The following is a 56,225-nucleotide window of genomic DNA, read 5'->3' as shown; positions in this document are numbered from 1 at the left end:
TTAAAATTATTTATCTATTGAAAGGGAGACCTAAACCAGGGATGGGGAACATGTGGCCCTCAAGATGTAGTTGGACTCTCAACTCCAATCAGCTCCAGCCAGCAAGGTCAATGATCAGGAGTTGTCCCCTCAAATATTATAGGACCAAAGGTTTCCCACTCTGGTCTAAATTGGAGGGCTATTTCAGGCATCTTGCCAGAGGGTTATTTTCTGTCTTTAGTGATGCTTTTCAACCCTGACCCTTTTCAAACATGGTCAGGGCACAGTAGCTGACCAAGTGCTTCATCACAGGCACAAGAGCCTTAAAATGAGTTGGGTGGGTAACATGCTGAATGAGCGCTTGTGTCTACAATGGGCAGATGTCTACTTCCCAATAAGCGCACATGAAACATGCCAGGATCTCCCACTGGCTAGGCCTCCATGCACTGGATTTCATGCACAAGTTATGGCTCTGCATGAGGGTGTAGAGAGAGACTAGGGCCCCCAGTGAGTAGGGATGGAAGGCACAATCTCACTCCTCAGCCAAGTGCAGAAAGGTTGGGGAAAGTATTGCCCAAACTAGGCCATTCTGTTGTCTACTAGAGGTGTTTTCTACTTGCCACAACATGCAGGTGGTCTTTGAAAAACAATGTTTTAGGTTTCAGAAGATTATTGACCCTTTCTGCACGGTGCTATATCCTCCTATAATGAAAGACCCATCAGACTTTGTCTTTCCTATCATAAATCATCATACTTTTATTGGTGAGTCATCTGCTGACTCTTAATAAATACAAGACCGTTTGATTGTATCCTTACTCATCGCCTTCTCAGGATCAAGTGGGCCTCCGGCCTTGGGGGCGATGTCAGCAAGTGCAAACCACACCAGTTTCATTTATGCATGAAAGGAAACTGCAAAGAAGTCCAGGATGACACAGGCAACAGTCTTGATTATGAAATTTCATCGTGGGATTTCAAGTAGAGTGGCTTGGAAAGCTTCCTCAGCTTCTCTTGATGTCGAAATGTACGGCCGTGCTGCTGTGCAAGACCCATGTGAGGCAGATGAGTCTATGCGAACCAAGGAGAAAACAATTTTTTAAAAACCCAAACGTTTGGAAACTGAAAAAAAAAATCAACTGCTCAGAAAACAGACACACATGCAACCAATTCCACCCCCCTGTCATAGCTCAATGAAGGGGGTGTTGCATGTGGGCCTGGAAGAAGTGGAGTCACATCCCAGTTTCTGTTCCCACAAAGGCATGCCATGGTCCATCTTTTCATACCTTATGTTGAACCATAGCTAATGTTTACCAAACAAACCACTCTATCTGCTTCAGATTTAATGTTAAGAGAAGGAACCAACTGACCAAGATTAGTGTTTTCACCATTTACTGTTACACTGAAATAAAACCAGAGGTTCAATTCAGATATTGTGCTAAACCATGGTTTCCACTGACCATCGTTCAAAACCCAAACTGTGAAGTGAGTGAGCTTCCAAAGGTACAGGCAAACCATAATTTAGAGCTGTGGGTCTGCTTTGGTTTTCTGCCCACTCGGTGCTCATGTCTCTGAGCCAATGGCCTCCAGAAGCACAGTAATGGACGTAACCATGGTTTGTCAATTCAAACATTCTGCCAAATGAGGCTTTGCAATCCAATTTCCAGCTATGGTCTCTGACTTCCCAGCTGATCTAAAAAATGTGGTTTAGTAATTCAGCCTAGGTTCTGAGGTCTGGGGAGTAAAATCACAGTAAACACTGTTCGGGCAGGGGAAAACCAAATGGATGATTACTGCCATATTGGACCCCCACTTGCAAAAAGAATTGAATGCTGACAGAAGGAACTGCCTTTTGTGTCTGCGGGCTGATAATGAATACCATTTGAAGACTAAAAATTTGAGAATCGGTGATACGTGGTAATTAAATATCAAGCCAACATCCTGATTCTCCAAGCAACTTGTGTTACTAAAAGACATCATTTTAATGACTCTTGCAGATGTGGGAGACATCTTTGAAGATATACTCCTGATTCAACCTGACTCATGTGCTTAGCAGTAATTGTAGGATTGTTTCTGGAGAAGCAAATGGGATGATTCAATAGCTTCCATCTAGAACATGTGGAATTCTACGGAGTAATAGGGCCAAGTTATTCACATCATGTGGATTTCTACTTACAGGCCTTGGATACGGGATGTGATAGTGAAGTCCCATCTCTATCCTTGCTGTGCATTCGTCTATACATTGTTTAATCAGCTTCGGATCTGTTAACTTCTCAAACAACAATAAGACAAAACAGAAATCAAAATAGAAAGCTGTGAATCCATGTAAAAATTAGCCATCTCAAAAATCACCTTGAAGGCCACCTCCCACTAGCCCAGGTGAGGACATTCTGTTGATTCTATTTATTAAAAAATAGAATCTGAGGCTGAGGCTGAGGTTGGTGGGGCAATGCCCCATTCACCTTAACAGACCAACCACCACTGGGCCAAGTATCAAGGCAGAGGCGGTTTTAGACTAGCACAACTGCTACGGTAGCACTGGGCGGCGGCCTGCAGGGGGTGCCGAAACAATGCTGAAGAACGGATCACGAGAGGTCGGGGTGCCAAATTTTAGCATCATTCAAAGTCCGCTGCTGATCAAGGCGACACAGTACACTCGGAAGGAAATTTGTGTGCCTAAGTGCCATTTTAAATCAATGGGATCAAAGAGCGTTGTTAAATATGAGGTACCCGTATCTCTTCTCTGGACTGGGTTCCGAGCAGCCCTTTGATTGATTCCAAATTTAACTCAGAGCAGCTCTTTGTTTCTCCCACGGAGTGTCTAATTTGAGCTCTTCGCGCCTACCCGTTTGGACTGCGCTGTCTTTTAATTAAATTGTAGGTCTACGTTTGATAAAAAATATATATTGCTCACATTTCAGGAAAGCAAAGCATGGGTTTTTTTGTCTCCCAATTATTCCAAAGGAGGAATTCTTAAAACAGAACTCGCATGTTTTAAGAATCCATCAGGGCAACGCAACCTTACATTTGAGCCTTCGCCTGGCAGTCATAGGCGAACAGGAATTCCATTCAGGTGAGTGAGCAGGCTAGCAAAGGAAGAATGGGTCACTACAGCCCACCTCTTCCCATGCTACGCACAGAGCAGGTATGGGGAAACTTTGGCCTTCCAGACGTTGCTGAACATGGCTGAATCAGCCGTGCTTGCTGGGGCTGGTCAGAGTTGCAGCAGCATCTGGAGAAAAGAAAGTCTTTCCCTCCACAGATGGAAATCCAAGAGGCTGGTTGGCGCAGGGATGGAACCCCCTGGCAGAAGGCTTTTTTTTGTAACTAGTCTGCTAAGAGGCTCCCTGCCTGGACTAGCCTCTCCTACCTCTACAGCCAACATGAAAACAAAGGCTACTCTGAACTCTTAGAGGGCTAAAAACTACAGGCTTTTGTGGGCTTATCTTGGTGCAGCAATAAAACTGCTAGCAGGTTTGCAAAGAAAAGCAGTGTCTGGCCTGGTTTCAAATTTGGGGGACCCTGAAGCTTGAACCTATCATGGGGGCCCCTTCACAACTGACAACAAGGTCTGGGTAACTACTGCTATCTTAACAGATAACAGATCACCACACCTCTACAACATCTGTGCTGCTGACTGTCAAGCTTTGGGATTGTTGAAATATATGCAACCCCCCTCCCCCCAAAAAAACAATTTGAGTTGTGCAACTCAAACTGGGTCTAATAGACCCATTTTTTTTTATACTAAAGTTGCTTCTGGGACCCCTCCAGGATTAGGGGCCCTGAAGCTTAAGCTTCATTAGTTTCATAATACCGTGTTTCTCATATTTTAAGGCATCCCCAAAAAATAAGCCATGACAGGATTTCTAAGGGTTGGTGAAAAATAAGACATACCCCGAAAATAAGCACTATCGCAAAGCCCCGACCGAGCGAGAGGCGAAGGCGCGGGACCCAGCAGGAGCTCCCTGCCTGCTTCCCCGAGCCGTAGCGCATCGGGGGACAGAGCCGAAGATCGGCGGGCGCTCCTTGCTGGGCTTGACAAGCCCGGGAAACAGCGCCCGCCGATCTTCGGACCCGTGCTGTGTGACAGGCAGGGGTGGGGGGAAGCGGAGATCGTTCTCCGCTCTCCCCCCACCCCCGCCTGTCACCAAAGATCGGCGGGCGCTGTTTGCTGGGCTTGACAAGCCCGGCAAACAGCGCCCGCCGATCTTCGGCCCTGTGCTGTGTGACAGGCGGGGGTGGGGGAGAAGCGGAGATCGTTCTCCGCTCTCCCCCCACCCCCGCCTGTCACCGAAGATCGGCGGGCGCTGTTTGCTGGGCTTGACAAGCCCGGCAAACAGCGCCCGCCGATCTTCGGCCCTGTGCTGTGTGACAGGCGGGGGTGGGGGAGAAGCGGAGATCGTGCTCCGCTCTCCCCCCACCCCCGCCTGTCACCGAAGATCGGCGGGCGCTGTTTGCTGGGCTTGACAAGCCCGGCAAACAGCGCCCGCCGATCTTCGGACCTGTCCTGTGTGACAGGCGGGGTGGGGGGGAAGCGGAGATCGTTCTCCGCTCTCCCCCCACCCCCGCCTGTCACCAAAGATCGGCGGGCGCTCCTTGCTGGGCTTGACAAGCCCGGCAAACAGCGCCCGCCGATCTTCGGCCCTGTGCTGTGTGACAGGCGGGGGTGGGGGAGAAGCGGAGATCGTGCTCCGCTCTCCCCCCACCCCCGCCTGTCACCGAAGATCGGCGGGCGCTGTTTGCTGGGCTTGACAAGCCCGGCAAACAGCGCCCGCCGACCTGTCCTGTGTGACAGGCGGGGGTGGGGGGGAAGCGGAGATCGTTCTCCGCTCTCCCCCCACCCCCGCCTGTCACCGAAGATCGGCGGGCGCTGTTTGCTGGGCTGGACAAGCCCGGCAAACAGCGCCCGCCGATCTTCGGACCTGTCCTGTGTGACAGGCGGGGGTGGGGGGGAAGCGGAGATCGTTCTCCGCTCTCCCCCCACCCCCGCCTGTCACCGAAGATCGGCGGGCGCTGTTTGCTGGGCTTGACAAGCCCGGCAAACAGCGCCCGCCGATCTTCGGACCTGTCCTGTGTGACAGGCGGGGGGGGGGAAGCGGAGATCGTTCTCCGCTCTCCCCCCACCCCCGCCTGTCACCAAAGATCGGCGGGCGCTCCTTGCTGGGCTTGACAAGCCCGGCAAACAGCGCCCGCCGACCTGTGCTGTGTGACAGGCGTGGGTGGGGGGAAGCAGAGATCGTTCTCCGCTCTCCACCCACCCCCGCCTGTCACCGAAGATCGGCGGGCGCTGTTTGCTGGGCTTGACAAGCCCGGCAAACAGCGCCCGCCGATCTTCGGACCTGTCCTGTGTGACAGGCGGGGGTGGGGGGGAAGCGGAGATCGTTCTCCGCTCTCCCCCCACCCCCGCCTGTCACCAAAGATCGGCGGGCGCTCCTTGCTGGGCTTGACAAGCCCGGCAAACAGCGCCCGCCGACCTGTGCTGTGTGACAGGCGGGGGTGGGGGGGAAGCGGAGATCGTTCTCCGCTCTCCGCCCACCCCCGCCTGTCACCGAAGATCGGCGGGCGCTGTTTGCTGGGCTTGACAAGCCCGGCAAACAGCGCCCGCGTGCACTTTTTAAAAAATAAGACATCCCTCAAAAATAAGCCATGTCGGGTTTTTTTGAGGAAAAAATTAATATAAGACATGACTTATAATATGAGAAACACGGTAGATCCTGGATTTGTTTCTTCCATGGGGAAACCCGATGATGATCACAATCTGGTCTAAAAAGAAGCAACAGTCTGCATACAAAGAACATTTGCCCTGTCAGCTGGGACAGAGCAGGAGAAGCTAGTCCTCTTGCCATCTTCGATGCCTACTCAAAACCCATAAATATTCAGCAAGACAAACACTCACATTTTTATTCTTTTGGAATAACGTTTTCGCTTCATTTATAATGTACTGTTTTTCTTTGATGGTCTCTTCCATCTGGCCGGATGCCGATTGCCATTTTCTGGCAATGCGAAATATCTTGCGATAAAGGCCAAGAACTTCTTGACGGGCGACGGGCGTCATCTAGAGAAACAGGGAACAGACCCACCAACATTTATGGTTGTGGGGGTGGGAGGAGGCCTCCAAACAGATGGGACATTTTCACATACTCCTTAATTAGTTTTCAAATATTTTAATGGCTCTCTTAGCTGAACACAAAGAGAACCAGAAAAGACAGAAAACTACTATCATCTGCCAATGACAGAGAACATTTACTTTCCATGTACCAACTTGGGGGAAGGGGGTGGGAATCCCAGACCCTCCAAGTGTCCCTATTTTCCAGGGACAGTCCTGGATTTACAGACGCCGTCCCAGTTTCTGATTTGACACCGGAATGTCCTGCTTTTCCTTAGGACGTCCCTATTTTCATCAGAGAAATGTTGGGAGGCTATGGAATTATCAGATCCCCGAGCCACCTGAAGGCAGCCCTGTCTAGGGAAGTTTTGTAATGTTTTATTATGTTTTTATATATGTTGGAAGCTGTCCAAAGTGGCTGGGGCAACCCAGTCAGATGGGCGGGGCATAATAGTAAAATTAGGATGTCCATATTTTTGTTGGAGAAATGTTTGAGGGTATGTCAAAGGGCATGTTGGATCCAAGCCAGTGATCCATTTAAAACACGAACACATTTGACTCAAGAACGATGAATGCAGATCCAACCTACGCCTCGGAACAGAAGCTTGTCTGTTGTCCGGGGTTGCTGGTCTTTTCATGCCGGAGGTTTCTGTGAACTCAAGACTAAGTTTTCGTTGTCTGTGAATCCAGACAGTGATTCTCAACAAGATGGGCACAATACTCCCTTTCTTAACTGTTCTCGGCAAAGGCAACCTATTGCCATTTCTCAAGAAACAGATGGCAAATGTTTAACTAGGCTTTGGGAGGCTGAAGGAAAATGGTGGTCTTTCAGAGCGGTTCAGAAACCGGCCAAGCCAGATTGCCTGTCCAGCAACAGGGGATTAGGGACTGGAATTGGCTGGTGCAGTTATTGGGCAAACCAGACTTAAACCACTCCTCCAATGAAGGGACCACAGCATCAGCATGAATGTAACGTTTTCTGCTTTGGAGCTGGACTGGGCACTTGGCCACTGTTCAGCGCTCTGGAACAAGGATGGGGAACCTTTGACTCTTCGGATATTGCTGAACTGCAACTCCCACCAGCCCCAGTATGGCCAGCGGCCAGGGATGGTGCAAGTTGTAGCAACATCCGGGGAACCTGTGACCCTCCACATGATGTTGAGTTACCACTCCTGTCCTCCCTGTCCATTGGCCAAAATCATTGGGGCTGGTGGCAGTTGGAGTCCAACAACATTTGAATAATCTAAACATAGAATTGTAGAGTTGGAAGAGACCCCAAGGGTCACCTAGTCCAACCCCCTGCGATGCAGGGATCTCAGCTAAAGCATCCATGACATATGGCCAGCCAACCAACAAGGAAGGAGAGTCCACAACCTTCCAAGGAAGACCGTTCCACTGTTGAGCAGCTCTTACTGTCGAAAGTTTTTCCAAATGTTTAGTCAGAATCTCCTTTCTTGTAACTTGAATTCATTGGTTAGAGCCCTTCCCTCCAGAGCAGGAGCTTGCTCCATCATCCATGGGACAGCCCTTGAGATATTTGAAGATGGCTATCAGATCTCCTCTCCGTCTCCTCATTCCAGGCTTAACATAGCCAGCTCCTTCATTTGGAGAGCCACAGGGCCCCCATCCCTGCTGCACAAAAATGTTCAGCAATTAGCTCAGGTGTGCAGACCTTCGGCCCTTCAGATCTTGCTGAACTATAGCTACCATGATCCCTGGCCTTGAGCCATGCATGCTGGCTGATGGGAGTTGGAGTTCAGGAACATCTGGAAGGCTGACAGTTCCCCACAACTGTACACTAAAGGCACAGCAGCTTCCTAATTTGAGCTCAGAACGCTTCAGAAAGGAAACCCATTTCCAAGATCCCTCTGGGGATAGGAGGTGTCCCGCTGTCTGCCTCTCAATACCCCCCATCCATGTGTGCACAGGAACACAGGACGCTGGCTTATACTGAATAAGACCCGTTGGCTCATCTAGGTTAGCACTGTCCTCACCAAGTGCAGGCCAGATCTGGAGAACCTTTGTTTTTTTCGGGCAGCTCCATATGGAGATGTTGGGGATTGAACCTGGGACCTTCTGGATGCAAAGCAACTGTTCTACCTTCCTGCGGAGGAATCACATCAGCAGGGGACGTTCTGGCCTTTGTTCTCGGCGCCTGCTTAACGCCACTCTCGGGCGCCTTTCCAAGAACGGCCAGTGTCGGGAGTCCCCATTTCGCTGTCTTAAGAGCTAAATTATAACACTTAGCTGAAGTGATGGCCCACAATTGCTCTGCAGCTGGGAGCGGTGACAGATCATCATTCACGGCTCCGCACATTTAAGCTGCAGCAACAACGAAAAAGTCAGTGGGTCAAATTCAACCCTGGGGTAAAACACGAGCGAAGAAAGCCTGTCGCTGTGGTGGACATTCAGCAGATTTCCTACGAGGAAGAATGAACAGCTGGCATGCTTCGCCCCCGTGACATTGAAGAGAAGGGGAACGAAGGATTCTTTGCTTGGCTGAGAAGATCACCTTCTTTACAGTGCACAGTTACGCATTAAACTATCAAGTCGTTTGGCATGAACAGGATTCGTTTCCCCCTCTGTGACAACAGCTCATCTGGTTTAACGATGCCAGGAGCAGGTGGGCCTTTCAAATGCCCCCCTCTTTGTGCAGGATACTTGTGCAAGCTTCTGTTTCGACTAGTGCACTGGGATTTGAGCAAAAGGGGAACGGGATTAGGGCTACAGCTGCTGAAGAGGTTGCAAGCCGGTTAGCAATGCACTGCTCTGATCTTTTGTGTGAAATCGGGTATTTTAGGAAGCTGCCTTAAACCGAGCCTTGGTTCCACCTAGCTCAGCATTGTTGGCACAGACTGGAAGCGGCGTTCCAGGGTTCTCTCCCAGCCCTACTGGGTGATGCTGAGAATTGAACCCAGGATCTTCTATATGCAGAGAAGATGCTCTATCACTGGGTTGCAGCCCTTCTTGTCATGTGGGGTTGATGGCTGGAGGGTCGTATTTGCCTCGGGCCTGAGGCTCCCCATCTCTGGTTTATGGCTTACTATTAGATGCAAATGCAGCCAACATCTAAAGGTTCCTGATTCATTCATGTGTGATTGGAAGCTGTGATTCTGAAACCCAACATAGCGATGAATATGGCTGGAGAAACCCAGGTTCAAGTCTTCACTTGGGGAGTCTTTTTTTTTTTTGCTGAGAGTAGAGAGAAGATGGTTTTCAATAAAGAAATAGCCAATTTTTAGAAACAGTCTGGTTGGCCATAGTCAGAAGCTGGATACTGAATTAGACACATCCACCATTAAAAAATAAATATAAAAAGCAACAATTCTTAGCATTGGGCAGTTCAGAGGAGCAAGAGGTGGACCTGCTCAAGAACCGCCAATGATCTTGCAAGGACTTCTACCGGCCCTTCACTGCATTTCCTAGTTGCAGAAGCAAAACACTGACTCAAGCTCTTTTCTTAGAGAAACCCTTTCATTGCTTTGAATACATGCAAGATCTGCTCTGTCAGGGGAAAATGTACACGGAGGACCTGAAACCAAAGGCAATTTGGATACCGTAGTAACGTTACCAATCAATGGGGTGGGTGGGGGGGGGGAAGAGAGAGAGAGAGAAGGATCATAGGCACATTTTCTTGTTTTTTCAAACGTTATTCTCTCTCCTATTTGGTGACACAATTTAAAAAGAAAGTTTGGAAGTCCTCAGCCTCTTATACTTTGCACTTATGGGATCGCCTTACTCGGTATGCCCACTCGGCCGCTTCAATCTGCGGAATTGGCACTGCTAGAGGTGCCACATAATATTTGTTCCGCACTCATAAGAAATGAAACTTTTACTGTGGCAGCTCCTATACTTTGGAACTCCTTGCCCATTGACATCAATGCTGGACTCTTCTCAGTGCCTTCGTAGAACATCTTTGTTTAGGCAAGCTTATCCAGACCTACAGAAATCTTTTTTTTAACTCTCTTTTTAGCTTGCAGCTGCTTTCGAATGTTTTTAATACCCACTTTTGATTGTATTTAATGATAATTTTAGTATTTTTTTCTGCATGTAAACTGCTTTGAGGTTTTACTGCAATCAATTATGTAAATTTTGTTATATAAAATAAAAATAATGTTCTGATGAAGACTAATGGGACAAGATTTGCCTTATTCCATTTTTAAATATGCAATCAGGCAACAGTTTCCCACCCACTAGGAAATTCTCCCACAACATCAATACATGGAGAATTCAGTCAACACTGTAGCCCAGCAATTTAATTTCACCTTATATGTCTCAGCACCATTAATAAAGTCTTTTCCTGGAACTCTTATATTATTTTTCTTTAGCACGACATTCTCAGCTATCTCTGCACTCATTATAAGAATGAGGCACCCCAAAATACACAACCCAAATCCGGAGCAAAATAATAGATTTGCACGTCTTATTCATTTTGGCAAAGGTGACTAAGCACTCACCTTTTGGCAAAGGTGACTAAGCACTCAGAAAATAATAGAAATTATCAAGTACTGGGCCAAGGCCAAAATAAAACAATGGATCTAAATATTAATGAAACTAATTATTCTCCACTAATCACGCTTGCCCATTATATGACCAGTTCCTTCCGACCTCCCATTGCTTTGACTCAGATCAACTGAGCCCATTCGGAAGATGCTCCAGTAATGCTGATGGTTTCTGGGTTGCAGTTGGAAAGCCACATACACACAGCAAGTGCTGCCCTTGCTCCTGTCCTTATTTCAGTTCAGCTTCAGCTTATTGCTTTTAAGGGGAGGCTCACATTTTAAAACAAAGCCTTCCCTTACGTTTGTGGGTTCCTGGGTTTTTTCTGAGGGCTTCAGCTTTGCTCAGTTGTCGCTGATGTTTTAACTGCAGACTTGAATATAATTTAACTTTCCCATCAGCTAACACCATCGGTGGGGTGGCTGTGGCTCTACAAATGTTGGAATCCAACTCAAAAGAGCCCCAGCCAACATGGCCAATGGTTGGGGGTGAAAGCTGTTGGCTCCCAGCAACAGCTGGAGAGCCCAGTTTCCCCATTCGTGGCTAACGCCCTATGTACCAATGACATATGGGTAGTGGTGAAGAAGAAGAGGAAGAGGAGTTTGGATTTGATATCCCGCTTTATCACTACCCGAAGGAGCCTCAAAGCTGCTAACATTCTCCTTTTCCTTCCTCCCCCACAGCAAACACTCTGTGAGGTGAGTAGGGCTGAGAGACTTCAGAGAAGTGTGACTAGCCCAAGGTCACCCAGCAGCTGCATGTGGAGGAGCGGAGACACGAACCCGGTTCCCCAGATTACGAGTCCATCACTCTTAACCACTGCACCACACTTGCTCAAGAACACATGAGATGGTGCCATGGGGCAACAGAAACTATGGTCACCCCTAATCTGGCATCCATTCAAAATGGCTACTCCCAGAGCATTCTGGGAAGTGTAGTTTGTAAAGGGTGCTGACCTCACGAGGTACAATCCCCATCACCTTTAACAAACTACATTTCCCATGACTGTTTGGGGGAAAGCCATGACTGTTATAAGTGGTGTAACTGTGCTTTACATTTATAGTGTAGACTTGATCTGCATGTTACATGGAAAGCCTGAGTTTCAGGGTACAGTGGCGGGGTGGGTGGAGCCCTTACCTTTTCTGACGGGAACTCGAACGGCATATAAATCGTATTAAATAATAAATAAAAATTTGAATACAGAAAAGCAATACAAATCTGCGTCTTTTCGGGAGTAGTGGTGGGCTCATCCTAGGAGACTAGACTCCCAATGTCCCAATGGACTGACACGGTCTCAAGCACGCAGCATCCTATCAACTACCAATCACAACCAAGCTCCATCAGGCTCCGCCCCATGATTTTCAAGGCCCCGCCTTTGAGCTCCTTCAAGCCCCACCCCCTGAAAGTGAGGTTGTCATGGCAGCTTCAGCAGGAGAGCAAGGGTACAGCACTGGGAGGAGATGGCAGGGGGTGTGACTCACTGCCAAGGCGTCAAGGTGTTATAAACGGATGCATTTAGGGGGTCAGGTTCTTCCTCTCTTCGTTGACATTGGCGGCGCCATTTTGTCGCCACGCCAAGGTGCTTTAGCGCCCTCTAGCGGAGAGGGCAGGAACAAGTGCTCTCTAGGGAGCCCGCGGAGCCATCTGGGCCGTACCAATATACGAAAGGGGCGGGGGTGGCGAGTGCGGAAGGCCACACCCACAACCAACACCTGCTCATTTCAAAACACTTCCCTTGGGCTCCGCCGTGACACGCCCGCCCCCCGTGAACACTCCAGCCCAACCTTACCTTACCTGAGGCAGGCACCGTCCTTCCCTTCCTTACCCTCCCGACTAGCATAGTGTCACCCGACGCGGCTTTCTTCCCTACTCACCTCAGAAGCAGGAGGACGACGACGGGGGGGAGGAGGGGCGGGGGAGCTTAGCGCCCCCTCTTGCCCTCACTGCGTGCGGCGTCAGGCACGTCGGCGCGGGCGCCGCCCTGCGTCACCGCGCCGCCAGCTGACTCCCCAAACGGACACCGCCCCCCGGAAGTGATGCAGGGGAGGCTGAGCCCGAGTGGGAGCCCTGGCCGCTGTAAGGAGCTGGTGCGGAGGGGTGAGTGAATTGGGCTGTCTCTCTTCCCGTCCGTTTCGGGATGGGGCTGGGGAGCCTCCCGTTGGTTCCCCCCACACCGACTCCCTTCCCTCACACACGGGCTCCCTGCCTCCCTCCCCCACACCTTGAGCAACTGCCAAGGTCCTCCGCTCTCTCCCCCCCCATCGCCCCCCTCTCTCTGTGGAGTCTCTGCCTCTCTTCACCCTCTGGACTGCCCTGAGTTAGAAGGGGCTTTGGGGTGGGGAGAGAGGAAGGAGGGAGATTTGGAGCCCTGGTTGCGGGGGGGGGGGTTGGGGTGGGTCACGAGGGGGCCCTGAAAGTCCCCATGAGGGAAGCAGGGCTGGGCTGCAGTAGAGGAAGCGGGTGAGAGAGTCTTCCATCACCCCCACCCTCCTTCCAACTTTGGGGCATGTAAATCTTCTCTGACTTCCCACCTCTCCAACACCCCCACCCCAAATAGAAGTGTCGTCCTCCTCCTCCTCCCCTATCTCAGAAGGTGAGCTGGTTCGAGTCTCTAGTCGGATTTTGTGTCTGTGGAAGCTCCGCCTCCTCTTTGCTAGGTGTTAAGGATCCGCTTGATCTGGGTGCATTTTTACTTGGTAAATTCAGAGGCTTGCTTCCCACCCCAGGCTGTGTGGCTAGGAGGTGTCCCAGGGTGAGTTTAGATTGGAGCGGTATTAAACCTGCCCTTACTCACAAAATTGTGTGGGGTTTTTTATTTTCTTTTGGTGGGAACTCCCCCTCCCCCCTTTTAGGCTACAAGGTAAGGATCCCACCCATGGTCCAATCCTGAGCAAGTTTTCTCAGGGCAGGTTGCCCAAATTCAAAGGCTCTTACTCCCAAGTAAGTGTGTGGGACTGCACCTTTTTAATATGTGGCTTGAAGTGGTGGCAGGGTGGAAGCTGCTATTTTAACCATCCTGGTGTGCTCAGAGTGGGATAGTTAAACTGTGGTTAAATGTATGCGCACACCACTTTCTCATAAATGTTTGGAATGTGTGGTCATTGGTTTGGGGTTTTTCTTTTTGAAAGAGGCACTTCCCCCTTTCAGAAATTAAAGATCATTTAATATGCAGAGGCAGTTGACACTGATGTTTTTTCGGTCATTCTTCCGCCTACGCTTAAATCCATCCCAAGCACGCTTTCGTTACCTCCCTGTACTGTGAAATATTGTAATCTGTGTTAGTCGTGAGCATGGAACATGGATGTGGTTTTTCTTGTTCCAAATGAATGTCCCCAAGTGAGAGGGGTAAAATGGGAAAGTGTCAGTCCCTTCCCCTCCACCACCCCAAAGTCTGGCACACTGGCACCTTCCTTACCACCAGTAGTGCAAGATCACCAATCTCCTGTCTCCTCCTTCAGGAAGTCAATTTGTTGGACCGTGGTCATAATACATCATTTTGGAGGTGCTTCCACAATTGAGGGTCAGATAAAAATGACCTCTTGTTGATACCTCAGTGCTGAAGAGGCTATTCCCTTATTTATTTGTTTAGTGTCATCTACATACATGGTGCTTTACAAAACAAAAAAACAGGTATGACAGGTCCCTGCCCTGAGGAGCTTACATCCTGAAATAGACACGAGACAAACAGCAGAGAAAGTGAGGGAAAAATGAGTAGGAGATCCATTGTGTTTAGAAGACTTGCACACATCCTCAGGGATGCCCTGGTTGTGGGCTTCCCAAAAAATTCCAGGTGACCACCGCCAGGAATGAAATGCGGGACTAGGTGGGCCTTTGGTCTGAACTAGCAGGTCTTTTCTTCTGTTCTAAGATGCTGAGGATCACTTAATTTATGAGGTGGAGCAGCTACCACTCAGTGTTCTTCACTTCACTGGTCCTTCGTAGTAGTATAGATTTCTCATTGCCACCTTCATACAGGGTGAGGTTTTGGGGTGACAGCTCTGTCTCTATTGCCTTTTCCCTTTCAACAAGTCTTTTATTAAGTAAGAGATCTTTCCTAGTCTGCATCTGTACAGAATAGGCTTTTAGATAAAAAAAATTCCTTCCAGCAGCACCTTAGAGACCAACTAAGTTTGTCATAGGTATGAGCTTTCATGTGCATGCATACTTCTTCAGATGCACGAAAGCTCATACCTATGACAAACTTAGTTGGTCTCTAAGGTGCTGCTGGAAGGAATTTTTTTATTTTGTTTTTATTTTGTTTCGACTACGTCAGACCAACACGGCTACCTACCTGTAACTAGGCTTTTAGATGTTTTATTGCCTGTGTTTGATGGCTACTAGCCATGATGGCTTTGCTCTGCATCCACGCAGTAATGCTTTTGAAACCACAGGAGGGAGAGTGCTGTTGTGTTTGGGTCCTGCTTGGGGGCTCCCCAATCTTTTTGTGGTACTTACTCTTATTTTGTGGCTCAGGTACAGGATCCATTTCTCGGGGAGGAGCTTGCAGTGGTTGTCAAAATAATAATAATAATAATTTTTTTATTTATACCCCGCCCTCCCCAGTCAAAACCAGGCTCAGGGCGGCTCACACCAATAAAAGAGGTGCTGGTAGTTGGGTGTCTTTTTCTCTGAAGAATTAAGGGATAACAAACGAAAGTGCTTTGTAGTGAAACGAGAAGTGGGATTTCCCTAACTGTAGAAAATGTTCCCTTTTTTTAATTGGCTGTGTAGGAAACGTGCAAACAAAACGCCACATTCCAGTGTGGTTTGATTTTCCAGTCATTATTCATACTCTCTTCCTATCTGAAGGGTGTGGAGGCAGACTTTTTTTTTAAAAGAAAAAAAGCATAACACCCTGCCCCCAAGGGGGTTTAGTGTTTATGCGAGCAATGAGTTCAGAGGTGTGTTTTTAAATAAAGTGACAATATTCATTTTTTTTAAAAAAATTAATACTAATAACCTAAAATACTTAATTTTGCACAATTTGTATTTCTTTGTTTCTGAAATACTGGCCTTTGAGCTAAAAAGTTGTGGCCAAGTAGGTTCATAAAATACATATCTCTCATAATTTAGATTTAAATGCAACCACTAGATTTTTGTGTTTTCTTTCTTTCTTAAAAAGCAAATCCTCTTAAGATGTGCAATTCTGAGGGTGTTTTTTAACTAAAGAGAACTGCCAATATTATGAAGTGCTGCTCTTAAAAATATTTTGGACAATCCATTTAAATCAGGGATGGTTAGTGGATATTTTGAACTATCCATTTAAATCAGAGATGTTACTGATTTAAGTAGTCCCACCCATCAGCTCCTGCCAGCATGACCAACGGTCAAGGATGATGGGAGTTGTAGTCCAACAGCAGCTGGAGGGCCACAGGTTTACCCCTCCACACACACATTTAAAGATGCATGCCAAGGCCATAGTGTTAAGTTAACCAGTTTGTGGCAGTGTAATAGAAACATGTTTGTTAATGACAAATAACTAACAATTGTTGCAAGCAGTGGTTAAGCAAACATTAACTGGACGTTGTTTCCTTTTACTGCTACCATTGAGAAGAATGTTTGCACTCTTCAGGCAATCTGGCTAAAACAATTGATGCTCTGTCTCTTTCAGAATGGCTTTGGACTCCAGTGGGATGCCTATCCCTTAAATTCTTTGAATATACTTTAGAACCACAAATTTCCTCTAAAGCTCCTGGAAGCTATGCTTTTTTCAATTGCCTTGCTATGCTACTCAAAGCAGAGGTGGGGAGACTGTGGCCTTTTTTGTTGTTGTTTAGTCGTGTCCGACTCTTCGTGACCCCATGGACCAGAGCATGCCAGGCACTCCTGTCTTCCACTGCCTCCCGCAGTTTGGTCAAACTCATGTTGGTAGCTTCGAGAACACTGTCCAACCATCTCGTCCTCTGTCGTCCCCTTCTCCTTGTGTCCTCAGTCTTTCCCAACATCGGGGTCTTTTCCAAGGAGTCTTCTCTTCTCATGAGGTGACCTCTTCTCATGAGTATTGGAGCCTCAGCTTCAGGATCTGTCCTTCCAGTGAGCACTCAGGGCTGATTTCCTTCAGAATGGATAGGTTTGATCTTCTTGCAGTCCATGGGACTCTCAAGAGTCTCCTCCAGCACCATAATTCAAAAGCATCAATTCTTCGGCGATCAGCCTTCTTTATGGCCTTACTAAATGTTGTTTTTATTAGTATTATTGTGTTTATATCCCACCTTTCCTCAAACAGCTGAAGGGTGGTGCACATGGTTCTTGCCTCTTCTGTTTTTTCCTCACAGCAATCCTGTTAGGTATTAGATATTTGTTGTCTAGCCAACAGCCAACTAGGCAGCTTCATGGCACTGGGCTCCTAAAGAAGAACTTCATCTTCCTTAAGACTCACAGGTCACTTTTTGCACGGCACAGACTCTCAGTTGGCCTTTCTAATAGAGGTCTGTTTCCTTAATATTGGATTTTGGATTTTTTTAAAAAAAATAATGGGTCAACATGACTACCTTTGCTCTTCCGGTAGGCATCTCATTCCAGTCCTTCTTCCCATCCCCAACTGAGCAACTTCAGTGATGGAGGGCTTAGCAATTTGTTTCAAACATTCAAGAAAGGGTGGTAGCTTTGGAAATGTATCTCGAGCCCAAGGGCTAGAGCAAGTTGCATATATTAGCTGCATGTAATTACCATACTTTGTAGGTCATTTCCACAAATGTGCTGGGTGCCAACTTGCAAGAGACAGATACGTTTCACTCCTGTGATAATTCTGGTTTGGAATGGTTAACATCAAATATGCAAAACCCTAACCCCCCATGCTGCCCGGCCAGTGAATCTGAATAAGCTCTGGAGACCATGAGATTTCCAATGCTCCAAGCTAACGCTTCCCCCTGCCCCACTTCAAGCTTTAGCATGAAGACCAAAGCATGGCCCAACAAACATCACTGTTTAGCACTGTTATGTGTGATGGGGTGGATTTAGATGTTTTCTGTTGCATCAGATCTACAGGCTGCCTTTATTTTATCTTTACAAATGTTGATATTTTGAGTCTTCAATAGTAGTAAGAATTTTGATTGTAATATAGTTGTCACATAGGCAGCATTCAAAAGTTGCCGGCCGCATTTTACACCTGGCTATTGGCCACTTGCGACCAAGTGAAGATGCCCGGGTGCCAGAATGGCGTCTGACATCTCCACCATCTGGAGCTGCGTGCCTGGGGATCCTTGGATCTTGACTCTTTTCACACACCAGCAACACATCTTGTAGAATTGTACCCGATCTATTTTATCTGCACAATCAGAATGAATTTCAGGAGCCAAAGGGTCATATTGGAAAATATGACTTACAAACCACCAGGCCCCAAAATGGCAACTAGACATTCCGTTTTGGATGCTTCACTGCTGATATGCATTAAAAACTGGCAAGAGTTTTTAACAGTTTGGATGGAGGGGTAATAATTAGCAAGGAGTGTGTGTGTGTGTGTGTGTGTGTGCGTACCATCAATGTTGGGTGGATAAGATTAGGATCTTAACCACTGGACAGGACATCTTTCTCAGATTTTTACCTGTAACTGAAAACCTATACTATCTCCCCTTTTTTAAAAATAAAAAATAAAAGTAATTATTTTGAAATCGTAGGTTCTGGACTTCATGAATGCCCAGCCGTGCTTTGAAGACCTGGGACTACTGCTGTTGGGCTCATGGTCTATACACTCACTGTGAGAGGAGAGGCACCCTTGGAATACCCTGCTAGAAGGAACCGGGTATGTATCTGCTTCTGTAAAGATCTGCGCTGCTCAGCCGTAGGAGGTGGAGGGGAAATGCTCCCTTAGCTGTGTTGTGGTTTCGAGTCAGGAAGCTTCGGAGAAGGAATGAAAAGTTGTCCTCCCTATCAAGCAATGTTTATGCTGGATTCTGGTAGATTAACAGCCTGGTTGTGTTAGCTTCATTCCACTGGAAACTCTTAAACCTCTCTGTTATACTATCAGTTGCACTGGATTCCACCCCCCCACCCCCCCAAACACATTTCTTTATTTGTAGAAAAGTTTAAGATTTCCACAGCAGAAGAATTCCCTCTCCCTAATTGCACACTTGGTGATAACAGGACATATAGCAATACGCCTCAATTTCCCACATCTCTCGCCTCCTCATCTCCATCAATCTCTACCTCCAATGTCATGGCAGTTTCCTAAATGTGTACAGCAGCGTTTCTCAACCGCTGTTCCGCGGCACACTAGTGTGCCGCGAGACGCTGGCTGGTGTGCCGCGACGTGCGGCGACGAGAAGGGCGATTTGCATTGTCACGTGCCTGGCGGCCGCCAATTAACAACACTGACCCGCCGGAAAGCAATATTTCTCCTCCTCTTTCCCACAGCTCAGTGCAAACGAGCCTGGCGGCCGCCAATATACACCACTGACCCGCCGGACGGCTTGTGAAGCCTTATTACAGGAGATTGCAACCAACACAGCAATTGGCAAGTGTTTATTACAGTCATAATTATAGCCAATATAGGGCGGCACAGAGTTAAATTTTTTAACTTTTTTAATGGTGGTGTGCCTCGTGATTTTTTTCACGGAACAAGTGTGCCGTGGCCCAAAAAAGGTTGAGAAACACTGGTGTACAGTACTGCGTCTTTAAAGTCACATATTAAGCAGTTTGTGGTTGTAGCAGACACCCATATGGACTTTCCCATTCTGCAAGCATATGCAGGAACTGAAGAAAGGTTCAAAAGAAGTAAAGGCGGGACAGCAGAGAGAAGAATAAAGGAAATGCAATTTGTTGTAGTTGAGAATATCCACATTAAGTACAGTGGTACCTTGGGTTACAGATGCTTCAGGTTACAGACTCCGCTAACCCAGAAATATTACCTCGGGTTAAGAACTTTACCTCAGGATGAGAACAGAAACCGTGTGGCGGCAGCAGGAAGCCCCATTAGCTAAAGTGGTACCTCAGGTTAAGAACAGTTTCTTGTTAAGAACGGACCTCCAGAAGGAATTAAGTTCTTAACCCGAGGTACCACTGTAATGCTGTAAATCACTGGTGTTTGATTTATCCCAGGGGTGATGCAATACCACACAATGGAGACAACTTGCATTTCTTTTATAGCCTTTTTACCCTGCTCTTTAGCCAAGAAGGCTCTTATTACAAGGGACAGTAATAAGACGGTCTCTGCCCTCCAGCTTGTTATCTAAAAGACATGGCACATAAGGAAAAAAGGGGTAGGAAGGGCAGAGGAAAAGAGCAAGCTCAAGCTTCAGCTCTTACCATTACCAGCTGAAATGGAAACAGTTCAGGATTCCTCATGGAATGGCTACTGCTAAGTGACTATCAAGGGGTGGTCAAAGGCGTCTGGGATCTCGGCAGTAGCACGATGGGGGGCTGTTAAAAGCTGTGCAGGACTTGCTTGCTGCTTTTTCTGTGTTGGCTGCTATGAAGTAGCTTTTTAGGCAGAACTAGCTAGAGTTCTGTGAAGTGGGTCTCTCTCGGGGGCTGCAGGACCTGTGGCGGTGGAGTGTGAGGTTTAAAGTGCTGTCGTCTTGAGGGCCTTGAGTTCAAGGCACAAGGTGTTTTGTTTTTCAACAGTGAGCATGTGGGTGGCCAAGAACATTGCTTCGCAGTTGTGCGGCACTTTGTGCGTTCAGAATTATGTGCATTCGAAGCTAAAGCAGGCGTGCAGAGTTAATCCTGATAAAACAAATGGGACTGGGGAGAAGCTGAGGCTTGCTTAAGGCAGCTGAGTGGGGCCCTGCTCAACCGTACGCCTCACCAGGTGGCCTTGGGCCAGTCCCCATCTCTCAGCCTGGCCTATCTCCCAGGGTTTTTGTGAGGATAAAAATATGCATTACCTTGGGCTCTTTGAAGGAAAGGTGAAATAGAAACAATACCGTATTGGTCTGAATATAAACCGCACCTTTAAAATTAAAGGGGGGGGGGGAGACAATACCCGAATATAAGCCACTCCCTTAAAATTCCGCAGGCACTCACACCTGTTCCATTTTACCGTATGTCTGTTTCAGCAGCGATATCGTAAAAGCCAATTTTTGTAATGTCGCAAATTTAAGCCGCACTTTCACTTTTCACGGTCAGAATTTTGGGGAAAAAGTTAGGGTTATATTCAGGCCAACACAGCAGTTTTTAAAGTGGGGGAACCCTCTGTCTCCTATGTGGGCAACTAGATCTCAAAGATTGTATTAAACTATGCTATCGTCAGAGCAAACTCAGTGAAATAAATGGACCTAGGTTGGTATTGCCCATTATTTTCAATGGGTCTACTCTGAGCAAGGCTAGCATTAGATACAGCCCTATGTCTGGACCATTACAAAATACATGTGAGGGCCAAGCTATATGTTTCATTAAGGATGTGTTTACAGTTGCGTCCTTAGAAGCGTGGCAAGTGCTTTCTTAGAATCGTAGAGTTGGAAGGGACCCTGAGGATCATCTAGCTCAACCCCCTGCAATGTGGAAACAGGCAGGCATCCCATACAGGGATCGAACCTGCAACCTTGGCACTATCAGCACCATGCTCTAACCTCAGGAAACAAACAAGTGGTGGTGAAATCCAGATGAGATCTACAAGGTAGGGGATTAGCTCTCGATCACCAGAAAATGTTATCCGTTGAAGCTGCTAGTTGCACACATTGGTGCTATCTGCTGAAACTAGTACTTTGCTGGGGGGGGGATGGGGGAATTACTGTGGGGAATGGGTTAAGCCACTCCCACTTCATTGCACTTCCTAGTTGCTGCTTTAAAAAAAAAAAACGAAAGAAAACACTGGCCATACATCTAAGCATGCAGTTGTAAACTATTACCAGGATGTATTGCTTTGTTCAGAGTTTTAGGGAAATGCAGATTTGCATCTGGGTTGCTGGTTCCCCCTCCCACACACACCCCTTTTCAAGAACACACACATTTCCCAGATAGCGATGTGGGTTTTCTGGAAAACTTTGCCTTGGCAGATTTCCCAGAAAACTCTGGAAAATGTCCCAATGCCCTGTATCTTTAAAAGAAAAAGTTATTCCAATAGTCAAAGAGTTGAAACGAAATATTTGATTGAGGGCAAGGCAGTGGTGGTGCTGGTGGAAATCAACAAAGTGTACACTTTCCGAGCCGTTCATGGTTTTATTGAAAGCATTTCTATTTGAATATCTGCAAATAGTGTAAGACGGGACTCTTCCCCTTAAAAATGTTAAGAGAGAGAGAAAAAAGGAGAGACTGGAAACTTTTCCCTGGCTGCTTTTGGCACCCTCTGAAAGCTGTGTGGGAAGGGCCATAGCTCAGTAACAGAGCATCTGCGTGGCATGTAGAAGGTTCCTCTACATGCATCTCGGCATCTCCGGGTAGGGCGGGTAAAGACTTGTATGAAACCCTGGAGAGCCGCTATCAGGAAGCGTAGACAATACTGAGCGAGATGGATCACTTTTTCTGACTCAGAACAACACAGCTGAATCATTTTGGGGGACAACCATAGCTCAGCAGGCAGAGCAGCTGCTTTGAAGGTTCAGTCCCTGCCTGGCATCTCCAGGTGGAGCCTAACATTCTGGAGAACTGCTGCCAGTCAGTGTAGGAGGCAGTGCTGAGCTAACAAATGGTCTGGCTCAGGAGAAAGAAACTTCCTGTGTTTCTGTTGCTTGCCATGCCATTTACACCTGTTGAAATTCCCTAGCCCGCACCCTTAGAATCACAGAACAGTAGAGTTGGAAGGGACCATGAGGGTCATCTAGTCCAACCCGCTGCAGTGTAGGAATCTGTTGCCCGGTGTGGGGATCAAACCTTGATAATAAGAGTCTCATGCGCTGTTGACTGAGCTATATCCAGTCAATGGTTAAAGGTGCTGTGGCCCTGGCCTCATTTTTATCCCCACTGGCCGACCTAGTACTTGGTCCTGTTCCAAAAGCCTCTGGCAAGAGAGATTTGTCCTTTTGCAAGCTGCCTCCTGGAGGGTGAGAAGAGGGTATCCAAAAGAGGGAATGAACAAACTTTTGGTACTGGCTCCACCTGGCTCCTGAAGGAATGTGGTCCTTGACAGAAGAAAGGTTGTCCACTCCAACACTTTTAATAATTCACGTTATTTCCCCCCCCCCCCCAAAGATGGACAGTATCAGCCTCAATTGTTAAAGCAAAAGTACATGAGTTGGAGCCAGATATGATAAAACTTTTCCAGAGTGGTCAGATTTCAGTATCTAATATAATCGGCAGCTGGTTCCTCAGAAGTGCCAAGCGCAGGCAATCTTAGTCAGATTCTTCTATATCCTCAGAGTCATAAAGGGACCTCACAGGTCACCTTGCCCACCCCCTGCTGCTCAAGAAATCTGCTGATGCCGTGTCCCTCTGATAGTCAGCCAGCCAGCATCTGCTTGGAAACCTCTTGGTGAAGGAGAGTCCACGGTCTTCCAAGACGGTCTGTTCCTGTGTTGAACAGCTTGTACTTTCACTATGTCCTTCCTTACGTTGGGTGCATAGGTATTGGTACAGTCTCTCTTGAGGAGGGCCTCTGAGCTGCTTACATCAAGCCTGGGAGTTTCCTTACTTAAAACACCCAGGAGGGAAGCCTTGGAGACAACCAGGTCTCACATCTGCACCTCCAGTTATCCAGATGAGGAACTTGAAGAAGCCGCCTTATACGGAATCAGATATGTATGGCAAATGCAGCCACCCTGACATTTAAAGCACACCGAACACACATTTAAAACACATGACTTCCCCCAAAGAATCCTGGGAAGTGTTGTTTCCAGTTCGCAGGGCTACAATTCACAGCACCCTTAACAAAGCATAGTTCCCAGGATCCTTTGGGGGAAATCACATGCTTTAAATGTGCCTTGGGTGTCCTATAGGTGTATGGTATTGGATCTGCCCTTAGTCCATCTAGCTCAGCAGTGTCTGCTACTAAACCATCTGGCAGCAGCTCTCAAGGATTTCAGGCAGCAATCTCTTCCTGGAGACAAAAGGGACGAACCTGGGACTTTCTGAATGTAAAGCACATGCTGTAAACACTGAGCTAGGCTCCTTCCTTTGCTCCCCACCCCCCCAAAAACCCCATACCCCTCCCCTAACAACTAGGAGAGCTGCTGGTATATTATCATTCCCCCCCTCCCTTTGGATTGTTTGTTTTAATTTTAATTTTATTCCGTTTATATCTCGCTTTTCCTCCAAGGAGCTCAAGGTGGCATTCATGGTTCTCCCCCTCCCCATTTTATCCTCACAACAACCCTGTGAAGTGGTTTGGGCTGAGAGACGGTGATTAGTCTCCATGATCGCCCAGTGAGCTTCCTTGCGGAGTGGGGATTTGAACCCCGGTCTCCCAGGTCCTCTTTAACCTCTGTGCCACGCTGAAAACAGCACAGCTTTGCTCTTGAATCTCTCCCCTGCTACTTATGAGTGTTCCTGCTGCAATGCAGCACTGTTGTGCCCATTCATTATGTTATTAATTAATTTTATGAAACAGTTCATTTTTAGAAATGGTGTAACTGTCCGTAGAAAATTGTTTTGAAAGCTTTTTATATATTTTTTTTTCCATTGCAATAAACTTTACGCAGAAAACTTTCCATTCTGCACTGGTGTTGATAGTAAACGGTGGCCAAGAGCAGGAATTGCTCATCCTTGATATAGCAGACCTTTCCAAGTCAGTAAACAAAAGTGTTTTGAACCTTTTCCCTGCTGTAACCAAGGGCAAGTGTCTCTGTGGATTTGGTGTGTTGAGTGCGCCTGTGAAGACTTCCCTTCAGATGTGCTGATCTAATGCATCCAATCCCAACAATGCTCGGTGAATTCTTGGTAGCACAAGTCATGGGGTGCTCAGGGGTGAACGTTGTGGGGCTGTTGATTTTCTTGTACTTCCTTGCTGCTTCAGGGAGCTGCAACCCTCCCTGAACTCAAAGCCTTCTGGAGCCTGCTCTGCTAAGAGGCTGCTTTGGATATCAAGATGGAGATTTGGCATCCCAGTGTATTCAGCTGTTGATGTTTTGCAATATTTATTAAAGGTGGTTCTGAAGAAATAAGAAATAACACTTGTCAACACGCACATTTCCTTGGGAGCACTACAGCTTTTTGCCAAAAGTGGCTTTTCTCTCCATTTAAACTTCTGCTTTATTGTATAGTTAATCAATATTTTGATTATACAGCAGCAGGGCCCAATGGCAATCAATATGCCGATCATTTGTTAAAAGTCAGCATCTGGTAGCAATCTCCCTGCGAGCATGTGTTTTTAATAAGTAGAAGAAGAGCTTTTAAATGTCTCTTTCATTTTGCAAACTGCTGCCCTTTCTCAGCTGCAAACAGCAACATCAAATCAATCTACCATGTTTCTTACAGTTTTGCTCAGCAAAGCTGCTGAGGTTGAATGTATTAGATCTGAAGGATGCATTAAATCAGCACATCTTGAAGGGAAGTGGCACTCAGCTGTCGGTCCCTTCTCCCTGTGTGCCGTCCCAAGCGCTACCGCTATTCTGTGCTATCCACCGGTTGAAAGCCTGCTTAAGCAATCAAAGCAAACTTAATCCCGGATACATCAAGTCTTGTTGGACTGCACTTCCCATCAGCCCCAGTTAGCATGACTAGGGATGATGGGAACTGGAGTCCAACAACATCCAGAGGGCACCACGTGGACTACCACTGCACTTGGGGCAATGTAAGGAAGATGTGAGAAGCAGAATCTCAACCTCACGTTACTTGTTGTTTCCTATTGATAACAGTCCCTCAGGACCCTCTCCCCTGTGAGGACCCCCCCTATAGCAGCAGTAGCCTAAGATTAAAGCATTCACATTCAGAAAGGCTGTCCTTGATCTGTTGATTTGGGGGAGAAAGCAGGTCTGGGATATAGATTTGCAGTTGCACATACAAGGTCTGGCAGTCTGTGACTTGTGGGATGCAGGAAGAAATAGGCTCTACTCCAAGCTCCACCCTACATCTGGCTCCACCCCCATAGCCACTATTTTGCCCTTGTCTCTGATTGGTGGGTGTTGGTGTTCTAGTAAAAAACAAGCAAACAAACACCGCAAACCCAGATCCTACAAGCCTGGAGTCTGCCTACCTTGCCTTATGGCTCTGATAGTCGATGCACTATCCACTATGGGTAGTGGATGCAGGAGTGCAGACCCCTGGTGTTTTGTCCCAGGGCACTTTAAGGGCTTTGGTTAAGAAAGCTGGGTTTAGATCTAAGAAAACGATGGCAATGTTGGCCTCCAAAGCATAACACCTTGGTCTGGAGCAGGTGTGGGGTACCTTTTGGCCCTCCAGGTGTTGCTGAACCACAGCTGCCATCATCCCTGGCCCCTTGGCCATGCTTGCTAGGACAAATGGGAGTTGTAGATCAGCTTCATCTGGATGTCCGAGAGTGTGCCACACCTGCTCTAGAGATACTATCTTCATCTTTCTATGGAGGCTAATGTTGGTGTGCAGTGGTGACAAAGAATATCAATTGCAACTACAGCTGCCTCCCTTGCTAGTTGTGGAATCTCTTTTAAAGAGCTATTTCTGGCTTGCACGAAGCATTTAAGAGTGCAACATGGTCCTTACTGGGACTTTGAGGCCCAACTGAACACTTGGAACAGCTGCTCATGCAGGTTTGTCAAATGGTTTAGACTGGTTGATGGCTACTACCGGGGCCCAGTTCCTTCCACCTGAGTTGTTCTCCCTTTCTTTCCTCTGTACAGAAATTGTCCTCACCTATCCAGTGTCCTCAAAATAAAAGTGAGCTTTAACAGCGATGGCTTCATCAGACTTGCATATTTATATGTAAACAGTGGCATGCAAATTAGCTTTGTTAGCAACCTTTCCTGAACAGGCTGGAATGTGTTGCTGTTCTAAAACTCCAGCCAGGAACTGCTGTTTCCTTTATAGAAGCCGCTTGGCCAGAAGACGAAAAAGAATGTTTGGCTTTGAGAGGCGGCATCTGCGCCCTCCTTGTTGCTGCAAACACAACATGCTTCTCCAGGGACACCATAGCACAGTCACAGCCTATTTAAAATTGTCTCCTTACTACCCTCCCCCCCCAGCTGATTTTGGACCAGGGCTATTGCCAGTAGTGGGTCACTTAACATCCAAGTGTTAAAGGTGCCAGGGGATTGGGGGGGGGGGTTGCTAGTTCTTTGAAGTACATCCACTGCGACTTTTATCACAGTTGTGGAACTGCTGGCAGCTCTTCAGTTTGCAAGCTAGATTTTGCCATTGAGACTGTATATATGTAGTGCAAAGGTACGGTAGGTGTTTTTTTTTGGGGGGGGGGTAAAACCACTGGATAGCATTTGGGTCTTAGATCATTAGATCAGTGTTTCCCAAACTTGGGTCTCCTGCTGTTTTTGGACTGAAATTTCCATCCCTACCTAGGGATGATGGGAGTTGGGGATGGGACACACTATACAATTTCATAGGTGGAGGAATTACAGTCTTAGGGTAAATTCACCCTTCCAAGTTTCTCTGTCTGGCCCTTGGGACTCTCCCCAGCACACCCCTTCTCTGCAAGACATGTCATAGTCACTGGCCCTCCTTGAGTGTTTTTGCCTCGCTGGAAATGTGTCATCGAATATTGATAATGTCTGTTGCTTGCCTAGATGGAGGGCAGATAGGGGTGTGTGAATGTGTGTATAAAGCAGCCCACTGCACAAAGTCAAAATTTACATTGCTTGCTCTGCCCAGCTTTGTCTCTGGCCTTGCCCGGCACTGGCATATGGCCCCCGGAAACAGACTAGAACAAGATTCTCCACCTAGGAGAGCAGCATTGGAAGTCCCACCTCTTCCACGGCCCAGCCAAATTTTGGTCAGAGTTGGTTCTTCACTTGTGAAATAATAAGACACAGGGTGGATGAATGAAGCAGACAGACAGACAGACAACAAAGGGCTCTGCAGATTGCAAGTGGCATGTGGGAATTATTTAGCAGTAACAAAAGTGTTTGGATAATAATAATAATTTATTATTTGTACCCTGCCCATGTGGCTGAGTCTCCCCAGCCACTCTGGGCAGCTCCCAACCAAATATTAAAACAATACAGCATTAAATATTTAAAACTTCCCTAAACAGGGCTGCATTCAGATGTCTTTTAAAAATAGGATAGCTGCTTATTTCCTTGACATCTGTTGGAAGGGCGTTCCGCAGGGCGGGTGCCACTACTGAGAAGGCCCTCTGTCTGGTTCCCTGTAACCTCACTTCTCACAATGCCCTCGGCGCTGGGTCTCTGTGTCCAGGCTGAATGATGGGGGTGGAGACGCTCCTTCAGGTATACAGGACTGAGGCCGTTTAGGGCTTTAAAGGTCAACACCAACACTTTGAATTGTGCTCGGAAACGTACTGGGAGCCAATGCAGATCTCTCAGGACCGGTGTTATGCGGTCCCGGCGACAATGGATTCTCATTGCTTGAAATAAGGTTGAAACTATGTAGAGGCTATCAGTAGGGCTGGGTGTTATCTGGTTTTCAACATTGTGATATATTACCAGCTAAACATTGTGATATGCAGTGGTATCTCGGTTTTTTAATGTAATCCATTCCGGAAGACTGTTCGACTTCCGAAATGTTTGAAAACTAAGGTGCAAAGGGTGGCCTGCAAATTTAATGGATAAAATTGGGGGGGACGGGGACTCAGTGGAAGCTATTCAACTTCTGAGGCATGCTCAAAAACAGAAGCATTTACTTCCAGGTTTTCAGCGTTCAAAAACCAAAATGTTTGACTTCCGAGACATTCGAAAAACGAGGTACCACTTGTACTGATATATCACAGTGTTTGAAATAAGGATGGAGCTATGTAGAGGCATTGGCTGGCTCCACAATTCTTCCCACATTGTGATTTTTGCATAACACACATGCACACATCATGATTCACGATAAATTGCCAGGTCAAAATTTTTGAAGCTGATATCACAATACGGACTTCAAAACCTCTGGGGAAAGATGTAACTCTTAAAAGCATTTAAAACTGGTTTAAGTATATGGTGGATCTGAAATGACATAATTTTTTCTGGAAAGGCTTGTCCGGTGAGGTGAAGGTAATGGCCCTACTAAGAATCTTGTGCATTCTTAATTGTGCAGATTGAGAATATGTCTTACTGAGATCTAGAGATTAGATTGCTCTTCCCCTTGTTTCTTGTGGTGTTTCTATCTCCTGGTCCAGCTGATGTCTCTCCTCCCCTTCCTATGCTGCTTTGCTGAAGTCTTCGGAGAGAACCTGAACGCTAAAATTGGCTCACCGCTCTGTAAATCCACTTAAGCAAAACCTATGGGATGTGCATCATTTATTCTGATCCTGGGATTTAGATTTCCACATCGCAGGTTGTGGGCCAGCCTTGACACAAGGGAAGCCCAGGGGAGACCCAGTACTTCATAGATGGGAGAAATCAGTGCAGACACACTCAATCTGAGAAGGACCTTCATAGTGCTGCACATGAAAGGGAATTATTTAGAGCTTGAAATATTGTGATATAAAGAAAGATATATCCTGTAGCTGGTGCATGAGAGAAGTAGAATAATTACTGTTCCACGCTCCAGATCTACATTTCAAAAGAAATGTTTGAATTGCTGATACAAAAGCATGTGTTTGGGGATGTGTGTGTGTGTCACATAGTTCATCTTCTCCTCTTCACTCCCACGACCAGTCTCAGGTTCTGGACCTTATTTACAAGGCTGGCTTACCTTGTTTTGGTGCTTCGTTTCTGATGCTTGGTGTCCGTAGGACTGACAGATGAACTAGCAGAATATTAGACTAGAGCAGGGTTTCCCAAATTGGGGCCTCCAGCTGTTTTTGGACTACAATTCCCATCATCCCTGACCACTGGTCCTGCTAGCTAGGGATGACATTTGCCTGGAGAGGAACCTGACTTTCAGTTGAGCTGTTGGGTGATCGTCTTTTCATGGCAGTTCGTTAAGATGTTTGATTCCGGCGGAGTCCTTGAAAAGATGTTAGAAGAATGAACTCCCATCAAGATCTTGCAATCATATGAATGATGTTGCAATTTGGGGATGTGCTAGCATGGGACGCACATGACACATTGCTGGCTGATAGCAAAAGCAGAACTGGAGTAGGACAGAATTGGTTTTGTGAGCCTTGCTGCTGCTGCTGCTGCTACTTCGCTTCCCAATAGTGAGTGGCTGCTGTGTTTTGCACATGAAGATTCATCTGCAGAAGGTTTATGAAAGGTTCCTACAGTGGTTGCATCTAAATTTGCAGAGCAGCTCTTAAAATAATAATTTAAAAAACCACTCTTGGTTAGGAACAAAAGGGGAACTGGTGGTTTCCCTCCAAAATCGCAGTTACAATTTGGGTTAAAGTGGGTGAGGCTTTAGTCCAGTTACACTTCCTCATTTTCTAAGGCGGTTGGACGGACCTCTTTTCTCTCTGAAAGGAACTGAGCTTCCTTGTGGAATTTCTCCTCCAGCTCATGGAAGCCTCAAGGCACTGTATTTTGATATGTCGCCTTGGTGCACAGAATCATAGAGTTGAAAGGGACCACAAGGGTTCTCTAGTCCAACCCCTGCAATGCACGAAACTTTTTGCCTTCAGATTGAGAGTCTCATGCCCTGCCAACTGAGCTGGCATAAAGGTGGGGAGCTAATTCAGCCCCTTTCTGGGCAACCTCACAGGAGCTCTGTGGAAGTCGTGGGCAGGGCCTGTGGCCAACACAGAAAGAGCAGTAAATGTGAATATCACCTTTATACAGCAGGCAATGTTTCTTCACACTCACAAGGTCCTTTCTATCCTCCATCCTTACAAGCAAGGAGTTCATCAGAGTTCAGGGACACATTCTAGCCAGGCAAACACACGTGAGGAGCGTGCAAAGCAGGGCTGGTGAGGGATGTGGCTTGGGTGGTTGCAGGCCTGAGGGTCCCAATCCCTGTTTTAGATGGAAGAGGTTCAGCAGAATTGTTCCACTTTCTCCCCTCTATTCCACACAGCCTTCCAATTTATTTATTTATCATTTTTATTTATTTTTAAATTGATTATGATACATAAATTTTATCTATGTACATATATATAAGTAGATAATTATGAACCTAAAATGTTATTCATATAATATGGTGATGTTATCTGGATGAATCTCTCTTTACAAAAGTCAATTCATTAGAAAGTCCACACAATGCTGAAAGGTTCACTATTTGCTTAAGATTTAAACAACTTCTCCCACTACCAACAAGAAAAATAATGTTAGAAAATGGCAACCTTTGGTAGCTGATGGTTTTACAGAATTTATCCAGAGCTGCAGCTGTCAGAAGTGAGTTAGGCTTCCCCAAGGAAGCGTAGACAGCTATCATGGGAAGTTTGGGGACTTTTAACTATGGAAAGGCAGCATAAAAATAAAATTATATAGAAGTTCAAACTTCTCTCTGAGCTCTGTTTTGATTTAGAAGTCTGAATGTGAGTTCTCAGAGGTCATTCAGAGGGAAGTAATAGTACCACTCTATTCTGCCTTAGTCAGACCACACTTGGAATACTGTGTCCAATTCTGGGCAGCACAATCTAAGAAGGATGTTGACAAGCTGGAACGTGTGCAGAGGAGGGCGACCAAGATGATCAAGGGCCTTGAAACTAAGCCTTATGAGGAGCATTTGAAGGAACTGGGTATGTTTAGCCTAGAAAAGAGGAGACTAAGAGGAGATATGATAACCATCTTCAAATACCTTAAGGGCTGTCACATGGAGGAGGGAGCATGCTTGTTTTCTCCTGCTCTGGAGGGTAGGACTCGAACCAATGGCTTCAAGTTGTAAGAAAGGAGATTCTGACTAAACATTTGGAAAAACTTTCTGATAGTAAGAGTTGTTCAGCAGTGGAACAGACTCCCATGAGAGGTGGTGGAGCTCATGGCAGTTGATTCCCTTCTATATTCATTTCTCTTCTGCTGTAGTGTCTGGGCTACATTAGAGAGGAGAAAAGTAAAGTAGAACCCCATGCTAGAAAGTGAAGGATGAAGGGGTAATCATAGAATTGTAGAATTGGAAGAGACCCCAAGGGCCCATCTAGTCCAGGGGTGTCCTGGACCTTGGAGGTTTTTAAGCAGAGGTTGGATGACCATCTGTCATGGATGCTTTAACTGAGATTCCTGCATTGCAGGGGAATGGACTAGAATCAGTGGTGTCCAAACCTTTTTCAAAGAGGGCCAGATTTGATGAAGTGAAGGGCCAGCCAAAGGACTGACCAAAGCTTTTTTTTTAGGATTGAAGTTGTAAAGGTTTTTGTTTAGGATTTTACCCCAGGAAATTAATCTGGCCCCTTTGGCGGCTTACTTCCTGGGGTAAAATCCTAAAAAAAAAAAAAACCTCTACAACTTTAATCCGGGCCAGATTAAGCCCCCAAAACAAACTTTGGACATCCCTGGACTAGATGGGCCCTTGGGGTCCCTTCCAACTCTGGAGGCCACCAAGTTGGACGAAGGCTGCTTTAGAATATAAGACACAATCCCTTCCCCAAGTATTTTACAATCTAAAATATGGCACAGACAGCCAAGGAATGGAGACATAGGATGCTGCCTTATACCAAATCAGACCATTGGTCTGTCCAGCTCAATATTGTCTAAACTGACTGGCCGTGGCTCTCCAAGGTTTCAGGCAGGAACCACTACCTGCAGATGTCGGGGATTGAACCTCGGAGCTTCTATGTGCAAGGCAAATGCTCTCTTATTAAGCTAGAGCTCTTAGAGAAATGGCAACAGATAGGGGAAGAGCATGTAAGGCTTTCATTTATGTATGCTTTCACTTGGCTACTGCAGTATCCAGAGGACTCTGTAGTTGTGCCAAAGGTGTGTCAGGAAATGTGGGCACTGAATAAGGATTTGAAGGAAATGAGAGGTGTGACAAGAGGGAGGCAAGAGGTGGAAAACAGAGTTTGGCAAGAAGGTTGGCTGGTCCTGGTGATACGGAAGCTGTCACAGACAGGCTGCAGCTCAGTGGATATTATGCATGCAAATACCCCTGGTTCAACCCGCAGCATCTTTAAGTAGGCCTGGGAACCCTTTTCTGAAACCCTGGAGAGCTGCCAGTCAATGTAGGCAGGCTCTGAGCTCAGTGAAACAATGGCCTGACTCGGTACCAAACAGCTTCCTGTGTAATGCTGCTCATCGCTGATGTTAGGCTTGTAACTAGCTTGTTCTTGTTGTTTAGTCGTTTAGTCGTGTCCGACTCTTCGTGACCCCATGGACCATAGCACGCCAGGCACTCCTGTCTTCCACTGCCTCCCGCAGTTTGGTCAAACTCATGTTCGTAGCTTCGAGAACACTGTCCAACCATCTCGTCCTCTGTCGTCCCCTTCTCCTAGTGCCCTCCATCTTTCCCAACATCAGGGTCCTTTCCAGGGAGTCTTCTCTTCTCATGAGGTGGTCAAAGTATTGGAGCCTCAGCTTCAGGATCTGTCCTTCCAGTGAGCACTCAGGGCTGATTTCCTTCAGAATGGATAGGTTTGATCTTCTTGCAGTCCATGGGACTCTCAAGAGTCTCCTCCAGCACCATAATTCAAAAGCATCAATTCTTCGGCGATCAGCCTTCTTTATGGTCCAGCTTGTAACTAGCTAGTCACCTATAATAAAGTGTGTGCTGCAGGGTTGTTTTTGTCTTGGTCTGTTTAAAAGTGCGTCTTTATTTTCCTCTAAGCACCCAGCCCAGAAAATGCACCTCTCTCTCCAAAAATACCACCCTCTAAAAATATTTTTGGAAATGTCGACTTCTTTCCCCGCCACCCCTCCAGTCGGCAGCTATTTATGGACAAATGTTGTCAGGGCTACCATGCAACCCAATTACAGAACAATTTGCAACACAACTGAACCCAAAATAGTAAGGGAGAGTTCACTGTTGTCTGTTGCAACAGATGTTCCAATTGCTTGGCACCTGGGTATGATGCAGCGTGTTTGTAGGGCAGCCTAGGTGGGGAAGAGAACATCACTTTGTCCTTCCTTGGCATACAAAAGAGGTCTGCTCAAATCTATGAGGAAACTGGGTTTGTCTGTGGAGCCTTCTGCTTTCCAGAACTGAAACGGCAATGGGCTGCAGTCTCTGGCCAAGCAGACATGGAGGCTTTCATGCATAACTTGACGGGAGTGAAAAGTGAGCTGCCAAATGTTTTTTGCCATGTTGGCCTTGTAAAGCAGAGCTCTCTCTCGCCATGTTGGGCCGTCAGTACTGTAAGGAAGAGCTCGCTCGCTGATGAAAAGCAGACGTTCACCATGCAAGTGTGATTGGTGGATTGCCAAATGGAGGTGACTTGAATGCACTAAAAAAGTACTGTATTATAAAAAAGATAAAGGTAAAGGACCCCTGACAGTTAAGTCCAGTCGCAGACGGCTCTGGGGTTGTGGCGCTCATCTCGCTTTACAGGCCAAGGGAGTCAGCATTTGTCCGCAGACAGTTTTTCCAGGTCATGTGGCCAGCATGACTGAGTCGCTTCTGGCAAAACCAGAGCAGCGCACGGAAACACTGTTTACCTTCCTGCAGCAGTGGTACCTACTTATCTACTTGCACTTTGACGTGATTTCGAACTGCTAGGTTGGCAGGAGCTGGGACCGAGCAACAGGAGCTCACCCTGTCGTGGGGATTCAAACCACCGACCTTCTGATTGGCAAGCCCAAGAGGCTCAGTGGTTTAGACCACAGCACCACCCGTGTACCCACCTCCCCCAAGTATTATAGCCAGTGCTATTTTTTGAGAAAAAGAGGTGCTGGAGCTCACCATGAATGCCTCCCTTGTTCTCCTATAATGGCAATGGCACACACAGGTGCCAGAACTGAATTCCGGCTGGGGGAAAACCCTGAATATAGGAACTGCATCTTATATATTGATATACCATTCTTCCATCACGAGATTCTGTGGCAATTAACAATATAAGGAAACAACATAATAGATGCCCTTAAATCCAGGTTTCCTAAACAGTGCTCCACGATGTGTCTGTGAGGAACACACATACTAGTGCCCCAAACTCTGGGAACTTTTAGGGAAAGTTGCATTTCTAAGGCTTGATGGCTCATAATGTCAGCTTTTTTTAGAAGGATACCATGGCTTAAAAGAAAACTGGAGAGTGAATGCCACAGATTGGGTGCCTCATTGAAAAGAGGCTCCCTTCTCTTACTGTAACTTACCCCACCTCTGGTGTTGGGGCACCCAGAGGAAAGTATTGGCTAAGGTACCCCGCAGCCAACCTAAAAACCCTTTAGAGATTCCTAGGCATACAACTGAGACCTTCTCCTGCCTCTGGGAACTTGAAATGTTCACAGGTAGAAGTGAAAGTGTCCGTATCAATAACAGGCTTCTCAGGACCCTCTCCAATCTCTTAAACAAGACATAAAACTGATTAAATACATTGCAGTGTACTTCTGCCCTGAGTCAACTTGCATTCTCGTTCATGGATTTGAGATTGTTGGAGACACATCTTCTGAATGCACCCGGGTCCCATCTCTGCACGGGGACTAGTTCACCATTGCTTATGTAAAATCCTTGTTTATATACTCTGAATCAGGGGAGGGAAACCGCAGCTCTACAGATATTGCTGGACTGCAGCTCCCATCCGTCCCAGCCAGCGGTCAACAATGATGACAGTGGCAGTCCAGAAACACCTGCAGAGCTACAGATGTCCTCCCCCCTTCCCTAAATGCATCAAATGTTAATTGGTATTCTACCAACAATTGCTAATGGCATCTTCGCCAAAATGCTTTATGCAACTTGGTGGCTGAGTACTTGGAAGCAGCTAACCTTCATATATGCCCTGGTATGAATTAACCCATCGGCAATGAGCAATGACCACATAAATGAAGCTGCCACCTTTGAATTTTGCTTTGTGGTGGTGACTTGAGCCTCGTATGTGCTGCAGCCATTGAAATTTCCTTCTTTCAAGATTTCTAAACCATGTCCCTGTTTTTCACAGTGTTCCATGGAGAGATCCTGATGCGAGGGTGGAGAGTCGGATTCCTTGCTGCAATGCCGTCCTGCTCCTCTGAGGATAGCATGTAAGTCCTCTGTTATGGTTGCTCTCTCGTAGAACGGACAAGTGTGCTTCTCAGACAGTCTGGACCACTCGACCATTAGCAAAAGACAGCCCCTCTTTTGGCCAGCCAATATTATAGCTGATGTCTTTGGGGGGCTGTTTGTGTCCGGAGGGTGGTGTGAGCCGGCAGTGAGGTGCAGGGTCCTTTAAACCTCTCCATTGAGGGGCGCACAGCCACACACACCCTCAATGAACAGGTGGTGTTCACTGCCGGCTAGCGGGAGCTGATGGCAAGATGCTTATTTACTCGAGTCTAATGTGCCATCTAGGGACGCGGGTGGCGCTGTGGGTTAAACCACAGAGCCTAGGGCTTGCTGATCAGAAGGTCGGCGGTTCGAATCCCCGCAATGGGGTGAGCTCCCGTTGCTCGGTCCCAGCTCCTGCCAACCTAGCAGTTCGAAAGCACGCCAAAGTGCCCCTACAGCGGGAAGGTAAACGGCGTTTCCGTGTGCTGCTCTGGTTTGCCAGAAGCGGCTCAGTCATGCTGGCCACATGACCTGGAAGCTGTACGCCGGCTCCCTCGGCCAATAACGCAAGATGAGTGCCGCAACCCCAGAGTCGGTCACGACTGGACCTAATGGTCAGGGGCCCCTTTACCTTTTTAATGTACCATCTAATGCGCACCCAACTTTTTGCAGCATAATTTGGCAAAAAAAGAGATGCTCATTAGACTCGAGTGAATATGGTATATTGGAAACTGCCTTTCAACTTTCCGATTCTATTATCTGCGGTTGTGTAATTCTGTCCCGGCTGGCTTATTTACCTCCATAAATAACACAGGCCAAATGCCTGCTGGATGGAAAATGTGTATCACTCTCCTGATTTATAAGAAAAGGGACAGGAATTATCCACAAAACTATTGGACAATCTAGCCCAGAATTCTCTGTTCTGCCTGGCAGTAGCTCTCCAGGGTCCTGGCCAGTGATCTTTCCCAGCACCTGCTGCTGAGATCCTTTAACTGGTGTAACCAGGATCAAGCCTTTTTGCAAAGGGACGTATTCTACCACTAAGCTGTGGTCCCTACTGCTTTTCATAGATACAATCTTTTGTCTCTTATAATCTTCTTTTCAGTTGTGAATTTTAAGAAAGACGCAAAGGGGGGGGCAGCACATCAACCAAACTCTCCTTGGTTCTCTGTCTAGCTTCCTGCAACTAGGAGAGCAACAGACAGGGGGAAAGAGCTGTGGCTCCAACTTGTGCAGAGTCCCACCCCTGGTGGGACAAATGTAAGCTTACTAATGTTTGGTTCCTTCAACCAGGGGAACTGGAGTCTTGATTAAAACTGCTGCTGCTGATGATGATGATTTTAAGAGGATTGATTGACCTCTTAAGGAGGAGGTGCTATAATCAGACTTAAGCAGAAAGCCAACTGTGTGTCAGAAATGGAAGCACCTTTTGAAACCTCAACAGTGATGGAATCATGCCCCTTACATTCTCCTGGTATTTGGGTTCACTGCAGGATCACTTCAGAATTGCAGCTAAAGGCAGGTTTAAAGCCATCCAAACTGGCCATCTCTATCTCTTGTGAGAGCTTATTCCATAGTTTAGCTTTGCGCCCTGTGAAGAAGTACTTCCTTTTGCCTTTCCTGAATTCAGCTTTATTGGATGTCCTCGAGTTTCAGTGTTATGAGAGAGTAAGGGGAGGAAAAGCCAATGTAATGAATCTTACTGTCTTTGTGCAGTTGCCTGTGGCCACAAGCAATAAACACTTTGAAATGAGCTTTATGCAAATCTGCACAGAGCTTCTGTTTAGTTTGTGGGTTTAATGACACACAATGCTAAAGGATTAAAATAAGTTTCATCCTCCTCAAGCCCTCATCTCTCTCCCCATCCCCCAAATGTGTCTGACTTTGTGCGTTTTCCCTTCACCAACTTTTTCTAGGTCTGTATGCACATTGGGTTTTTGAATGAGTGTGATGGGTGCCATCCCCTCTGGTCACACGCCCCCTCTGCTAATCACCACCATCCTACATATAGAGAGAGAAAGCCCTCAAACTTAGCTTTTTCAAGGGATCTGGGTAGAAATGCGATCCCGTAAAATTAATCTGAGCCTTGAACATCTGAGCCTTGACTCCCTCGGGAGGTTGTGGACTCTTTCCTTCATTGGTGCTTTTAAAGCAGAGGTTGGATGGTCATCTTGTCATGGATGCTTTAGCTGAGATTCCTGCCTTGCAGGGGGTTGGACTAGATAAGGCATAGGCAACCTTGGCTCTCCAGATGTTTTGGAACTACAACTCCCATGATCCCTGACCACTGGCCCTGTTAGCTAGGGATCATGGGAGTTGTAGTTCCAAAACATCTGGAGAGCCAAGGTTGCCTATGCCTGGACTAGATGACCCTTGGGTCCCTTCCAACTCTATGATTCTATGTCAATGATGGTTTTTTTAATGTGTTGTTTGGCAGTTTTCCTCTGTGTAAATGAGTTCTGGTCTAACCGAGTAAAACAGTACGTTAGACTTAAAGCTAAGAACCTAGGGTTTATGCCTCGCCCAAAGTGTGGACAGTCTTAATGAAATTCAATGGGCAATTCCTGTTTCCGGTTGAACTTTGGTAATCTGGCTGGCAGGCACCCTTGGGCTGGCCCTATAGAGAGCTGGAGGGTGAAGAATATCCTGTAACCTGTTTTGCAGTAGCCTTTGCTGCTCAAACAGCAAACTTCATGTGAGTGTCAGAAGCAAATGTGCTCTCTCCCTCCCTCTCTCTCTCTCTGAACTCATTTTATGGCCTTGGGCAAGTCTCTCTTAGCCTCTTGTTCCTCCCTACTGAAAATCTATTCCAACAAATTGTGGTTCTCTACTCTGCCTATAAAAATTAAAAGTGCAATATGCTTGTCCTACTTTGAATAGGCAGGTTGAAATAAATGGGCATGACTAATGAAGGTTCATTAATTTCAGTGGGTCTACTCTTAACAGAATTGGATATAGCCCTAGGTTCTTTTTAGTTCTGTCCGCGAGGGACAGCAAATCTTTCATGAGCATAAGTGTAGGAATGTTTTTTTGTGAGTAATATTTAATTGTAATCAGTGTCTGCTTCCTTCTTGCATTTGGTCAGGTTAGTAGGGTCAGTAGTCTTCAACCTTTTCTGACCCAGTACCCACTTTTAATCCAAACATGCATATAGGAACTCATTTCCTAACCTTTTGTCATATATTTGCATGTTGGTAGTACTCCTGTAATAACCCACCTTGGATCAGGCTGTGACCCACTAGTGAGCTCTGACCCACCAGTGGAAGACCAATGGGCTAGACAATTACCCTTTTCCCACTTGCCCCATGCACCCTGTGATGAGAGAGGTTGTCTGAATTTGAATTTGCATTTGCAAGCAAGACAAGAGTTTAGGCTCCCATCACGTTAAGTCATTCAGGTGCTGTCCTGCAGACCTGCTAGGAAGCCAATGAGGGGGAGCCCTGGGCATTAGGGAGCAGACTTTGAAAGCCCATCCTCCTTCAGCCAATAAATATTTCCCAGCTTGCCTCTAGTGGGGTTTGGTTGCAGATTTGACGCTGTTGGATTCAGGGCTCGATAGAGACAATGAATGGCTAGCTAGGTACAGCAACTTAAGAGGAGAAGAAGAAGAAGAAGAAGAAGAAGAAGAAGAAGAAGAAGAAGAAGAAGAAGAAGAAGAAGAAGAAGAAGAAGAAGAAGAAGAAGAAGAAGAAGAAGAAGTAATTGGCCCTCTTGAAACATACTGATGCATCCTGCTCATCTTCATTTGCCAATTCATCGCCAGCTGGGGGTGGGTCACATCCACTCGGATTTCATCTTTCCAACTCTCTTGCCTGGCTCTTGTTTGCATTCATGCTCTACATAGTAATGGGACACACCTAATTCTTGCATTGCTGGGACCTTCTGGCATCATTTCTCTCTCCTTCTAGTGTGTGTGTCTGTCTGTGCATATACACACACAATTCTGCCAGCTAAGGATAACGTGTCATGCATCTAAATTAGGCTCTTCATAACCATCCCACCTCCCACTGGCCTCCTCATCCCATCCTATTGTGGGAAGAGCCACTGCTTTGTTCTAATGGTGCTTCTGTGTGTGTATGGCTTTTTTAAAAGCCAGAACAGAGATGTCTTGTTCTACTCCCTTTCTGCTGCTGCTGTGGGATTTGTGTGTGTTGTTTTGATTCTGCCTTTCTATTAGAAAAGAGATTCCAGGCAGTGAGCAGAAGAAGTCTGAAGCAAATGCACTACTGACATTTTCAAACCACAAAACAATAGCAACCATTATCGATTCACCAACAGTCCCAGTTTCCTGATCTTTAAAAGCCCTCTTATGGAGGCAGGTCTTCAACGTGTGGTGTGGAAGGGTTACGCCATGATGGGGCCAGGTGGGCCTCCCTAGGAGGAATGGCATTCTGCAAGAAGGGTGCCACAGCCGAGAAGGCCCCGTCTCTCATACCACCTGTTGAATTTCAGAAGATGGAGGGACATGGAGCAGGGCCTCGGATGCTGATCTGATCATGCATCACAGAGGTGCGTAAGGGAGGCGGTGGCTCTGGTATCTTCGTCCTAGGCCTCCTCAGATTTTTGCTCATGTGCTGCAACAGCAGGCAGCTATATGCAAGGATGTTTCATCCTCTGGGACTGCACCTTGGGCCAGGTTGGCGAATTTGAGGGCCTCTTCTCAACAGGTGCTCAGGGCTGGGTTGGAAAGGAGGTAGCATAAATTTAGAAGAGACTTGAGATAAAAAAGAAACAGCCACCACCATCGAGATACTGAGATACACTGCTGCTGAATAATAGTGCTGGTCCCCGTCACCAATTGTCATATGTTACTTTCATAGAACAGCTAACATAGTAGCTAAGGCTGAGCTATGGATCAAAAGGTCCCTGGTTCAAATCTTGCCCTGAGGCAAATTGCACTTTGTTCTTCTCTGCCCACCATTGGCATGTGACCTCAGGAAGGATACAGACCCTGGGCTGAAAAAATGTTATAAGGATAAAAACTCGATTGCTCTGAACACCTGAAAGTTCCAATACAGAGCTTTCCAAACTTTACATGTTTGTGACACGTGTTTTGGACATGCATCATTTCACGTGACACAGTAAATCAGTTTTACTAGCAAACCAGAGGCTAAACTAACCCCTTTCCAGCCCCGGGAAGAGTGCAGGGAGCGTTCACACGACACACCAACACATTGCAGCCAACACACTACCATGCCGCGACACACAGTTTGGAAAGCTCTGTTCTAATACAAAGTGTTGAGTGTGTGTCTGTGTGTATCTATATCCAGAGAGGGGAATCTTGAAAGCATCAAGCAGCATCAAACTTCAGACAAGTTTTCTCCAGATCTCTGAAGAATGCAGTTAATCAGTAAAATGATATGTTTATTATGGTGACTAACAATGTTAAATGTTTTAAAGGAAGATGGAAGAGGAAACATCTTCAAATGCTCCTGAAATACCTTTTTGAAGGGTGGGACATCATTCGCTCCAACTTTGGACTGTGTGATTACTGACCGGGTTACCACAAACACACATCCGCTGTGCATAGGGAATCCTTTTATACTTTCCCTCCAAATAGGCTGAAGGCATTGTTTGGAAATGAAAGCTTTTCTAAGAGCAGCAAAAGTTCGATCTTGCAAGTACTGTTGAAAGTATTGATCTCTCTTTAATGAACTGAACCCAGCGGGGAAATGCTTGGAATTGGCTGGCAAGTACATTTCCCTGAGAATCCTACCTCAAAAGTTCTTTTTCGAATGAAAAATTATCGGTACAGACTTGGGAGGTCTGAGCACCCTCAAAGTCAGATTATGACAATGTTAACCAGCATTGGGCCCACCCACCCTTGGCAAGTTGTTCGGTGAAACATCGCTTCCAAATAACTTTCCTCAAAACCCACCCATCTTTCCCCATAAAGTATGGATGATTTATAAATGCTTGCCTTTAAAAACCGTACTCATCAGAGGTCTGCTTTAAACCAGAAAGTATTTCCAGCCCTTTTTATGACAAAAACTTGCATCGTAAGCATATCTTCCCCTGGAAAGGCAGATACCTTTTGCAGCATTCTCTTGTTACATAAATTTGGCGTATTCATGGAGTGTGCCGGGGAGGTTGCCCTGGCAGAGCTGAAAGTTTTGTAAAGATGGTGTAGAGGAGCTGGCAGCCTCCAAGATAAAACCAGGTTTGAGCACTCACTCCAGTTGGAAGAGAGCAGCGATGTGCATTATCTGGCCCACTGGCACAGCATCCCTTATGAGGCGGGCTGCTGTGCTTCCAAGAGCCGTTAAAGACAACTCTGCACAGAACGCAGTTTAGTCTAGCTTTGAGCCATGATTAGAACCATCTGCCATCTCATCCAGCCTCAATACTCCATGTCCTTTTTAATGATAACTTAGCAGTTTTTATGGGATTGGATCAGGGTGGGCAACATGCCTCTGATTTATCCCACAGAAGGCAAGTCGTTCTGTCGCCATCATAGCCTTTTTATATTGCTGGAATATCACTTCTTATACTTCCCCCACCCCACCCCCATTTCCCCAGGCACATTGCTCCAGCATGGGGGTTTTTTGGGGGGTGGGGGACGCGGGCCTTTAGATTTCCACTGTAAAATCCAAACTTTGGAGAGTGGTGGAAGAGAAAGTGCAGCAAATGGAGCCAAGAATCCAAACTTGGCAGTAGCTTGATGCAAACTGTGGGTATCGTAAAGCTCCTTGGATGCTTAGCTATTAAAATGCATTTATGGTTTTTAAATAGCTTCCTGAAAAAGATTCTGGGTCAGAGTCATCTGTCTCGGCAAATTCAGCGCATGAATCGACCTCTTTGTAACCCTGTGTTACAGTAAGAATTTTAGGAATTTCCTTTGATTACCTCTTGCCAGTCGGCCACTGGGAGAAGCCACAGCTGCTTTCTAGGTGCAGAGGTGAGGGAATGTGGCGTCACACAGTTTAAATGGTGCTTCCAAATGTAGAGACCTGTGGGGCGGTGGGGGATCATTTAGGTACGCCCACAATAAATGTGGAGACTGTGCTGAATCCACGCATGTGTTTTTTTCCTGGCAGATTTGAAGCATATTGGGCTGGCACAAGGGGAGTTTCTGTAAGCAGTTTTTATTGCGCGGGCATGATGTTTCTCATGCTACCTGTCCTGCCTCCTCGAGAGGCAAGCAGAATCACATAGAATTTGCGAACCAACAACCTTGGTCACAGCTTCGCAGAAGCATGCTGTTTAAAAGGGCTTCGATAAAGCAACAATGCCAGTCTTAATGGGGGCGCAGCAGGATCCTAGACGAGCCCTCTCAGGGCTGCGGGGGGGACGTTTAGCATCACCTTGGGAAGAAGCCCATAGGTCAGTGGGCCCATGTTCAATCCCTGGCATCTCTAATTAAAAGCAGCGGTTGGCATTTAATTATTTAATTAAATCATTTAATTATTTAATTTAAGCCATTTCTATACCTCTGAATCATTAGCATTTCTTAGCACTGTGCCTAGCCATAAACCATGCAGGTTCAGCAAGGAGGACGTGCCTACCTGATCTCAGTTGGGAGGGAGTTCCACTGGCTTGGGATCACATGCAGTGAATGCATGGCTTCTGGTAAATCATGAGATGCGCCTCTGAGCCATGGCTGATCACCAGTGAAGACTCCCTTCATATATTTTGGTGGTCAGGTGGCAGTATAAGGAATCAGGCAGTCCTTGCGATATCCTGGACCTAATCCGCTTCGTAAGGGCCTTTTGCAATGATATGTTCGGCAGTGGAATTTGCTACCAAGGAGTGTGGTGGAGTCTCCTTCTTTGGAGGTCTTTAAGCAGAGGCTTGACAGGCATATGTCAAGAATCCTTTGATGGTGTTTCCTGTTTGGCAGGGGGTTGGCCTGGATAGCCCTTGTAGTCTCTTCCAACTCTATGATTCTATGATATTATTTCTCTAAGATCTTGTACCTGGTGCCCTCCAGATGATGTGCCATCAGCCAGTTGCCCCAAACACCTGGAGAATATATTTGTTTTCATTGATTCAGTCAACGGCAGAAATTGGCTACTTGTGACAACTCTGATTTCTAGACTTCTTTGCATATACGATCTGATTGCAACCCTATAGTGGCCTTATAAAAATAGGTTGGGGGGGGGGAGGAAAGGGTCTTAGACTAAAAATCACCAGATGAGTTCATGGCAGAGGAAAGATCTGCCTACTTCCCCATCCATAGCTCAGTGACCTAGCCACTAGGCTACACTAGGTTGCCTTCAATTTGCAGGCTGCACTAGAATCCTTGCCTTGAGAGCTTCAGCAGGGATCACATGCAAAGTACTGCCCCAGAAACAGCCACTTCCTGTGGTGTCGGGGCAGGCCTGGCCAAACACATTTTGCACTTCTGCAAGGCTGCATTGCATAACTGGGGGTGGGGTGCACAAGAATCCTTCAGAGACTGCAATCTGGGACTGTGTATGAGATAAGAGTCAAGCCAGAGTATCCAAAGCGGGAACAAAGGATGAGGTCATATATTGGATGGGACTGTTCAGCCCAGTTCTGTCTTCTCCAGTGCTCCTCAACATCCTTCTCCAGGTATTTTGGGCAACTGACTATATATTCAACTGACTATAAGTGCGTCTTTGATTAATTGGGCAACACACCTTGTTTAAAGTTAGTTGCTTTCAATTTAAGTATTTCTATAAACTACAGGTGGTAGCAGCATCTTAGGGGATTTCCTCCATTCTCTTGCTTGGAAGGTGGCACCAACTGTGATGCATACATGCAAAGGTAAAGGACCCCTGGATGGTTAAGTCCAGTCAAAGGCAACTATGGGGTTGCGGTGCTTATCTCACTTTCAGGCCGAGGGAGCCAGCATTTGTCCACAGAAAGCTTTCCGGGTCATGTGGCCAGCATGACTAAACCGCTTCTGGCACAACAGGACACTATGGCGAAAACCAGAGCGCACAGAAACGCCGTTTACCTTCCCGCCACTGTGGTATCTATTTATCTACTTGGACTGGCGTGCTTTCGAACTGCTAGGTTGGCAGGAGCTGAGACAGAGCAACAGGAGCTCACCTTTGTTGGTTGGATTCAAACTGCCAACCTTACGAATGGCAAGCCTAAAAGGCTCAGTGGTTTAGATCTTGCAGTAGTCATTGTATCACCACCCTGTTCATTGTTTTATTGTTATTTCTAAACCATAGGAGCCAACTCCTAGGGACTGAGGGATCTTTGGCCCCCTCAATAAAATATTTGAGGAGGCTGCCCCCCTCCAAGTTGATGGGCATTGCCATTCAACTGGTGTCTGTGCACTGCGTCATGTGATCAGTTATGCAGGGTGGGGCTTACACACACACACCAATTTTTTATTCACGTTGGCACCCCTGTTCTAAACAATTTTTCCACCCACTTCCCCCTAGGTTGTGCCACCGTCAATGATGGCATGCTGAGACCCACCAAGCAGCAGCGGCGTGGGCGTGCGATAGCAAGGGGGCCGCTCTAACCGCTGGGCGTGGGACACCATGGGCCAGTGCGTCACCAAGTGCAAGAATCCTTCTTCCACTCTTGGCAGCAAAAATGGCGACCGAGAATCGAGCGGCAAGGCTCACGGCAAGCGGAGCACGATTCACAAGGAGGAGCACTGCACCGTCGGTGGGAAATCCTCCGGGGACATCCTGGTCAATGGGACAAAGAAAATGGACGCCTCTGTAGAGTCTAGTCAGCCTCCTTCTTCTTCCGGGGATGCGAAGAAGGAGCCAGTTTCTGGCACGGAGGAATCATCCCTCCACAGGACTGAGGAATTATTTAGGAGATACAAGGACGAGCGAGAAGATGCCATATTGGAGGAAGGCATGGAGCATTTTTGCAACGACCTCTGTGTCGACCCAACCGAATTCAAAGTCCTCGTCCTGGCATGGAAATTCCAGGCAGCTACCATGTGCAAATTCACAAGGTGAGTTCCTGCAGCTGTGACCTGTTCGAATACTATTTATTTCCTGACATACATAAATATTGGTGGATTGCTAACTTGCTGATTGATTGTGAATCTACATAAACTGTATATAAGAGAAAACGATTCTAACAGAAACCATACGCCCCATGTCTTTTAGGTGATGCACACTGTGTCGTTTTTCGAAGAGGCACCCCCTCTTTTATACATTAGAGGGTGCCTCTTAGGGTAATGGTTTCAGGTTATATAAATAGTTGGATTACAAAAAAAAATGTTTTTGAAAATTTAAACCTGCTGTTGTAAAAATCATGATTCTCAGATTCTTCTCTTTTTGGAAAAAAAGTATGTGCAAATGAGTTGTTTTTCTCAACTTTTTGAAGACTTTTGCAACTGGTCCCTCCAAGTGGAGTCCCACTCTGACCTGTTAGGTTTTTGCTATTATTATTATTATTATTATTATTATTATTATTATTATTATTATGGCAGCTTCCAACAGAATATAAAAGTACACAACAAAGCATCAGACATTAAAAGCTTCCCAATACAGGGCCTGCCTTCAGATGCCTACAGAAAGTTGTCTGTTTATCTCTGACATCTGGCAGGAGGCTCTCTGCCAGGTTCCCTATAACTTCCTGCAATGAGGGAACCGCCAGAAGGCCCTTGGAGCTGGACCTTGGTGCCCAGGCTGCACAATGGGGGCAGAGACGCTCCTTCAGGTATACAGGGCAGAAGTATTGTGCTGGGGGGGGGTGCAGTTTACCTATTTACCCACCCCACGAGGACTGTCACCACCCAGGTAAGCCTGTGAACTGAGCTACAGATCTTTGGTGCTTCAGGCACCTTTCAGTGCATGAACATAAGTGCCAAGATTAGTTAACAGCAGGAGAGGTTGTTTGCCTTCTATCTCTGTGTGTGGGCTTCCTGGAGTCTTCTGGCTGCCCGCTTTGGGAAGCAGAATGCTTAACTGAGTGGACCTTTGGGGACAACCTTATGTATGTGTTTTTAAGAGAGAGAGAGTGTGTGTGTGTTTTAGTATGGAATTGTTTTCATTGTTGATGTTTTAGCTGCAAATCACTTAATATATTTTAAAGGCAGTGATTTCATGAAAGGAATCAAATAAATAAATAAGATGGACTGATCCACTGGGCTTCAGATTGTGTTGGGGAGGGAATCATGTCTTTGCATGTTCGCATACGGAGTAAAACTGTGTGTGAATGGAAATAAGCGCAACAGGCAGGACTGAGGGGGTTTAAATTCCTTCAGGGGCAACATGATGCTCAGTGACGCATATGTTTTCACAGAATGTTTGAACTGGAATATCTTTCCAGTACCATTGTCCGATTCCCCCTTTCCCAGCACAAATTAATTGGGATCAAAGGGAGGAATGCAAATCTCTTCTGATCGTTTTGCCAGCAGAAGCAGTTCTACTTGCCACTTGATTCCCCCCCCCAACTCCTCCCTCTGGGTTCTGGTTTGGGGGTTCTCACCCCTGATCCAAGGAAGTTGCATGTAGCAGCTGTGACTACTAGCCCTGAAGTTTTTGCATGTGGTGCTGAAGAAAAGGAGGTGGTCTAACTGGCTTCTTTCCCCCTTGACTAGGACGGAGTTCTTTGAGGGCTGCAAAGCAATAAACGCGGACAGCATCGATGGGATATGTGCCCGGTTCCCCAGCCTCTTAAATGAAGCCAAACAAGAAGATAAGTTCAAGGATCTCTACCGTTTTACCTTTCAGTTTGGCCTGGACTCCGAGGAGGGACAGAGATCGCTGCATCGGGAAATAGCCATTGCCCTTTGGAAACTAGTCTTCACTCAAAACAAGCCCCCGATATTGGACCAGTGGTTACACTTCTTGAACGAGAACCCCTCAGGAATTAAGGGAATCTCCCGGGACACGTGGAACATGTTCCTAAATTTTACTCAGGTCATTGGGCCGGACCTCAGCAATTACAGTGAAGATGAGGCTTGGCCCAGTCTCTTTGATACCTTTGTGGAATGGGAAATGGAAAGGCGGAAGAAGGAGGAGAACACCAAATGCGTTGCAGCTTCACAGACAGCAAGCCTGTGTATAGACCAACATACTTAGTGCCATTTAACACAGCGAAAACAGCCGTAACCTGTTAACCTTTCATTACCCATAAGCTCCGGACTCCTCTGGAATTTACAGACGCTCCAGATTTTTCTACTTTACACCTTTCTCTGCCTTGTATTTTTGAAAGGGCTCTAAAATCCTGTATCCATATTTTAGGCACTTTCTTTTGAATTTTGGGTTACTCTCGTTTCTTCTTTCCCCCTGCCCCCTGGAATGTTTGAGACCCCTGGCTGCAAGTTTAAATGGTTTCTTTCTCTCTTTTTCAAACATAAAACGTTGCAGATTGATGTTGGTTGCACAACTTTAAAAAAAACAAAAACTTTTTGTGAGGTTAAATTAACATCGCTAAATTATACAGTGCCAGATTGAAGTTCTGCAAATATACATACATATATATGTGTGTGTGTATATATTTCAGAGCAGGTCTATACTGTGTGTAGTGCTGTTTACATTGTTGAATTTTTTTTAAAAGGTTGTGATAATTTTAAGATTCATACCATGATGAATTAACAGTGTTAACTGTTAACTACAAATGCATTTAATTCCCAGGTAAATAAGATTCTGAAAGCCAATGAAAGCAGCATCTTTTCCTTTTTTTTGTAGCATGGCTAGCTTCATTTAATTTGGCTCCTGGTTTTTATGGGCAAGGAAAAAAGCTTACTTTTGTCTGAAAGAATATTCTGTACCTGCCAGTCAGCTGAGAATTCAGTAATAACCTTTTTTGAACCCTTGGTCCCAGGCAAGAGGGAGCAGTACATGGTTTGGTAGAGAGGGCTGTTGTTTTTTTACTTCTTGCCGTCTACTCTCTTCCCCCCCCCCCTACGAAAAAGAAAAGTCTGCCATAATTTGGGGCAGCTTTGCTCATAAGCTCTGATCACACCAACAGGGTGCCAAGCATGGACTGTGAAGGGGTGAAAACAAACCAGGAGTGGGGAACCTTTGGCCCTCTAGATATTGTTTAACTACAACTCTAGCACAGCCAGGGATGATGGGAACTGTATTTTAGCAATATCTGGAGCAGTAAAGGTTCCCCATGCCCAAACTAGGCAGCCTTGCAGGGATGATGCTAATGCAAGCCCTTTTCCAATAGCACTAAGTGATGGGATTCTCCTCTCACATGGGCTACTTGTGTGTACAATGGGCATTGCCACTTTCCGACTGCAAACTGGCCATCCCTCGCTGTGCGTTAAGGGCATAAGAGCTTTACTACCTCGGTTATAAGGTTGTAGTCATTCCTCTGCCCGCCCACTCCCCAAATCCACAAGGGATTGTATTTTCATGGCCGTGCAAAAGCGCTTTTGCTTGACTGAAAAGCCAAAGTGGTGGTGGTTCTTCTTCTTCTTCTTTCAGGAGCATGAGCCTAGAGAGAAGTGCCGAATGTTTACCCTCCAAGGAAATAATTTAAAAAGACACACACGCACACAACTTGAATAAAAAAAGACTGCTTTAATTTTATATATTTGACTCTTGGATAAAAGTGTCGACCCTGTTTGGCTGGTAACTATCTGTATAAGAGGGTGTGTTTTAAAACAGCAGCAACTACAAACAAGCCCTTGGTTTTGAAATCAGAGTAGTGACCATTTCTTCTCTGCTCAAAGAAATGAGCTCCAGCTGAATACGATTTTCCACTCTTCTCCTGGGGTCCTTCCTGTGTCTTTTTTAGCAGCAGCCTGGCCAGGTAGTTCGGCAGATGTTCCTTTGGCTCGCATAGACATTCAGAGGTAGCAAAAGCTTGGATTTCTGTTTCATCTGCTGCTGTTGGAAAGCCCAGAATTAACCAGAGTGAAGGGAACCCTGTTTTGGAACAATATTTAGCAGTGACACGGTAGGCCTATTATTTTGGGGTGGATTTGTTTCTTTTAAATTTCACCTGTTTGGGGGATGATTTGCTCGCTTTCAACTGTTGTAACCAAAAAAAGGGAGTTTCCTTAACATTGGCCGGATTATGTTGTTAACTGGATTTTTGAAAAACAATGTTAACCTTTTAAAAAAACTTGGGAAAAGGAATAGTTGCCGAGGCTTTCACCTGCAGTGAGCCTCTCCTCCATATGGCTGTCTTTTTTATATGAACATATAAATTTTCCAGTCACTCAGTCAAGGCTCGCAAAAGTAGGTTTTACTTTCCCTCCCTCCCCCCCTTCTAACATAGTTAACACAGCCTTTCCCCAACTTTGTATCCTCCAGATCTTGTAGGACTACAAATCCCATGTGGGAGTTGTGTTCCAGCATGCAGAGGATACCAGGTTGACGAAGGCTGGCTTAACGAGTAACAGACTCACTCGAGCTTTGTTTTTAAAAGGAATCCATCAACGGATACATCCCGTTGCGTGTAGCTTGTGATGAATGGGAAAGCCGATTGTGTGGTAGGTTGGGCAGGGGGATTGAAGACCCCCCTCTTTGCAATTGCCCTGTAACCATGCAATGTGCTGAAGCAGGCTAGCTCATTTCCTCCACCGCTACAGCTCTTCATGCAAGAGAAATCACTTCAAAGTCATACACACCTTTCTCTCTCTAGTATCCCTCCCCTTTCCCCTTTCCTAATGAAGTTTGCATGGACGCACTTGGATTATCCCAATTGGTAGTTCCATCAAGACAAATTCTTATAGATCTGAAATTGCCAACAATCCTGAGCTGGATAAGAAAAAATAAATAAAAATACTTGAAATTCACACCCTCTCTTGCCTGTCAGGAGCAGGAATTGACATCCATTTGTTTGTTGATGAATATTGACTGCATTAAAACACCTTTTTAAAATTGTGCAAACGCTACCAGGAGTGCTGTTTTTACGGGAAAGCAGGTTTTAGTGGCTGCCAACTCCTCAGACCCCCCCCCCCCCGCTCTTTAGTCCAGACAGGAAGTCATCCTTCAGGGTTAAGGCTGCATGTGTGTTCCGTTCAATATCCTCTTTTTTATTTATTTATTTATTTTATTATTTATTACAAAGGAAAATGTGTGCCTAAAATGGGGGGGGGGTTGCCTTTTCTCTTGGTGTGTTAATTCATTCCCGAGGGCCCTGAACCCTCTTGCTTGACCTTGCAAAGTATTTAGCCACCTGCTTGAAGGCTTGGCCCACAGAGGCTTTCAGAAGAAGCCTTGGTTATTAAACACATAATGAATGGCAGTAACTGTGCATTTGAGAGTCTCTTGTCTGCAGCGGTTCTGGGAATACCTATTTTAGTCAGCAGCCTGTTCTAAAGAGGTTTGGAACATCCCTCGCTCTTGTCGGGCAACAAGCCCTGCTTCCACATCATGTGCCACAAGTGTTAAGAGGTGAGAGAATTTCTCCTTGCCCACCTGCACTACCCACCCCCCTCCACTGTTTCTTCCTAGAGGCACCATTGCATGATCTAATTTACCTTCCACCAACACTTTAAGCTTTCTCAGCCTCCTGAGAGAACATGCCAGCGAGAAAAAGAACCCCGTGTAGCGAGGCTCCCAGAAATAAATATATATATTTGCCCAGATTGCTTCAAAATTTCATCCCTGTAACAGAATTGCTTGCTTGTGTGAGAGCAGGGATCAGATGAACCAATGGTCTGAGAGGATGGAAGATAGGCTAGCCCAAGCATCTGCAGGTCCACAGGTTCCTTGTCCTTGGCTTTGTCTAATGAGTGCTTGCAAATTAAGCTGCCCTATCGAGTGCATCTCCCACTCTACGATTCCCAGAAGAAATAGTAGCTCCATGAAATATAGTGTGTTCTCATTGCCCTTTTTCCTGCCAGTATATGAGCAAGGCCACCAGGGCTGGGCGACCATCTGGTTTTCAACATTGTGATATATCGCCTGCTAAACTTTGCAATATACTGATATATAATGATGTCTGAAATAAGGAGGGAGCTTTGTAGAGGCATCGGCTGGCTTCACGGTTTTTTCCACATTGTGATTTTTGCATAGCGCACACATACACACCACGATTTGTGATATATTGCAACGTCAAAATTATGAAATTGATATAACAATGTGGACTTCAAACCCATTTTGGATCATATATCGCCCAGCCCCAACATACAGGTGAAACTCGGAAAATTAGAATATTGTCGAAAAGTGCATTTATTTCAGTAATGCAACTTATTTTTTATTTTAATTTTAATTTTTACAAATGCTTTCTTTTGGAGATTCCACAGTAATAAAACAAATAGTTACAATAATACAAAAATAAACATCGCTATTACATTTCATTAATTGCATTCCATGTATAATTGAGCTGCCTAATGACAAATAATTACAATTACAACAAATAAAGGCTTGACTTATCCTGCTTTGCATGTCATGCATCTATCTCATATATTGCTTTCACCTATTAAGTTGCATTACTGAAACAAATGCACTTTTTGACGATATTCTGATTTTTCGAGTTTCACCTGTATATTGCCAGGTCAAAAATTAATTAAACCGATATCACAATATGGACTGGTTTGGGGCAATATATCGATATAACACCCAGCCCTAAAAAGCCACCCTCCACAGAGTGGGACTAATGATGTGCTGGGATTCTTTGGTGCAACCTCACTGTGAACTGACACAGAATCTCTGAAGAAACATTGCCCATAAAACACATTGTTCCTGAACTCTGGCCATACTGTTTCCTGCTTGGCAGGGACTGGATGGCCCTTGTGGTCTCTTCCAACTCTATGATTCTATGATAAAGGTGGAGGGTGGCAATATTAGCAGATATTCTGCAGTTGCCCAGAGGAGATGCCTCCCAAGTTTAAGTGTCTTAATTTCTCTTCCTGCTCCCCAGCCTGCAAAAGTGTCAAATGTAGCTTATGGGGTGGGGGCACTTTAATCCACCAAGAAGCAGCTCCTTTACACTTTTGCCAGTGGGACAGGGGCCAGGAACTGCATTGATGGACTCCAGCTTCCATCAGCCCCAGGGAGCACAGCTGGTTGTCAGGGATAGTGGCATCTGCAGACATCTGGAGAACCACAGGTCCCATCCCCCCCCCGCTGCTCTGAAGGGGTGGAGCTGAGAGGGTGGAGTGGAAAGCTTGATTGATTGCTGAAACGTGAATCTCTCGTGGAACAGGCCCGAATGTAAAATACCTGTTCTCATTTTTACACCATCTTTTAAACATGTAAACTTGGGGTTGTGAATGGGCATGATGTTGACAAGGACTTTAAAATGTGGCTGACGTAAAAAATAGGCATTGATTTGGCCCCTGCAGTGAAATCTTCCACAAACTTGGAGCGAAATGGCTGCAGAGACTCATTTAGCACAGTCGTGGTAATTATCGGCTGGAAAATGAGTTGATGGCTGTAGTTTCTGTGGCATCCTGCTGCCTTTTTCCATAAATGTGATTTTTAAATCTCTTTCCCTCCCCCCCCCCATCCTGGTAATTAAATATTTACACTTCCTACAGATGGCACGGCAATGTGGCTTACAAAGGCCTCCCTAGATAAGAGGAGCAGAACTTGGGCAGCAGTGAGGCATCCTTGGAAACCCAAAAAGTTACACCCATGCTGCACCAACAAAGCCTGGCCAGAGGCGCCGTTTTAATTGGCAAGCATCCTTGCAGCATGGCTTTGGGATGCCTGACACATGATTCATCTCAAGCAGGTTCCCAGGCAAGCCCCGTTAGTAATTCAAAGGGTTGCGCTGCACAGGTGCTGCCACCTGCATGGCCAAATTCCTGCTGTTATCATAAGGGGTGTGTAGATCCATGTTCCAGTCGCACCTGCACAGTAGTAGATAGTCACAGAGGTTCGGTGGCAGAATATGTGCTTTGCAGGCTCCAATCTCAGCTTCAATCTCTGGCATCTCCTGGTAAGGCTCAGAAAAACGCCCGTCTAAAGCTGTTGGAGAGCTGCTGCCAGTCAGTGCTGGCAATACTGAGTTAGATGGAACTGGTACGAGGCAGCTGCATATGTTTCTACAAATACTCATACATGATCATTCCCAATAGGAGCCCAATCTGTGTGGAGGTGGCTTAGGATCAGAGTTATTTATGGGCATTTAATAGGTAAGCAATTACCGTAGACTGAGTGTTGGCCATGGTCCATATGTGAGGGGTCATTTCTAATGGGCTTCTCTTTGTTGGGATGTACGGCTTGAACAGATACTTCCATAGTCAGAGGTTTGGACTAGATACAAGCAACAGGGAGTAGGTCTTTTGTGTTTGCAGAATGGCAGTCCCTTGGTTTATAGGCTCCTATCCAAATCCCCATTTGAGAGATGAGTGAATTTACCCAGTTGCTTCTGTATTGTCCTGTGGGTTCGCTTTGCCCTGTATTCTGCTCCTCCTGAATTTCAGTTCAATGTACCTTTCCATTTCTTGAGTTGGAGTACAGTCTGCACATTACTCTGCTTCCAATACTCTTCATTTTCACCTTGGGTAGTGGTGGTGGGGTCTTCTGCCACTGTGCCATTGGCAAGCCATTGGGCTGCAAGAGGATTGATTTATTAAGATATTTGTATACTGCTGTTCAGGTAGACATTAAAAAGCTGAATGCGCACAATCAGACCAGGCTTGCTTCTGGCAATGTGCTCTCAACAGCCCTGTGTGCTTTGGAAACGTCAGAGGGAGGGAGAGTGCTATATCCAAAATTTGGAAATTAAAAAACACTTCTTTGAATGGAAACAGAGTCACACAATGGGGCTGATTAGCATATAATTGCAAAATGCACAGTTAAGGTTTGTATTTTGTGGTATGGAAATAACTGGCACATGATGGCCAGCAGCTTTGAGGGCTAGACGTGCTCATGGAGAAGTTTTTCAGTGGTTTACTACAACCATCTGGTTGACCATTGAGAGAACCATTGGCCTGATCCAACAGGCTCATCTTAATGTTTCTTGTATTCTTACTAGTATTGATGGCTATAAACTCTCGATCTTAGGCAGGATGATACAGTTGCTGGGAAGCAGGGCTTGTGTGTGTGTGTGTGTGTGTGTGTGTGTGTGTGTGTGTGTGTGTGTGTACCTACATATACACACACTTTCATATGTAACAGAGAGAAGCAATATCAGCTCACGTGAACAATAACAATAATCCACTCATCTTAATTTAAACATATAAGTAGTCCGTATGTCGAAACAGATAACCAAACAAAGGGGTGGCTCAGATAGGCCTCTGGTCTGTACTAGCAGTGTTATGCTGTGAAAAAGGCACCAGCTTCTTACAAACACCTCCCCAACCCCCCTCTTGATTATTATGTCTATATAGCAACTAGGTGGTCTTCCCTGAAAAGCGAAAAGGCTTTTCATAAGAGTCTGTCAGCCCTGTCTGCTCTCAGAAAACAACGCTGATTCATTCCCCCAGTTCTGCAACATGCAAAAAGCTCATCTAAAACAAAACAAAGGAAAAGATGGAAAATAAGCAATCTCCCTGCATTCATTCCAAATTAGGCTGTGGTCTCCATTTGTCAACTCAAGCCTGCTTCCCTCTGCTCCATTTCTTTACAGGATTAATGTTGGACAATCGAAACAATTTTTCCGGTGGAGGCGGGGGGGGGGCAGAGAGAGAGAAATTTGACTATGATTGTGAGAAGTGGTAGAGTGCCAACTCTTGGCACATGTGCCGTCTCTCCCTTGCTCTTTTGGCTGCCGGTCTTGCAGGTCTTGCACGCCATCCGTCTGCCTTCTGAACCAAGTGGCCTGCCGAGATGCTAATTGGCCGTGAGTGTGCTTGAGCAACCCGCTTTCCAAATTCAGAGCAGTTGCTGCCTTTGTTCCTTTTCCTTTTCCCCATTTGTTGTGCAATTCCTTTCGACCTGTTGCCTCCCTGTCTTTTAAAACCTCAGGCTTTAAAATACATAAATAGGTTGGGGTGTGTGTGTGTGTGTGTTTTTGGGGTAGGAATGTGTTTAGCTATACGAGGCACAAATAGATGCGTCCAGCAAGCCAGCCCCATTGCTAAGGTGAAACAAATCATGCTCTCTCGTAATTGGCTTTTGCTTTGGCTGCATGCACGCCATAGATTTAAAGCAGGCATCCCCAAACTTCGGCCCTCCAGATGTTTTGGACTACAATTCCCATCCTCCCCGACCACTGGTCCTGTTAGCTAGGGATCATGGGAATTGTAGGCCAAAACATCTGTAGGGCCGCAGTTTGGGGATGCCTGATTTAAAGCACACACCCCTCTGAGAATACTGGGGATTGTAGTTTGCTGAAGTTGCTGGGAATTGTAGCTCTGTGAGGTGTGAACTGTGGTTCCCAGGATTCTTCGGCATGGTGAATGTGCTTCAAATCTATGGTGAGTACACAGCCTTTCTCTTCAACTCACTAAAGAGGGTGGTTCAAGCATGAGACAGTTTTGCAGGAAAAGTCGTTCCAGAATTCTAGGTTAACTGCTGCTTGTACCTGTGGGAATCTACCGTCAGAGTTAACGGCTTTGACAGCGCAGTGCTTAATATTTCAAGACTACAACATTGAAAATATCTGTAAATGGGGCGTTCTTAAGTGTCTGTTTGCAAGAGGTTCCCAGTCACGCAACCCTCCAGCAAAGCTTGGGAGAAGTGGAAGGACAAAACGCAACTGAGCTTTTTCCTGTGTCTCTCATCTCGTTTCCACACGACCTGCTTATTGAGCATTAGGCCTGATTTGTTTGCACAAAATTCGCTCGAGAGGTTGCATGACGTCTGCTCTTTATGGAGCATCGATTCTGATTCATTTGCAGGGGAGGTACCACAATGTCAAGCAATTGCTATCCTGCTTTTCCAGTGGTCCCCCCCCCCAAATCACTTACTGCAAAAAGTCCACCCCCATTTTTCTTGGCTTAAGCAGTTTTGTCGTGCAAAGTTGCCAGATCCCTTCAATTCCCCAACTTGAATTTAACGACAGGCGA

At 46.2% G+C, this 56,225-nt stretch overlaps 2 protein-coding genes across 5 annotated transcripts; one reads left to right on the top strand and one right to left on the bottom strand.

Moving 5' to 3' along the window:
* Positions 1 to 760: 760 nt before the first annotated feature.
* On the bottom strand, positions 761 to 12,551 carry LYRM1 (LYR motif containing 1). Of its 2 annotated transcripts, none has more exons than XM_035132067.2 (4): positions 12,454 to 12,551; positions 5,870 to 6,028; positions 2,150 to 2,242; positions 761 to 1,044 (listed from the first exon to the last, which is right to left on the bottom strand). In XM_035132067.2, exons 2-4 carry the CDS (start codon positions 6,026 to 6,028, stop codon positions 928 to 930), a joined length of 369 nt encoding a protein of 122 aa, XP_034987958.1. In that variant the 5' UTR covers positions 12,454 to 12,551; the 3' UTR covers positions 761 to 927. The 2 variants fall into 2 exon arrangements, with proteins under 2 accessions (XP_034987958.1, XP_034987957.1); XM_035132066.2 differs by having other exon boundaries at positions 12,369 to 12,527.
* Positions 12,552 to 12,582: 31 nt separating this feature from the next.
* Positions 12,583 to 50,570, top strand: DCUN1D3 (defective in cullin neddylation 1 domain containing 3). 3 transcript variants are annotated; one of them, XM_035131538.2, is made up of 5 exons: positions 12,583 to 12,676; positions 18,196 to 18,320; positions 35,379 to 35,460; positions 44,827 to 45,359; positions 46,956 to 50,570. In XM_035131538.2, the coding sequence occupies exons 4-5, from the start codon at positions 44,929 to 44,931 to the stop codon at positions 47,437 to 47,439; spliced, it is 915 nt and encodes a 304-aa protein (XP_034987429.1). In that variant the 5' UTR covers positions 12,583 to 12,676; positions 18,196 to 18,320; positions 35,379 to 35,460; positions 44,827 to 44,928; the 3' UTR covers positions 47,440 to 50,570. The 3 variants fall into 3 exon arrangements, with proteins under 3 accessions (XP_034987429.1, XP_034987430.1, XP_034987432.1); XM_035131539.2 differs by lacking the exon at positions 12,583 to 12,676 and adding an exon at positions 13,007 to 13,172; XM_035131541.2 differs by lacking the exon at positions 12,583 to 12,676 and adding an exon at positions 13,191 to 13,519.
* Positions 50,571 to 56,225: the final 5,655 nt, after the last annotated feature.

Source organism: Zootoca vivipara, chromosome 14 (assembly GCF_963506605.1).
Source record: "Zootoca vivipara chromosome 14, rZooViv1.1, whole genome shotgun sequence".
Classification (NCBI taxonomy): domain Eukaryota; kingdom Metazoa; phylum Chordata; class Lepidosauria; order Squamata; family Lacertidae; genus Zootoca; species Zootoca vivipara.
The sequence above is the reverse complement of the archived record's forward strand: the minus strand, read 5'-3'. Positions and strand labels throughout refer to the sequence as shown.

Coding starts and splice junctions, on each gene's coding strand:
- DCUN1D3 (XM_035131538.2), top strand. CDS start 44,929: ATGGGCCAGTGCGTCACCAAGTGCAAGAATCCTTCTTCCACTCTTGGC. Junction 45,360..46,955: donor ACCATGTGCAAATTCACAAG/GTGAGTTCCTGC, acceptor CCCCTTGACTAG/GACGGAGTTCTTTGAGGGCT.
- LYRM1 (XM_035132066.2), bottom strand. CDS start 12,419: ATGCTAGTCGGGAGGGTAAGGAAGGGAAGGACGGTGCCTGCCTCAGGT. Junction 6,029..12,368: donor CGGTGCCTGCCTCAGGTAAG/GTAAGGTTGGGC, acceptor CTGTTTCTCTAG/ATGACGCCCGTCGCCCGTCA. Junction 1,045..2,149: donor ACATCCCGTATCCAAGGCCT/GTAAGTAGAAAT, acceptor TGGTTCGCATAG/ACTCATCTGCCTCACATGGG.